At 37.9% G+C, this 72,089-nt stretch overlaps 2 protein-coding genes across 2 annotated transcripts; both read right to left on the minus strand.

The window, feature by feature from the left end:
- Positions 1 to 35,926: 35,926 nt before the first annotated feature.
- LOC132650610 (zinc finger protein 120-like) lies at positions 35,927 to 36,814 on the minus strand. Its single transcript, XM_060375957.1, has 3 exons — positions 36,675 to 36,814; positions 36,161 to 36,518; positions 35,927 to 36,088 (listed from the first exon to the last, which is right to left on the minus strand). Exons 1-3 carry the CDS (start codon positions 36,812 to 36,814, stop codon positions 35,927 to 35,929), a joined length of 660 nt encoding a protein of 219 aa, XP_060231940.1.
- A 2,325-nt stretch (positions 36,815 to 39,139) lies between these two features.
- LOC132650611 (zinc finger protein 431-like) lies at positions 39,140 to 40,611 on the minus strand. Its single transcript, XM_060375958.1, has 3 exons — positions 40,603 to 40,611; positions 39,409 to 39,535; positions 39,140 to 39,201 (listed from the first exon to the last, which is right to left on the minus strand). Exons 1-3 carry the CDS (start codon positions 40,609 to 40,611, stop codon positions 39,140 to 39,142), a joined length of 198 nt encoding a protein of 65 aa, XP_060231941.1.
- Between the last annotated feature and the right edge of the window lie 31,478 nt (positions 40,612 to 72,089).

Here is a 72,089-nt window from a genome sequence, read left to right on the forward strand (position 1 = left end):
ACCCAGGAGATCAGTGGAGCCAAGACTTCTCCTTTTGGGTTCAGTCCACTTCCTAGTTGTAGTCACCTATGGCTCAAAAAGAAGTTTGAGGGATTAGGGATGTAGCTCAGTTGATAAGAGGTAGAGCAGAAGGATCAGAAATTCATGGTCGTCTTATAGCTGTATAGTTTCAGGCCAGGCTGTGCTACAGGGTATCCTAACCAAATAATAATAATAGTAATAAACAGAATACATTTTGGCTAAGAGCATATTTGACGATTATTGTTCCAAGCCAGAGCTAACCTCAGGTCATCAACTTTCCTCAGAGAGGACACAAGGAGGCAACAAGGTTCAGCCCAACAGAATTTTCTGCACACATACCCCTCTCCAACCAAGCCCTCCCAGCCTACCATGTGGAAATGTGTGCTCCCACTGGAGACCAGAGGTGCCCCAGCTTGTAATGCTGAGTGCATGGGGCAGGCAAAGTCACCATGGGGCACAACTGTTTGGTCACTGGCCCACTGAGACCATCACAAGCAAACAAAACTACAAAAGAACAACACAAGAAAAAATGTACTGGGTACAATGTGTGCAAAGAGAATGGAAGAAGAAGAAAATACCAAAACTCAGAACACTGGCTTGTCTCTCAATGGGCCCTCTATCCTGTTTCGTTAGTGATGTCCTACCCTGAAATCAGGCTCCACCAAATTACACCAGAGTTTGAAACGGTAACCTGCATTCAGCCAGACCAGAGAATGGAGCAGCAACATATCTGTTGATCTCTATCAGAACAGAGGCCAAAGCACCAGGCAAACTCTGCCAGACCAGAGACCACGGCAGCAGGAAATCTCTGTAAGATCAGACATGCTCTGCCAAACTCGAGGCCAGAGTAGTGGCTAAGCTCTGCCAGACCAGAAACCAGAGAACATTGGCAGAGGTGCCAAGCCTGGGGCTCCACATACTGTATCCATCCCTTGGCACCTCCTTGCCACTCTCACTGGAGCCTGTGGAGCATGGCTCAAGCCTCCCTGAAATGCGAAAGAATCAAGTCTAGGGGGATAGAAGGATTCTGTTCCATGTCCTCAGTCAGTCCCAGAGACAAAAAAATGGCAGTGAGAGTCAAAACAGTTAAACAAGACACAGACAGCTAGATCCCATTGCTTGTGCAGCAGAAAAATACACAGAGCCAGATAGCAGATTCCACCACTCCTGCAATGGAAGAAATGAAAGTAGGATATCAGCAAATCTCTGATGCAGCAGCTGCCTGCATTGTCTTTGTCCAAAGATCCAGAGATCACAGAAAACTGGGTACTTTACCACACTTTACAGATAGGGGCACATTCATTCTCTCTGAGGTTCAGAGATCACAAAAATCTCAGTGCTCAACTCCTTTTACAGATTTGTCCCTTTGAAGGGGGGTGTGGGAAGTCTTCCAGGCCCCCTCAGGCCCTCAGCTGTCCAAAGCATCAGCTCTAACCTTTCTGACCACACAAATTACACATTTTGCCTCGAGCCCTGAAAAAAGAAACTACAGAAACAAAGAGACAGAAACAGACAGATACTGACAGAGTGCTCACTTACTGGCTGTTGTTCACCTCCATGTGCCCAGGGCATGTGGGAGACTTGGGGATCCAATATGAGAACCCATATGTTATGGCCAGCATTAGGGTCACCAAAGATCAACAGGAGCTGGACCATATATGCAAGAGCAAAGAGTTTTATTTGGGCTTAAACTGGGTCTCTCCATCATTACCAACACAGTGGATCAGAGAGGAGAGCCCTGAGCAGCTGCATGGCAGGATTTTGATTGGGGTTTCAGGAAGGACCAGGAAGTTCCAGTTTAACAGTTACAAGCTTGGGTGACATTCAGCAAGGGCAAGCTTTTTACAAAGTGATTGGCTAGCTAACATAACTAACATTGAGCAAGATATCTCTAGGCCTCAGGAATGTTAGGTATTTTCTGTGACATTGACTATTCTACTACAAGGTCAGTGGGCTGCTCAGCACAAATGCCCTACTTTGAGATAAGATACCTTCCCATCCTTGTGGTTATCCTCAGGGTATTCCTTGGGTAGGGAATTTTATGACCTTGTTTTTGGAATTGGTAACCCATGGCCTAGTTCCTGCTGATCTTATGGTAGAGTCACTATTCTTGTGACCTTTAGGGGACCTTTTTTAGGCCCAGTTCCTGGTGACCTTTGGTGGTGTCAGGTAGGTTCTCTCGGTTCTAAAAGATCTATTTGAATTTTGTGGGGTTTGTAAATGGTGTGTCCTGTGTCAGAGAACACTCCAATATTAACCTGTGATATAGAATAGTAGAATTGATGATGTAAAGGATTTACTATTATTGAGAAACGAATGGTACCAGTTAGAATTTAGTGGAGGCTAACCAGGCCTGTTAGAGATTAGGTTCCCGGGATACACATGTTTGCTCACCAGGATTATCTAGAAGGCAGAGTGAGTTGTGTTTTTTTTTATTTGTAACTTCCCAACGTGTATTTATTAATTTATGAATGTGAGTGAAAACAGACCAGATTGGTGGCTGTACAGTTTAGGTCAGATAACTTGATCCAGTGAATCTTGAATTTTGACTGTCCTATGCCCATATGTGCAATCCTCATTGACACAGTACTGTCAGTTCAAATTTGAGACACAGGTTATGGGCTAAATCTGTGTCTGTAAGGTTACAGGTCTTGGCAGCTAATATTGTACACAGGGACAGCATCAAACAGTATCATTTAATGGCTTTTCCTCTATAAGAGAATGGCCTGTGTTTTTCAAAGTCAGTATTCCTATGTGTTTTTTTCAACTAAGAGGTTAAGAGCACTGGCTGCTCTTTCAGAGGTCACAAGTTCAGTTCCCAGCAACCACATGGTGGCTCACAACCATGTATAATGAGATCTGGTGCTCTCTTCTGGTGTGCAAGTGTACATGCATGCAGAACACTGTATACATACTAAATAAAGAAATCTTTTAAAAAGTCAGTTATTGGGGTTAGGGATTTAGCTCAGTGGTAGAGCGCTTGCCTAGCAAGCACAAGTCCCTGGGTTCGGTCCTCAGCTCTGGGAAAAAAAAAGCCTGTTATTGGTATTGTTAAATTTTATTTTTCTAATGCCTCATTGCTCTAGTCTCTTATTAGTTAGTATTCTCTGATAATCCCCAGTCATTAAGAATTTCATTCATTTTTTCTCTACTGCTTTGCTATTTGTTTTTCTTTAAAGCAATGTCTCCTGTAGATCAGCCTTCCACATGTTATGTAGTTTACACTTTATTTGAACACTGAATGCAACCTGTACTGCCAGTGCCTAGAACATAGTCCTGCAACTCTTTTCAGGTGGGTCCTGGCTGGTCAGTGTGAAGTAAAAGAGACCAGTGAATGAGTGTCCACTCATATTCCTGTTTTTGTTTGTTTGTTTTTGAGGTGGGTAATTAGAAATAAAGAGGGACCTGTGTAAGAATTGAGTTCACTGACCTACTTTGAAGCTGGTGTAGTTACAACACAAAAAGGGAGGGGAAGAAGGGAAGATGGCAATGAGTCAGGTAATCAATTTTAGACAGTCAGTAAAATTTTGGACATTTCAGAGGATTCACAGACAACAAAATCAACTATATGGATTAAGAGCTGAGCTTTTTTCTGAAAAGCAAATTTCTATAGTTGAACCAGTTAAAACAACACAGAAGTTCTGGAGAAAGTGGTGTGGTAGTGCCTAACAGGTATGTTTCCCCCGTGTTTGAAAATGCACAACCTAAGAGAAAAAGTGTGAGTAATAATTGATATTTCCTAACACATACCTGAAGTCCCTGAAGAATATTGGACCATAAGGCCATTTTAAACTTTTACAAATTATTTTTGAGATTATAATGAAATAGTTTCAACCTCCTAATTTCTCTCTACTCTTATGTCTCAAAAGCTGGGATGAATGGTTAAGGTGCCTACTTAAAAAATCAAAGCAGATGTAACTGTCAGGTCCTCCCAGCACCTCTCAGTCCTTACCTGTTACAAGGTATGAGTATCATACCCAGATCTCTCACCCTGAAGTTGAGCTGCCCTCCTCCCAGCTGTCCGTCCTTATGTATTCCAACTGTGTTGGTTACCTGGTCTTTTTCATTTATCATTTACTTTCCTGTATTTTGGTCTGGTTCTCCACTCACCTTTCTCCTCTCTTCACACATCGCTCAGGGTAATGTCAACCCTAGACTATCCCAGAAGTTCCTGTGTCTGACTATCTTCTCTCTTCTACCTATAATAAACTTTCTACTCCAACATACCTAGCAATAGCCACATTCTTTTTCTTTTATTTTTCATTTTCATTGAGCTCTCAATAACTACTCCTTGCTTTCAAGTTAATGGCTACTTATTTCTTTAATAGTTGTTACTGTTTGGCTTTGACTGAAGTTTGGCTGAAGGACTTCCCATCTATGAGGTAGAGATGAATGCACTGCACACTGAGTATGTAATGGAATGTGCAACATAAATGACCTGTATCTTGGAAGATAAACAGGTGCCCTGAGAGAGTGGAAGATTGTATTTTAAAAAATTTCCAAGATGAGGGTGTTGCAGGATATTTGATCTCAGTGTGATCCCTTAGATTGTGAACTGTAAAATGCTATGCTTTTTTTGGTCTGGTTGAGCCCTAACACAAACCTTAATTTCAAGAACTTTCTGTATATCATAAACAGGTGATTATGGTGTAGTTCCGTCAGCCCTAGAATATACCTTTAATACAAAAGCTCTCTGTGCACAGGATTTAATAATGTTAACCCTAGGTCAAGAGGCAAAGCAAGAAACCAGTTGACAGGGATTAAAGAGTAATTGGAAGTTTCAGCTGAAATGTATTTAAGACAGAGTGCAACAGTGGAAAGAGTTTTAGCTTGGTAGCTTTTGGGCTTTTTGAGCTTTGAGCTAGAAAGCCTATGGCCTTGGGTTCTTTTGGCCTATCCCCCCTGAGCTGTCATCTGAGCTGGTGAGCTTTTGGAGCTTTTTCCTCTTAGATGTGAGGTGAGTAGCAAGGTCAGATGTGTGCTTTATCTGCCTTTCTGAATTAGCAAGTTTTCTCCCCAGTACCTAGCTCCTGGGTCTGTATTGGTAAAATCAAACAATTGGGATTTTCATTCTTTTATAACAACACTAGGGTTCTGTGTGCCCCTAGGGGTTGGGGCAAAGCTAGAACACCTCTGCTATCTGCATCATTTGATCTTTGATCAACTGGTAGAAGAGGTACTACTGTCCTGAGACTCAGCTGTATTGTCCAAGCTAATGAGGGAGTCTGCATGGGAATAGCAGTCAGGAACAACAGTGGGAGGTAACTTATGGGTTTGTTCTTGGATTGTCCTCTGATGTAGCTGTAAGGAGCTGTGAATGAGACCAGAGCCCATGCCATGGTGAGTGAGGGGTCATTGTTCCCAGGCCAGGCAGAGCAGGTCTTTTGAGCTATGACAGCCTGATCTGCTTTGACCAAGATGGGCTGTGGTTCAAATTCTGTTTCTGTTGTTCTCCATGTGGTGACTTCAGCAGAGATCCTTGTCCTCTGACCCTTCCTGAGTGTTGACTGTCCAAGGAGGAGGGGACCCTGTGGATAGGCAGTAGAATGTTGTGGTGCTTATAGTATCACTATCTAGTGTGCACACCCAGGCATTGCTTTTGCTGTGCATTAGATAGATAGATTGGAAAACTGAAGGTCTCATTTCTAGAAATGCCTCATGTTATATTACACATGGTTTTGTGTAACAAATTTTACAAATAGTTTTGAAACTGGTTAAAAAAAGTGGTGGTGATCATCATTAAGCAATACTTGCTTACTTTTTTTTAAATTTACTTTTTACCTTTCAACTATCAATGAGCACAATGGTGTACTTCAGGGAAATTCAATTCCTGGGTTCAAAAGGATGTTCTGAGGTGCAAAATTTTGTCCGTGTCAGGTGTGACTGGTTTTAGGTAAGTGGATAGGGCAGATTCCACATCTTGTGACATAATCCATGCAGCAAGAAACATATATTAAATTATTTTCCAACATTGTTTAGTGTGTGAGTGTTGTTGATGGCTGGGCTATACCTGAACCCATGAGGGAACATGATGGACTGCAAGCCATAGCCTGTCTTTATGATCACCTCCATTTTGCAAGAGACTTCTAGAGCAAAAAGACTCTCTGGAAAGGAGATTAGTAGTAGCTGGAGGGTCAGAAATACAACAATTTAGGTGTCACTTTAAGTTTGCCTTGTAGGAGTTCTGAAATCTGTGTTTATTTAATTTGTATTAAATTTAAAAATCAAAGGTATCTCTGGTCCAGTGCACATTTTTCATGTTAGAGTTTCCTTAGGTCTTTTCACGTAAACTTGGGTATATTTTAGGCTTCTGTTTTTTGGCTTTTTCTCTCACCCCCTCATTCTTTCACAAACACTGTGGAAATTCTTGATTATTGAAGTTTGTGGTAAGTACAGAAGTCACATCACGCCAGAAGATTATGAGATTTATGACAATAGAATCATCCCTTATTTTTCTGTTTTCCTCTGTTTCTTACCAGGTGGCTTTTCTGATATGAGATAGAGATTTTGGATTGTTCTTTAGCAATCACATAAAGACAATTTGCACTCATGTCGGTAGAAGGCAGAAGAGACAAAATGAAGGTGATGAAGGTGAGTGATACCAGTTGGCTAGTTTACTCCTTCTCTTTTGACATTTTATTTATTTTTATTTTTTGGTGATCTGTCATTTTCTTCAGCAGTTTCATGTGTTCAGTGGTCTCCATATTCTTTAGTTGAATGATTTTATTCTCCTGAAAGTATTAAATCAAAACCCTACCCCAACCCTAATTCAGGGGTGAGGTTCGTTCCTTTTTAGGCATATTATATCTTTTATAGGGCAAAATGTTTTTTTTTCTTTTTTAAATAGAAAAGTATAATATCTCAATTAAAGTTAAAAAAATCTGTGAAAGTTTACAAATATACCTTAAAGTGTATTTACTTCTAGATAATAAAAGGCACTCACTTTGATTTTCAGCCTGCCTTTTACAAGCAGCTTTTAAATAAAATCACTGTAAATCCTGTGTGCCTCCCTCTGCCTCCCAGGTGGTATGTAAAGGGCATGTGCCTCCAAAATGCTGGGATTAAGGCTATGAACCACCAACACCCTGTCATTGTAACTTCTGAATTTAGAAAACAACTAATTAATAGATAACTGCTTGTCTCTGCTGGGATTAAATGCATGATCTATCACCACACTGCTCAAATATGTTATATTCACTCCAAATTATTCCAACTTAAACAAGTTTATACCTTTGAATTTACTTCAAACATTTTAAACCTCTTAACTATTTTTAACATGAAACAACAAAAGTATCCTTTTTTATTTAAAAAGAAAACTTTAGTCTTTATTAAGTTAGTTTGGACTGAATGACCACACTGTCTGATGAACAGTTACCTCTGCTTATTCAGGAGATCTCTACTATTCAAATCTAATCATTATCAATTTTGATAGAATCCACCTTTCTTTTCCTGTGGAAACAATCGGTTTTACCAGTGAAGACACAGTTCAGTAATTTCTCACTGTCTACTCCTTTTAGTTTTGTTTACTTCTTTTTTTTTCTAGAGTATTTAGGTATGCTGTTAAGTTTCTACTAAGAGAACTTTCTTATTATTTTTTCTGAATGTACTTAGTGGTATGAACTGTCTTCTGGTCAACACTTCCATTGTGTACTATGAGTTTTGATATGTTGTGTATTTATTTCATTGACTTCTAGAAAGTCTTTAATTTCTTTCTTTATTTCAGTTTTGATCCATTTTTTATTCAGTAGAGAGTTGTTCAATTTCTATGAGTTTGTAAGCTTTCTATTGTTTTTGTTATTGGTGATGTGCTGCTTTAAACCTTAGTGGTCTGATAGGATGCAGGAGGTTATTGCAAGTTTCATATATCTTTTGAGACTTCCACTGTTCAAGTATATCATCAATTTTGGAGAACAATATATGTGTTGCTGAGAAGAGGGAACAATCTTTTGTGCTTGGGTGGATGTTCTGTAAACATCATTTGGGTATATTTAGTTTTTTGATGTTAGTTATTTGGACCATTTCTCTGTTCAGTTTGGTCAGGAGGACCTGTCCATTGGTGAGAGTGATATATTGAAGTCTTCCCCTATCAGTTTATGAGGGCCAGGATGTGATGCAAGCTGCAGAATGATTTCTTTTATAAACTTGGGTGCTCTTATGTTTGGGGCATAGATGTTAAGTATTGAAATGTTATATTGCTGGATTTTTTTAATATGTCATGTCCTTTGCCATCTTTTGATTAGTTGTTTTTGAAGTCTGTTTTGTTAGATATTAAAATTGCTTTACAAGCTTGATACTCTAATTCATTTATTATGAATATCTTTTCCATCCCTTTACCTGGAGATAATGTCTATCTTGATGTGAAGCTGTGTTTGATGTATTTAGAAGAAGGGTTTTATCATACATTTTGTGAGCCTGTGTCTTTTTATTGGTGAATTTGGGTTAATGGTATTAAGAGATATCAACAAACAATGATTGTAAATCCTGGTATTTTGGTGGTGGTAGTAGTTGTTTTAGCACCCTGTGTTGGGCTACATTCATAGATACATATGTTTAAATTTGTCCTTATCATGAAACATCTTATTTTCTCCATTTGCTGATTGAAAGTTTCTGGGCATGGTTAGTAATTTGTCTTCATTTCTGTATTTTTTTAAGAGTCAGAAGCACACTGTCTAAGCCCTTCAACTTCCAGCATCTTTACTGAGAACACAGGATTAATTTCAAAGATCTGCCTTTATTTATTTCTTGGTTGTTTTTTGTTTGTTTTGGTTTGTCTGTTTGATTGGTTGGTTAGTGTGGTCTGTTTTATTTTATTTATTTATTTTTCTGTTGCAGCTTTTCATATTCTTTCCTTGTGCTGTATGTTTAGAGTTTTGGTTATTCTGGTAAGAGGACTTTCTTTTCTGGTCCAATCTCTTTGGTGTTTTGTATGCTTCTTGTGCCTTGATAGGCATCTTCTTCTTTAGGTCAAAAATTTTTTCTTGTATGATTTTGCTGAAAATATATTTTGGACCTTTGATCTCATCCTTCTGCTAATCTGATCATTACCATGGTTTGTCTTTTCTTAATATCCCAGAGTTCCTGGATGTTTTGTGATAGAAACTTTAAGATTTAACATTTTCTTTTACACATGTGAAAGACATGGCATCTAGATGACATCTATGTCATCTTTTTTTCTGTTCTTTTTTACTGTTGTTTTATTTTATTTTCAGTCATGTTTGCTTTTTATAACCTTTGCTGTCACTTTGTAGACCAGGCTGGCCTTGAATTCACAATAGTCCAGTGGTTTCTTCTTCCCTGGGTTCTGGTATTAAAGGAGTGTACAAACACACCTGTCTTTCATTTCTTCTATTTGTTTTCAGTGCATATATTTCTATCTTGATCTCTGTTTGAGTATGAACCTTGCCTCTGTAGTTCCTTGTTATAGTCTTTAAAGTTTTGATTTTCAGGATTCCCTTACTTTATGTTTTTTTTTTTTAAATAAATTTCTTTTGGTTTTCTGAGGCTGGAATTCTCTGTGTAGCATTGGCTCTCTTGTATTTGCTTTTTAGACCAGGCCGACCTCAATGTCAAAGAGATCTATTTGCCTCTGCCTACTCAAGTGCTGGGATCAACAGTGTGCACCACCATGGCCAACTTTTTTGTGCTTTCTTTATTGCTTCTATTTACATATTTCCAGAATGTGTTTCATTTTGTCATTCTCTATTTGGGAGAGGCCTGGAGATCAGCTTCCAGATAGAGAATGGTGGTTCCATTTCTCTGAAAGGCAGCTAGACCACCTTAGGGCAAAATTCATGTTCACTAGGCTGGAATGAGGAAAGAATTTTCTATTGACTCTTACAGGTAGCTAGCTCTTTTAGAATTAAATAACCAGTGGTAATGGAAATATGGGTGTTCCAGAACCTATGACCATACCAAAATCTTACCATTCTCAGTTAAGCTGCTGTGCCTTGCTCTGAAGACTTTCACCTCAGAGGTACAGGTGAAAGTCCATGTTTGGTTGACTTGCAACCAAGACATAGGCCTGGTGAGACCCAGTCCAGTGAGGCCTAGGTCAGAGAGCAGGCCCAGAGGGGGATAAATGATGAATATCAGGGGCAATGATGGAAGGCTGATGGTATCAGGTGGCATACATCCAGCCAGCATGCATGCACCCTCAACTTGTTTATTTGAAGTCAGGGATTTATAAACCTTGTGCAGAGGGAAGGATTTTGAGGATAAATGTCTAATTTACTGGGGTCTAGGGGTCAAGGATACTTGGCTTACATATAGTGATACCATGCCTCATTTTGGATGCAGCAGCATGGTCCTATCACAAGAAGGAGAACTAAATTATCCTATATGTGGAGAAAAAATCTCTGAGTACAGTTGAAAGTCACTGCTGAAGACAAAGATCCTCAGCAGGGTGATCCATTTCTAGGAATTCCCAGATGCTTGTTTGAGCAGTTTTCTTCATAGGAAAGGGTTTGCCTAATAATCTACCCTGAGGGCTATGTGAGGCTCTTCATATGACCCAGGGTCATATAGATCAAGAGGAAGATTTTTAGGCCCTTCACTGAGAAAACACAGTTCACCATCACAGACTGAATGTAAAAAAGTGGCTATCCAGAGATGTCAGACTTCACCCTAATCCAGCAGAGCCTCATATCCCTCAAATGTTTGTTGTTTCATGGCTTTATTTAAGGAATTTATTGGTTTCCTCCAATTGTTTGATTATATTTTGCCTGGATTTCTATATGGAATTTATTCATACCACATACCACAGCACATACTGAATATACAAACATAGCTGAAAGCACAAGAAAAATATATTAAAACAAACTACATGAAGATGATATTGGTTGTTGAAGCAATTAGTGCAAAAAAGATGTTTAAGCATATAGTACAAACTGTTTCTTTAAAATTCTGCTTTCTTACACTTGGCTTGAGAAATTTACATTTTCTTACACTGATGCAGACATATATCCAATCATCAGTCGTAGAAAATAATATGGTTTCCAAGTGATCATAATAGATATCCTTTTCTTTATCATAAGAATATGAGATCATTTTATTAGTCAAAATCGTTTATCTAATATTGAAACATTTGTGTGCTTTAATGGAATCTCTTTAATTGGAATAGCCCTCCACCTCCAATACACATTTTATTGTTGCCAAAGGAAATAACCATATTGCACAAGTTGAGTAATGGCCAGTGATTTCTTTGATTTTGATTTTAACTATAATCCTATTGTATTTGCTTATAGGACTATGTTATATTTATAGGCCTATCTTTGTGTTTGCTTTGGACAGGGGTGCCATGTATATTGTGTGATTTGATTAGTTATAATCTAACTATATTGTTTCTCTTGAAAGTCATAGACCTTCACATATTTTCGCCTTCTGAAAATTTATTATATTATGCTATAATTCCTTAGTTTTTGTTGATTTGGAGACTTGCTTTAGAGAAACAGTTTTACTTTTCTCTTCTTGATCTTAAAGGCTTGCCTCTCCTCATTTCTTGGTATATCTGTGTTTTCAAGTTGTTGCAATCATCAGTGTCTCAGTTTTTGCTTTTTAAGTGACTGATAGAATTGACATATTGTTTCTAGACTTCTAAAACTTTCTCCTATATTGTTGTCTCTTTGTACTTATTAGCTTCAGTTGTCAACATTTCAAAGCCTGCAGTCATTTGAGGGAGCCTCAATAAATGGCATGCCCTCATCAGAGAAGCTGGTTGCTCTATCTGTGAGAGATTATGTTGATAGATGATTGATGTGGGAAGGCTCTTCCAATGAGAGATGCAATATCCCTAAGCAAGTGAGCCTGGGCTGTATAGGATAACTACCTGAGCATGAGATAGTGATGAAGCAAGAGACAAACCCAGGAAACATTTGCCCATGGCTTTTGCCTTAATTTTCTTCAAGCTTGACTTTCTATGCTAAACTCCCAAATTGATGGACTGTGATCTGAGAGTACCAAACTAAACCTGTAAACCCATTCATGACCTGAGATGCTTTTAGTTAGGGGATTTAGTCACAATGACAAAGAAGCAAATTAGAACAAAAAGATATATGCAAAGAGTGATTTTGCTGCTGGACAGAATCTTGGAATGTTCTCTTTTTAAGGACTGTGGAAAACATCAGGATTTAAGATGGCAAAAGCATTACAAAACTGTACACAGAGCTTCATCAGCTGTTCTGGTCAGACCTAGAAGATCAGAATATTCAGAGTAACGCAGACAGAGGAAGTCCATGTCATAAGATTTCGGTGGACAAAAGACTCTATGGAAAATTAAGCTAGAGGTCATTTGTGTGATATTTTAGCTGCACATAATACTTATTCTGCCCATGCCTTGAAATTGGGTAAGGCAGAATTAAAAAAAAATAATAATGGATGGGATTTCTTAGATGAAATATTGAATCTATTGAATGGTTATTATTAAAGAGAGATTCAGGACCACAGACAAAGAAAGAGACAAGTGGAGCAGAAATAAATGTAAAGTCTATGGTTTGTAGAGAAAAGCAGTACTAGGTAGTTTCAGATGGCAGTCATGTGAAGAAACAGAGGCAGAATTTTTCAAGGAGATTAACACCATCAAAGAAAAGGTCCTAGCTCTGAATGTTAAGCCTAAAATGATATTCGTAGAGTAAAAGCCTTCCTGCTAATTCTTCTGTTAATGGAAGGAGGACTCAAAGTGATTCCTAGTGCCAGGAATAAACTTCTTATAAAGCCTGCTCCAAATGGTCCAAGTGTGGCATGGTCCATCCCAATTTTGAATCCAAATTGACAGGCTCACCCGTGTTGTGCTTTTTCTGGAAACAAGAAAGATGCAAAATTTAACGTAATAGATTCTTTGTGATTTCTATTCAGCACTGTGCCAGCCTTCTGTGTTTGGCAGAGTCAGATCACCAGTAAAGATACTGTAAAGATTCATTGTATTAAGCAGTGAGGGTGAAGCCTGAGTTGCATCTTGACACTACGAGATGTTGAAAAACGTAAGTTATGAGATACCTGTCATAGAGTGCTGCCTATAGGGAGTGGAAGTAACCAATCTGAGAGATGTATGAGACATTGCATAGATAGGACCCTCTAAGCCTTTTGAAACAGCAACAGGATTTGCTGTTTTCCTTGCTGGTCTTGTTTCCTTGGAACAGTCTTCCCTCACTATGTATACATTCCTCTCTACTGGAATGAGAAGGGGTATTCTGTGCATCTATGTAGGATTGATGTAACTTGCTTCTGATGTGGCAGTCAAGAGATTTTCTTATATGTCAGAAGAGACTTTGGACATTTAAACAGTGTATGAATTATTGCCAAATTTTAGGATCACTGAATTTAGACTACTTTTTTATCATGGGATGGTCGTAAGCCAATAGTGAATTTGGTTAGAAATTATTTGATTGAATCAAAAAAGCTCCCAGAGAAGATGATGTTTCTTGTTTTGACATTGAATGAAAAATTTTCTGTCCTGAAAATCAGTATGTACACCAGGTAGGTTTTCCACTTACAGGTCTAACTCCAGTTGAGTTTGGGGTAAAATTTAGGCTAACATGCCTGGCATCAATAACATCATCATTGGCTGCTGAGTCTGGAATGTAGGGTTTTGGATTTTTTATTTTGTTTTGTTTTGTCTGTGTAAGCATAGGTTTTTGTGGCTATCTTCATCCACATCTTGCATTTGTAATTTGCCAGAGAGTATATTTAATTTTTTAGGGGCATGTATTCATGACATTAACACTGAGCTTCCTGAGTCATTGAATGCAGGAGTGTGACATTCTTCCAACCTGTTGTTTTTTTTTTAACTTTATTCATTCATTTTATTCACATTTTTATTTAACTTTTATTAATTACACTTTATTCATTTTTTATCTCCCCATAAGCCCCTACCTCCTCCCCTCCCGGTCCCACCCTCCACCCTCCTTTTTGCATGCATGCCCCTCTCCATGTCCACTGATTGGGGAGGTCCTCCTCTCCTTCTTTCTGATCTTAGTCTATCAGTTCTCATCAGAAGTGGCTGCATTGTGAGGGTTCTAGGTTATCTCCATGAATAGTCCTTGGTTGGAGTATGAGTCTCTGGGAAGTTCCCTGTGTTCAAATTTTCTTGTTGTGTTGCTCTCCTTGTGGAGTTCCTGTCTTCTCCAGCTCTTACTATTTCCCACTTCTTACCTAAAATTCCATTCACTCTGCCCATCAGTTGGCCATCAGGCTCAGCATCTGCTTTCACAGTCTGCATGGCAGAGGCTTTCAGAGGCCTTCTGTGGCAGGTTCCAAGGTTGTTTCCTATTTTCTTCTTCTGGCTTTCAGAGACCCTTTGTAGAAGTTTCCTAGGTTGTTTCCTGTTTCCTGATAAGCTGGGGTTAGATAGAAGGGGAGTAAGTAGTTCCTTCCCTATCAGATTAGGGAAAGGGCATAGGAAAAAAGAAAGAGGGTGGGTGGGACTGGGAATAGATGATGGAGGGGGTTACAGTGGGTTTACGAAGTGAATAAATTGTAATAAAATTTAAAAATAATTTAACGTCTCAATTGTAACCTCCTCCCTTTTCTCTTCATCTCATCCTCCATTCTACTTTCCTCCTTGTCCCATTTTATCAGATAAGGGGAGCCCTCCTCTCCTACCATCTGACACAAACTTATCAAATCTCACAAGGACTGTCTACACCCTCTTTCTTTGTGGTGTACCAATGCCTCCTCCACCATGGGGAAGTGATCAAAGAGCAGGCAACAGAGTCCATGTCAGAGCCATCCCCTGCTCCCCTTACTATGGATCCCACATGGAGACTGAGCTGCCTATCAGCTACATCTGAGCAGGGGTATGGGTCCTCTTCATGAACGGTCTTTGGTGGGTGCATCAGTCTCCGCATGTCCCCACAGTCCCAGATTTGTTGGCCTTGTTGGTCTTCTTATGGAGCTCCTGTCATTTCTGAGTCTTTCTACTCCCGCACTCTTTCCTATGACTCCCTGTGCTCTGCCCAAAGTTTGGTTCTGAGTCTTAGCATCTGCTTCAATCCCCTACTGGGTTGAGTCTTTCATCCTGTTCCCTCTTTTCAGTCATGTCAGATATCAATTCTATTTGCACTTTTGAATGAGAATTGAGCATCCTCCATAGGGTCCTCCATTTTATTTAGCTTCTTTAGGTCCCTGGATTGTAGTATGTTTGTCCTGTATTATGGCTATTATCCACTTATAAATGATTATATACCATGCATGTCTTTCTGGTTCTGGGATATTTCACTCAGGATAATCTTTTCTAGTTCCATCCATTTCCCTGAAAATTTCATGATCTCCCTGTTTTTAATATGTGACTAGCATTCCACTGTGTAAATATACCACAATTTCTGTAACTGTTGTTCCATTGAGAGACATGTAGGTTGTTTACAGATTCTGGCTATTATGAATATAGATGCTGTGAACATAATTGAGCAAATGTATATATTGAATGGTGGAGCATCTTGTGGAAATATGCCCAGGAATAATATATCTGAGACTTTGAAGTAGCACTATTTACAGTTGTCTGAAAAAGCATCAGAATGACTTCTAAAGTGGTCGTATAAGTTTGCACTCTCACCAGCAATGGAGGAGTGTTTTCCTTTCTCCACATCCTCACTAGCATGTGCTGTCTCTTCAGGTTTTGATCTTAGCCATTCTGATGGAATATCAAAGTCATTTTTATTTGCATTTCCATGATGACTATTGATATTTAGCATTTAGTTAAATGTTTTCCACCATTTGCTATACCTCTGTGGAGAATTATCTGTTTAGTTCTGTACCCCAGTTTTAAAGTGGATTATTTGGTTTGTTGGAGTTTAATTTCTTGAGCTCTGTATATATCTTGTTTATTAGCCCTTTCTGCTGTATATAGGGTTGGTGAGGATCTTTAACCACGCTGTGGACTGTTGATTTGTTCTATTGACAGAATTCTTTGATTCATAGAAAGTTTTAGTTTCATGAGATCCTATTTATTAATTGTTCATCTTAGAGCCAGTTCTCTTGGTGTTCTGTTCAGGAAGTTATCTTCTATGCCAATGTGATCCAGGCTTTTTCCCATTTTTTCTTCTAACTGATTTAGCGTGTCTGGTTTTATTTTGGAAGTCTTTTTTACCTTGGACTTTAGTTTAGTGCGGGATGGTAAATATGGATTTATTTCCATTTTCTACATGTAGACTTCCAGTTATACCAGCACCATTTGTTGAAGATGTTGCCATTTTTTCATTGCATGATTTTGGCTTTTTTGTCAAAAATCAAGTGTCCATCGGTGTGTGGATTAATTTATGAGCCTTTGCTTCAATTCCATTGATTCACCAGTTTGTTTCTGTAATAGTACCATGCTGTTTTTATTACTGTTGCTTTATAGTATAGTTTGAGATAATGGATAGAGAAAACTCCTGAAGATCTGTTTTTGTACAGGATTGTTTTAGCTATTCTGGTTGTTTGTTTGTTTGTTTGTTTGTTTTCACATGAAGCTGAGAATTGTTCTTTCAAGGTCTGAAAGGAATTGTGTTGATATTTTGATGGGGATATCATTGAATCTATGGTAATATGGCAATTTTTACTATGTTGATCCTACTGATATATGAGCATGAGAGATCTTTCTATTGTTATCTTCTCCAATTTCTTTTTTCAGAGGCTATTGTGAGGGGTGTTGTTTCCCTAATTCTTTCTCAGGCAGTTTGTCTTTTGCATACAGGAGTGCTACTGATTTTTTGTTAACTTTGTATCCAGCCACTTTACTGAAGTGTCTGTCAATTGTAGGCATTCCCTGGTAGAACTTTGGGGGACACTTATGTATACTGTCATTTCATCTGTGAATAGTGATACTTTGACTTCTTCCTTTTCAATTTGTATCCCTTTAAACTCCTTTAGTTGTGTTATTGCTCTAGATAGGACTTCAGATAATATATTGAAGAAATTTGGAGAGAGTGGGTAGCCTTGCCTTGTCCCTGAGTTCAGTGGAATTGATTTAGCTTTCTTTCCATTTAGTTTGATGCTAGCTATAGGATTGCTCTGTATTGCCTTCACTGTTTTTAGGTATGTGCCTTATATCCTCGCTCCCTTCAAGATTTTAAACAAGAATAAGCGTTGGATATTGTCAAAAACTTTTGTAGCATCTAAGGAAATGATTCTGTGGCTGTTTTTTTTTCAATTTATTTATATGTTGGATTACATTGATGGATTCCATGTATTTAACCACTGCTGCATGCATGGGATGGAGCATACTTGGTCATGGTGGATGATATCTTTGATATGTTCTTGGATTTGGTTTGTGAGTATTTTATTGAGTATTTTTGCATCATTGTTCATATGAGTGATTGGTCTGAAGTTCTTTTTCTTTTTTGGGGTCTTTGAGGATATATCAAGGTGACTGCAGTCTTATAAAAGTAGTTTGGTCATGTTGCTTCCATTTATATTTTATGAAATAGTTTGAAGATATTGGTATTCTTTCTTCTTTGAAGCTCTGGTAGAATTCTGCTCTGAAATCATTTGGTCCTTGTTTGGGAGTCTTTTGATGTTTGCTTCTATTCACTGAGGGGATGTAAAACTATTAATTTTTTTATCTGATCTTGATTCAACTTTGGTAAGTGGAATCAATCAAAAAATGTATATTTCATTTTGATTTTCAAATTTTGTGGCATATAGGCTTTTGACATTACAGTTAATGGTTCTTTGAATTTTCTCAGTGTCTGTAATATCTCTCTTTTTATCAGACTTGGTTGATTTGGATAGTGTATCTCTGCCATTTTCTTAGTTTGGCTAAGAATTTGTCTGTTTTTGATTTTCTCAAAGAACTAGCTCCTGGTTTTTTGATTCTTTGAATTGTTCTCTTTGTTACTAATTTATTGATTTCAGCCCTGAGTTTAGTTATATAGTGGTCTACTCCTGTTGGGTGTGTCTGCTTCTTTTTTCCTAGAGTATTCAGGTGTGCCATCAAGTTGCTTGTATGGGAAGTCTCCAATAGCTTATGAAGGCAATTAGTGCTATTAAATCTCTTCTTAAAACTGCTTTCATTGCATCTCATAAGTATGGGTATGAGTGTGCCTTCATTTTCATTGAACTATAGGAAGTTCTTTATTTCTTCCCTGACCCAGATTTCATTGAGTAGGGAGTTGTTCAGGCTCCATGTGTGTGATGGCTTTTTGCTATTTCTTTTATTGTCAAGATTCATCATTAGTCTATCATGGTCTGATAGGATACAAGATATTACTTCAATCTTGTATCTGTTGAGGCCTGGTTTGTGACCTACTGTATGGTAAGTTTTAGAGAAGGGTCCATGAGGTGCTGAAAGGAAGATATGTTCTTTTCTGTTTGGGTGAACATTGCTCAAGATATCTGGTAGGTCCATTTAATTCATGACATCCATTAGTGTCATTATATCTCATTTTAGGTTCTGTTTAACTGCTCTGTCCTTTGATGATAGTGAGTTGTTGTGGTGTCTCACTATTAATGTGTGGAGATTGAAATGTTCTTTAAACTTTATTAATGTTTCTTTTACAAATGTGGGTGCCCTTGAATTTAGGGCATAGTTGCCCAGAATTGAGACACCATCTTGGTAGAATTTTTCTTTTATGTGTTTGAAGTATCCTACGTCATCTCTTTCAATTAATTTTGGTTGAAGGTCTGTTTTATTAGATATTAGAATTGCTTCTCCTACTTCTTTCTTGGGTCCATTTGCTTGAAAACCTCATTCCTGCTACAAAATCCCAGAAACTTTTCCAGAGATTAACTCAGTGCTCTGAGGTTGGAACCAATTTATCCCTCACCATTGGGTTTCCTTTCACCTGGTAAACACAGTCAGTGGTGTTTTGTGGCCTACTGTTCCAACTATTGGTCACTGTGCACTCTCTGCTACCCTGCTGATCAGAAACAGTGTGCAATCAGCTCTGCCATCTGGGATCTATTTTTTAATTTTTACTGAATATGAGTATTTGGTTGTATGCATGACTATACACCTCTTGTGTGTCTGCTCCTCACAGTAGTCAGAAGATTGCCTCAGAACTCATGAATATAGAACAATGGATAGTAGTGGGTTCCATGTAAACACTGACAATTGAGCCCAATTATTTGCAAGAGCAGCAAGAGCTCCTCACGGCTGAGCCATCTCTCCTGCCTTATGTTACTTATTTATGATCATCATTTACATTGTTAATATTTTTCTCTTTCTATTTTTACCTGTTTAAACATGCATTCCCTTTTAGTAAGATCTTATTAATGTTGCAGTTTAAGCTGTGGCACTGCTGGTTTCTGGAAGATTAATAAAGAATTGTATTGAATGTATAATTCCTTGTAGGAACTTCAGTAAAGAGCTCTGAGTTTCTTCTACCTATTATATTTGTTTTATTGACTTTTAGGGGAGGCTCTGTCTTACAATATAGGTCTGGCTATCCTGGAACTCTTTGCATAGATCATGCTGGGTTCCAACTCAATGAGATTCACCTGCCTCTGCCTCCTGAGTGATGGAATTAGAGGCATAACTGAATACACCCAGCTAGTCCATCATTTTTTGTATTTAATAAATGTTCATAAATTTCTCTGATATATATTCAGTACTGTTCATCTGTTCATTTCTCTCTGTGTCTCTGTCGCTATCTTTCTCTTTCTATTTCACTCTCTTCTCTCTGTTTGTCTTTGTCCACATTAATTGGCATGTCAATTTCAAGGATATATCCTATTGAAAAAGTTCAGATATGACACAGTTATTCAGTTTTCTTCTAAGAATGACTTATTGATAACATTAGCACTTCCATTTTAATATAAAAGCTTTAATCTTTATTTTTCAACTATAGACTATACATGATTTGGAAAGGAGAATATACAAAACAATTATCAAAAAATCATGTGTTCTATGCCTTTACTTTTTTCTGGTCACTCACAAATATGATCTTATCAGCTAAGATTGTTGTTGATTGCCACCTAACATTATTTTTATCCATGTATTCACCATAGTCCACATTCCTGTCCACAAATATACAAGCACCCCTTTTCACATACTGATATGTCATATCCCTGAGGCCTGGTCAAAACACAATATTCAGTGCCACATTGTCTTTGGACTGATGCCAGTGTCCCCTGATCACAACATGTTATTTGTTGCTAAACAAAATATTGTGACTGTGTTTTTGCTTCCACCTCTTTCATGACTGGGTCCTGACCAGCTCACCCAAGTAACTGAACCCAATTCATAGACTGCTCAAGAATCCAACTGCTGGCTTTTTAGACTCATGTTTCACAAACTGATGAAACTCCTATAACATAGGTCTTCAAAGCATGGCTTTTTTTATAATTTAATATTTAGGCTTATCCATCTCCCCTCCTTCACCTGATGCACAACACCTAACTGTCTAACATTAGCACTTCTGTGTCAGAAAATAAATGAAAGAAGTACTAGAAATATGTGAATATATTTCCAATGAACTATAAATTTATATTGTTGCCTCTGTTTCTGTTGTACACATGTATCACATATATTAGAATTCAGTGACCTTCAATGATATGCATGTGAAATTCAGCCAAGAAGAGCGGGCTTTGCTGGAACCTTCCCAGAAGCAACTCTACAAAGATGTGATGTTAGAGACCTGTAAAAACCTCACTTCTATAGGTAAGACTGCAAATTTTCTTTCACTTTTAAAATAAGGAGACAACTCTTACTTTATTATTGATACTCTTCTATAATTCCAATTAAGAATGAAATGGAATGTGGTGAATAAATGAGACATGGTTCTAAGGGTCACAGAAGATAGTAATTTAAGTTTTTCCTTAATAATATGGTATTTCCAATAATATATATTTTCTGGTACTATATTTTAGGCTACAATTTGGAAGATCATAATATTGAAGAACATTTTCAAAGTTCTACAAGTAATAAAAGGTAACTTTATGTGCAAGCTGATACATATATGAATCTTAAGAAATTTTAATGTGTCCTGGAAGTTTGTTTTTTTGGTTTGTTGGCTTTTTATTTTCTGTTTTTGAAATAGTTTTTTTTTTTTTCTGTGTATCTGTGGCTTAACTTAGAATTGCTTGTTAGACCAGCCTGACCTCAAAATCACACAGATCTGCCTGATTCTGCTTCCACAAGTGCTGGGATTAAGGGCATGTACCAGCGCACATGGCTGTGTCCTGGAAGTTTTAAAGAAAAGCAACAGTGTATAAACAGCACTGCTTTAAGTGTACTGATGATCATTAAAATCTCACAATTCCACGTACTTCAATGTCAGTCATCTGATTTGTGTTTGCAAGGCACTCCCCTCAGATAGAAGAAAATAAAATAATGTTGTAACAGAAAAATATCAATTGAATCATATGGACCTTACAGCTACTGAGTTGGTCTGCCAATCTGTATAGTCTCATTCTATCTACTCAGATATTGTAAGAGGTATATACATTGAATAGGTGATCAGTATATGTCCAAAACCATCTAATAAGCAAATATGTCATATACAACCAGTGTTATTCATATTCATACAGTAACATTGTAAAGTTTAGTGAAAGGAGCAGCTTATGAGAGTCAAGATTATTGTTGTGGAGAAACTTTAATCCCTATATGATATGTCTATGATGAACAAAAAAAACTGTGTTAATTCAATGTGGGAATCTTTTATTTTTCTTGTAATAGGTATATCATATGTCACAATGTTTCTAAGACACATGAGCATAGGGATATTGAAAGAAACAGTGTAATTGTCTTTCTCCAAGAACAATTGATTTTGTAGTAGTCCCCACTTTGAGTAGATTTTCTGAATGTGATAAATGGTTACTGTTATTTGGTTTTTCAACTTCACTGAGACTTCATCAGCAAACTCATACTGCTGAAAATACCTATAAATACTAGGAATTTTGAACTTTTTCTGCGTGTCCTGGCTCACTTTGTAAATGAAGTATCATTCATACAGTACAAAAAATTTGTGAATGGGATTGCTGTGGTAAAACTCTGAATTCTTACAATACTCTTCATATATAAGAGGAAACCTCTTTTAGAAAAAATATGCTATAAAAGTGAATCACATAACAAATGCTCTTACCATCACAAGGATCTTCAAAAATATCAATAATGAAGGGGAATACCATGAATGTAAATAAAGTGATAAAAATTTAAAATTTGATTATTCTTTACCATTAGACCAAATTATGAAATTAATTCATATAGATAAATATATTTATTAGTGTAAGGAAATGACTGTGGTAAATCTTTCACATGTGCCAATTTTCTTTGCAGGCATGAAAGCAATCATACTGGAGAAAAACTCTTTAAATGCACTCTATGTGGTAAAGCCTTCCCCTATATCACTGTTCTCAAACAGCATAAAAGAACACACATAGGAGAGAAGTCTTACAAATGTAATCAATATGATAAAGCCTTTGCAAAAAACAGTCATCTCATGCGGCATAAAAGAACACATACTGAAGAGAGACTTTATGAATGTAACCAGTGTGTTAAAGCCTTTGCAGAAAAGAATAATCTCATACGGCATAAAAGAACACACACTGGACAGAAACCTTATGAATGTAACCAGTGTGGTAAAGCCTTTGCAGAAAACAGTAATCTCATACGGCATAAAAGAACACATACTGGAAAGAAACCTTAAGAATGTAACCAGTGTGGTAAAGCCTCTGCAGAAAAGAATAATCTCATACGGCATAAAAGAAGACACACTGGAGAGAAACCTTATGAATGTAACCATTGTGGTAAAACCTTTGCACAAAACAGTACTCTCTTAAGCCATAAAAGAACATACACTGGAGAGAAACCCTATGAATGTAATGAGTGTGGTAAAGCCTTTGCAGAAAACAGTAATCTCATACGGCATAAAAGAACACCCACTGGAAAGAAACCTCATGAATATACCCAATGTGATAAAGCCTTTGCACAGCAGAATAGTCTCCGAAAACATCAAAAAACACAGTGGAGAGAAGCCTTGTGAGGGTAATTAGTGTGATAAAGCCTTTGCATTTAACAATCATCTCCTAAGACAACAACACATTCTGGAGGGAAACCACATGAATATACCTATGTGGCAAAGCCTTTGCACATAGCATCTCCTAATACATAAAAGAACACATACTTCAAAGAAGCTGTCTGTCTGTAACCAATGTGAATAAAACTTTTGGACTTCAGAATCATCTTCACACTCATGAAAGAAATCCTAATGGACAGAAAGACTGTGAGTGCTTTTAACATGGTGAAACCATTCCACATTTGTATAATCTTCATCATCATGAAAGGATTCATACTGGAGAGAAAACTTATGAATGTGTTAAAATGGTGAGGCCTTGCACAAATCTAGAGTCATCATCATCATAAAAGTACCCTTACTGGAGAGGAATTCTGTGAGTATAAGCATTGTGGAAAGGCCTTTTTCTTCTTTGGTCCACTGAGATCCAACAGAACTGAAAAACTAGCTCAATGGAAATGACCTCTCTTTTCTGAAGGGGAAAGGGAATAGGGGCAATAGGAATTGAGAATAGTACTGGGGGAGAGAAGGGAGGGGCTCTATGATTGGAATGTAAAGTAAATAAACTTATTTTAAAAAAGAATACAATGAATGATGAATATCAATTACATGCAACAGTATTATATAATAAGGTGTTTATGGAAGACTTATTGATAATCCTGATTCTCAACATTTACTGTTTTCAATTGCTTCACTTTACACAAGAAACTTTTAGTCCAGTGGATGAATATGTAGGGAATGGTAAACTAACACCATCCAGAAAGTTCTCTGAAATTAATACAACAGTGGTGGCCTGTAGAAGTTTCTTTGTGTACACATAACACTGAATTTTGAGATATGAGGGAGGAGGCTTTCTTTTCTATGTATGACCCTGCTTCTGGCCTAGATGTGTAACCATGTCAAGGGTGAGTTTTCTGTGCCTGACTTCCTCTGAAGAGTGTCTTTAGACATAGATGCCACCAACCAAAATTGATAGATGGCTTTTCACACTGATCCCTGCTAACTCTCTCCTCCCATTAAATATAGAATGATTAGGATCTGTGTTCTTGTTCATGTGATAAGAATGTGCTTTTTAATGAAAATCAAACATCCTTGAAGTGCCTAGTTTTAAACAATTATCTACACCTATCCTTAGAGCATCCCAGTCACTCCCCAAGGGGTACATACCCTCTGTTTTCTGGAATTAAAATTGAACTTACTTTCTGAGGTGGTTCCCAGAATGTTCTGATCACTGTTATGCTTGTGGGCCTTCCAAGCTTTATACCTCATCTTTTGGCCCTTCTTCCTTCCTGGGCTGGTGAGAAACAGCCTCCAGGCAGGAAGAGAACCACATTCTCTGACATGCTTGTGATTAAATGTTTCACACTTCATTGCATTTCAAATTTCACGTGTTTCTGGATATGAGATGGTAAATGAAACAGTGTCTTGTGGTGGGACTCTCTAAAATGAGTTATACCTAGTGTTTATTTCACAGTAAGCTTGCAGGCATAGTATGAAATCTTCTGAGGTGAGCACAGTGGCCTATGCAGAAGTAATAAGAGCAGAAATTTTATTTCCCTGTTTTTAATAGCTGAGTAGTGTTCTGATAATATATGGATGGATGGCAGAGGAGGAGAACTCCTCTTTTGAGTGGACTACGGAAAAAGGTTTGGGGGAAGAGGGAAGGAGGGTGGGATCAGTAGGAGTTGAGAGAGTGGCCTTTAATAGGGGAATACAATGAATAAATTGTGAAAAAAATAAAAATAATTAATAAAATAAAAATGAATTAGCAAAACAAAACTTGACAGCAAAAATTTGAGTCCAGTCTGGGTACCCGCCCTCCTTCAAAGAAAAGAAGGAAGATATAAAGAAAGGAAAGAAAATTAGAATCTTTGTCTTTGCCACCTTTCTTCCTGGTGATCTCATTTTTTAATCATTACCTAATGGAGACCATCCTGCTCTCTCTGAAGTTTATATTTCCATAGATGTAGGTCTCATACCTGGAACAAATGGCAGAGGTTCATATTTAACATATCAAAATAGACCTAGATGCCAATTTTCTCCCAGCAATCCTTCAGTTCTTCCATGTTATATGGTCCTCAAGGCTGGTATAGCCCGCCCAATACCATGAATTCTCCTTCCCAGGGCCTGAGCTAACCTTATTCCTCCCTCCCCCATATATAGGCAAACTATTTTGGCTACCTGGTCCTTTTGAGAGCCATGCAGGAGCAACAGCAAAACATCTGTAGCACTCATTGAATTTGGCTCCCCTGTTAGCATAGTCATGATGATGAGTTTGTCTTGGAGAAGCATAACCCCAAGAGCTGTTTACTGAGGACTTTGTGCTGTTGTGGAACAAAATTCTGTTTGATGCCATTATGATGCCCATATCCCTCAAAACATAAGTTGTATGAAAACTCTAAGGATGCTCCTAGCCCCCTCACTGGGCAATATCACTGGCATTTAAATTTTTAACAATGCTTGATCTCTTTCCGCAGATCAAGCTGGAGCAGATTAATGAATTAACCACTGCCCTTGAAAGGAACCATAGTTGTAGTTTGTATCAATGACTGTTATACTTAGAAAGAATTTTTAAAAAGATTGTTTAACAAGGTTGGAGAAGATGTTTTTGCTAATTTCTGTGATGTACAAAATCTTGGAGAATAATTTAAAGTTAAGAAAAGTACACTCTTAATAGTAAAGCCAGTAATGTTAAGGTTGATAAGCAGAAACAATAGCCAAGGTAGCATTGGCTGACTGCATACCTTCAAGCTGGGCCTGAAACTGAGACAGCATTTGATTCCAGTATATTTATTTTGTCCTCAGCTTTTTAATATGATTTAATAAAAATTACTAATTGTCCTGACCTGCGGAAGTTCATTGGGGTCCTAAGGGAGGTGGGGGTGAAAAGAATGGTGGGACAGAGAGCCCTGAAGAAGGCCAAGTCTTCTTGTTTGATCAAAGCCTCATTTATTAGAAATTTTTACCCAACTTATATAGGGAGAAGGCAGGAAAGGGGGAAGGCTTAATTACTGTTGCAGGAGACAGCAAGAGTGCTTCCATGGCTTGAATATTCCACCTGCAAGATACCGTAAGGATGTTTTCTTCAGATTTCTTATGGATGCTCTAAAACTGACAGACGGATGTCCTCACAAATCTATCACCCATGACTTAGGATCCTAAATAACTCTTTCACTCAATAGCTTTAGGTTGCCACTAAATGACTTTTGCTCACTATTTGGCTTAGGCTTCAGTAAATAGCTTTGGCTCCAGCAACTAATAAGTAAATGCATACCCCTTAAAGATTTAAAGTACTGGTGCCATTACCATGCCGTTTTTATTACTATTGCTCTAAAGTACAGCTTTGAGATCTGGGATGAGGATAACCTCTAGAAAATCTTTTCCTGTACAGGCTTGTTTTGTCAATTCTCTATTTATTGTTTTCCCATATGATATTGAGAATTGCCAAGTTTGCAGAGCCATCTCCCTCCGGGCTCCTTATAACATTTTCCCAATTATCTGTTAACTGATTAAACTTGCTGTTAACTTAATGGAGATGCCTAAATTGTAAACTAGACCACAAACCACTCACTTTTCACCAGACCAAGGATCCAATTCTTCATGCCTTTATCACCTTGAGCTCTGGACCAAATGTCTAGGGATATAAATTAAGGACCTTAGATTCCAGACCGAATATCTTGGAAAATTATTTAAGGCCTTGAGGCGAAATATGCTGGATCAGACCAAGCCTCCAACAGAAACTCCCTTGCTAATCAAAAAATATTAAATATCAAAAATAGCTTACTCTTGGGGGAACTAGATGATCCTGAACTAGACAACTCCCTGAGCTCAGAAAATAAGGCTTTGATTTTTAATCTTTTATTCCTGAAGTGAGATTTATTGGTTTCCACCCAGAACCCAATACAGTGAAAATATTCAAATGCCCCTGCTATGGTCATGGCTAGGACAAGTGATCCCTCCTGTGACTTCATGTAGGTTCCTAACCAGACTCTGGAAGTACCCAATAAAGCAGGTCCTGCTCTTCAGCCTCCTGCTCTATAGGTTGGGGTCAATATCCACACACTCACCATATTGTGACTTTGGAACTCGCCTGAAATATCCTCACACAGCAGCCTCAAATGGACCACAGGACACCAGCTTTTAAAAGCTGCTCACCTACAAAGCGTTTGTGCAATATGGCACCAGGAAGAATCCACCCCTTCCTCTGAAGGCATGATCTCACAGTCCTGATTGGCCAGTGAGTATTGAGTGACATGAGCACCTTCTTTATGGTTAGAGTTTACTGAAGGGACAAGGCTTTGTGATTCCTGGCTCATGCTTCCATTTTAGGACCAGACCTTTTCCAGATCTCAGAGATTTTTCTTTCAGTATCATTTGTACCTGTCCTCCCCTAGTCTACCTTCTGTCTTCTAGCACTCAGTAGGCACATTCCCTCTTCCTACTGGAATCAAGGTGGATAGATGCACAGCACATTATTCAACCTCCAGGGGAGTGAGCAATCTGTCCCTAAGTGGATGGGTCCCAAGAATATTACAAATTAAACAGAGATTTCAGAAAATGCAATGATATTTTTGTTCTGTGATTTAACGCTACCATCAAATATACTGCAGCTACTTTCCCCCTGGAAGGTCTGAGGCAACCCAGGGGAAAAATGCAGGAAACACATGATATTTTTGAGCACCACGTTAGCAAGCACTTGTATTCCAATGGGAAAGTGGGGAAAAAAACAAAGCTGTATTAGAAAAAGCTCTCTACATGAAAAGATCTGATAGAATATATTTCTCTGTGTATGTAGGAAGTTAATTTATAAGAATTGCTCAAAGACTATGCAGAGTTAAAGAATCCAGTGGCTGTTGAGACTGTTTGGCTGGATAATTAAGCTTCGTGATCATCAAAATTCACCAGAATTCCAAAGACGTAAACTCTAATGGAAGTGAAAAAATGAACTTGCTAGCCAGAGCTAAGGCACATAGAACAAGAGAAAGATTAACCATCTTCAGTTTCCATTATATATTTAGGCTACCACGAGATATGTGGCTTAAGTTAAGGAGGGGGCTCATCACCTCAGTAGGTCTAGAGCAAAGAAAAGATAAATTAAATATCTTTAATTTATCTTACTCCAAAAGATAAATCAAAATTTTCATTTATAATACCCAACTATTTGGCTTTTATTTATTTATTTATTTGATTTCATTTTTAAATCATTTTTGTTTTATTTTTGTTTTTTGTTATTCTAGACAAGAGTTTCTCTGTGTAGCCTTAGTTGTACCTCTGCCTCCCTGAGTGCTGGGATTACCTGTGTAAACCATGTCAGCACAGGGAATAATGACATTACCCCACTCTTCCAAAGTTGACCTCTATTATTATTCTACAATTGTCTTCTATTATCGACTCTAAAGCCAGAACTACTTGGCTGAATCTGCTGCTTGCTGGGGCTGGAACTTGGGACCAATGTTCAATGAAATCTATATAAGCTTCCCTTATTCCAATGTTTTCTTCACTGATTAAGCTTGGATCTGCTGGAACTTGCTCCATATATGACTTTGGGCTCAGAAACCTATATTCTGCTCTCTCCTGAGTGCTGATGTTGAGGGTATATACCACCATGCATGGCTCTAAGCTTTACTTTTATATGATGGAAGCTTTGCCAATGGGAGTATTCCCCGGAGGTCACTACTCCTTTTTTTCCACTTCTCCAAATATTTTCCTAATCCAAACTTACAAAAATCCACATTCTTCCAAAGAAACACATGGAAAGGACTATTGCAGCTATACCCCAGCTCCTGCTAGCAACTTCATTCATAGTTACAGTTTCCATTGCTTTGAAGAGACACCATGACCACAGCATCTCTTATAAAATAAAACATTAATTTTGGCTGTCTTTTTTCTGAGGTTTACTGCTTTATTGTCATGGTGGGAAACCCGACAAAGTAAAGGCAGGTATAGTTCTGGAGAAGCTACGAGGTTTACATCTTGATCTGAAGCAAAAAAGAGACTGTGAACATGGACTTATTTGAGCATAGAAGACTTCAAAATCTGCCTCCACAGTGACACACTGTTTCAAATTAAAATTCCACAGATCCAGAGTGTTAGGTAAACAAGATGGTAGAAATTGGAGCTCTCTGGGAAGGAGAGAAAGAATAGATGCTGTGGGTATATTGGAGCAGAAAACATCAGGTAATGAAGGGAGAGAAAGGCAACAGGAAAACACAGCTGGAATCAGGATAATTTTGCTGCTTAGAGTGGGAAAAAAAGTTTTGTGGCAACTTCATGGAGTCTATAATTGCACCCCTAGTAAAAAGTCCTAGTAACAAAGGATACAGAGTCTGAACTGACCATCTTTTATTGTCAGACAGGGTTTTCAGTGCTAGAATTATGTTACAATCAATTGATGTCTTGGTTCATTGGCCCTGTAGATATCCCTAAACAAACCAAGCTGATGGTAGTAAAAAAGGTCTCTCTTTCTAAAAACTGAGAAAGGCCCCCATTGCTGAGGCCACTTCCACAGAGCTTTGCTGAATATACAGAAGATGAGCATGTACAGGCTTGGAGTCTTCAACCCTATATTCCAGCCACTTGGGGGAAAGAAAATTCTCTACACACAATGGGAAGAGAAACCTCACCACCAACTGAGCCAGAAAAGTTGTCCTGCGACTTGATGGTACAGAATATTTGGGAGTGCCAAGAGAATATCTGCTTTAAATTGAAGCTAAGGGGATGGGAGGAACCCATGTATTATACTGCCTAGATTTTCAGGAATATCACAGAGACATAATTATCAAACATGGGGTGAAGGAGTCTGGTAATTGGAATTCTGCCTCCTGGCCTTGGCAGATGCAGATCTTAACTAAGTTCCATTTTTCAGAGACAGTCTTGGCAGTCTTTGTAAGCAGGGTATTCAGAGCCTGAGAAGTAGATAGCAAGCTCCCTACAACCCTGAGAACCAGACAGCAAACTTTGTGTAACCCTGAGTGAATTTCTTGGATGCCTTGCCAGGTGGTGCAGATGTGTGGCTACTGTGAAAAAAAATTTGCTTGTACCCTTTGCTTTATAAGTGTTGTTTGCACATTCAGTAAACTAAGACCTTGTTCAAAAAGCCTGTCTTGGTCACCATTCTTCGCCTCTCTGTCCCCACATTTCTACTCCCTCTTTCAGGTAGACCCTGTTTGACTAACCCGTCAAATGGGATGGGTCAATGGGGCTTTTCTAAGTCTGTGCCATGTCTTCTGTGGCTGTATTATGAATATAACTGCAATGAGCATGAGAACTGTGACACTTCACAATACCAATTTCATGTGCATGAAAAATCTAATGAATCCACAGCAATTCTGTCTTTTTATGAGAACTCTACATAATGTAGTCACTATGTGACCATGTTAATGTATGCTGTGTCACTGAACTCAACAGTAAAGTCACTTTGTATCACTTTGTACCTTATATCAAATAATCTTCAGTTGCATGTACTTGTGGTTTATGTGAAATTAATGATTATATAATAATATATTTTACCCTTTCAAACAAGTATAAACACCACCATTAAACATATTTTTTTTTCAGAAGAAAAAGATTTAAAAAATTAACTTTCAATTTGAAGATTGAATTAAAAGCAATCCAAAGAAAATTCCTAATGATTTATTACAGGAAATCTGATTCCAAAACCATGTACTATGTGAAAAACTCAGAATTCTCAATAGGATTATGAGGAAATTTTAGACACACACTTGTACAATGTGACTTCTGTACTTACCTGAAACTACAATAATTAAAAGGTATACAATATTAATGAAAGAATAACTGGATGCAGACAAAACCACAAAACCATAATCCCCTAAATATATTCAAGTTTTCATCAAATGACTTAAGGAAACAAATAGAATGTGAATTTGACCACTGTTACTTATGTATGTAGAAATTAAACAAACTCAGATTTCACAACTCACAAAAAAATAAATTCAGCATGACAGCCTAAACTGTTATATTATTGGTTTTCCAGCTACCATTATTTATTTCTCTTCCAAAAAGGAGAGGCCCCATGTTCTATACTTCTCTCTGTAAATTGAAGTGGTCAAAAAGTTGGGCTATTTCTCTGTGGCTCCTCAAGTCTTTTTCTGATTCCAAGAAACTCAGCCACAGCGATGTCCACATACAAAACAATGTTGAAGTATACTTTCATGTCAGCTTCCTGACATATAGGTGATAGCACAAGATGTGAAATCTGCTCTATCTATCTGCATAATGCATGCACACTTGAGAAACCTCTGCTGCTCAGCAGTTTCTTTTGTACCTGGAATTGAATTTTCCTGAAACACACAACTGTGGATGGTAGTAGTGGAAAGGTAAAGAGAATCTAATTAAATATTGCCAAAAGGTTGCTTCTGTCTCCTCTGTTCTACCAGTTTCTAAACAAAATGTAAAAATTATCACAGAAAGCTGTAGTTCGGAGGTAATTTTCAGGCTTTTATAAAACTTTCATTTTTTTTTCAAACTGTCCTGTTACTGCATATCAAATGCAATGTCAGGGCATGCACACTTAAAAAGGATATCATGAGCACCATCACCTCCTATTGCCAGGGTTGCAGCGCCCCCCCCCACCTCTCAAAGGGATCCTCATTAACATCACCCTGTGTACCAACAGAGCTGTAGTGTGGCTCATTGTATACTATTCCAGTATCAGCAGATCAGACTGAAAGCTCAGCCAACCTGCTTTGGCTGATATGGAGAGTAGACCAACTCTCATCATGGTATGGCTTGAGATCTCCTTCACAGTTACCACAGCTGCATCAGAGAAAGATCCAGAAAAGAAGTCTCAGGCTGCCACTTAATGGTGTTCCTGGTTACTAGGACTTCCTACAGTCCATCATTAGCTAAACCACCGAGTTCTGCCTCAGGTCAAGCAACAGCTCCTCTCCTGGGTAAACAGAGATCAAATGACTCAAAAGGCACAGGCCTATCACACCTGCCCTTCCACTCCAAGGTTAGAAAGGGAGATAGTCTAGTAAATTTGGACTTTGGAGAAATTCCTGCAGTCTATGAGAGCACTTATTTCTCTTCCAGGGCATAAGGCCAATTGTGTGCATATTTCATTACACACCAAATGTCCTTGAAATAATTTTCTTTTTCAAAATATAATTTATTTATTACAATTTATTCACTTTGTTTCCCAGCTGAGCCCCCACCCTCATCCCCACAATCCCACCTTCCCTCAGTCCCTCATCTCCTCCCATGCCCCTTCCCCAGTCCACTGATAAGGGAGGATCTCCTACCCTTCAATCTGACAGTAGCCTATCAGGTCTCATCAGGACTGTCTTTCCTAGTCTTCCTCTGTGGCCTGGTAAGGCTGCCCCACCTCATTGGGAGGTGATCAAAGAGCCAGCCACTGAGTTCATGTTAAAGACAGCCCCTGTTCCCCTTACTATGAGGCCCATTTGGAGACTGAGCTGCCATGGGTTCCATCTGTACAGGGTTTCTAGGATCCATGCATGGATCTTGGTTGGAGAATCAGTTTCAGAAAAGTCCCCTGAGCGCAGATATTTTTGCTTCTGTTGTTCTCTTTGTAGAGCTCCAGACCTTTCTAGGTCTTTCAATCTCCCCTTCTTTCACCAGATTCCCTGCAATCTGCCCAAAGTGGCTATGAGCCTCAGCATCTGCATTAATATCCTTCTGGGTAGAGTCTTTTAAAGGCCCTCTGTGGTAGGCTCCTGTCTTGTTCCTTGTTTTCACCTTCTTCCGTTGTCTATCCCATTTGCCTTTCTGAATGAGGATTGATCATCTTTCCCTGGGTCCTTTTCCTTGCCTAGCTTCTTTAGGTGTACAGATTTTAGTATGTTTATCCTATATTACATGTCTAATAACCACTTAAAAGTGAGTATATACCATGTGTATCTTTCTGCTTCTGGGATACCTCATAATTTCCTTGTTTTTAATTGCTGAGTAGTATTCCTTGTGTAAAAGTAACACTTTAACATCCAAAGCTCCCTCCTTAATAATTCCTCCACTTTCCACAGGTCTTTATAAACACCTGATTTTTCCAGCCTTATAGTTTGACCCTCAGGTTCCTCTGACCACAACCTCTACAACTTATAGAGTCTCCATCTTGGGCTCCTAACTGAATGTTTTGCAGGCATCAGGGAAGCAGAATGCAATCTGTTTCAGAAAAGTTAGTCTTCATGTCTTCAAGTTGACTTTCTTTCTTTACAGTAGTCACAATCTCAAGCAGGGGTATGTGTCTTGACATGCGTCCTTGTGGGCTCCCATTGCTGCCTATTTAACACATGCAAGATAAACTCAGTCTTGTGGCTTTGGTCAAGTGGTCAGGCACTTTTTAATCATTTGGTATTATCAGTTCTGTCCTGATCATTTTTGGATACTTCCATATTTTTATGGAGATTTTGGCTTAGAAACTTCTTTAAAAACCAATCCTAAATTCCTTAAGCTATCAATCTTCTTCTTCTGGGTCATCTGGGCTGAGTTAAAGATGAACTGAAGATACCTTACTGCTATTAATGACATGTTTATGGAGCTGAATAGATGGCTCAGTCCCTAGGCACACTGGCTGCTCTACCACATGACCTAGATTTGATGTCAGGCATCCAAGCCACAGATCACAATTGCCAGTAACTCTAATCACATGGAGGAGACACGATCTTCTGCCTCAGCTCATACATTGCATGCACTTGGGATACACAGCAATAAAATTTATGTACCTAAATTACATGAATTTTAATAAAAATAACATACATTAAGAAAACCTCTTTTACAATGTGGAGTCAAATATGCATGTGGGTTTTCACCATTTTCATAGCTGGTGCCCTAGGTGGCCAGAGGAATTCATCAGATACCCTAGACCTGGAAATATACATTATTCTCAGCCATCTGATGTGGGTTCTAGGAACCAAATTTGGGCATGCAAGAGGAGCAGAACTACTAACATTCTATCTCCCAAACATGTCATTACAATAGAGAGGATGAAGATGTTCCATTACTACTTTGGTCTCCTATCACTTGAAGGTTATGTATCCCTGCTAGATGGCTGCTGAAGGGCTCAATGGATTTCTTTCCCTCTGTGACTGGACTTTGGACAGTTTCCTATTTTCATTATTAACACAGGTCTCTTAATGTGAGTAAATGTAACAAGAATATTTATTAAAACCAATGTTCAGGAAGATTATATTAGAAACATTTCCATGCTTTGAGATATACTCTTTCATTTTAGGATCTTTTTGAGAGAGGATATCTCTACATAGCCATGGCTGTGTGAAATTCACTATGTAGACCACACTGGTCTAAAACTCAGATTGGGTTGCCAATGTCTCTCAGGTGCTGGTATTACAGGCATGCACCAGTAAGCTAAACTGAGACATATTTTTTAAATGACCTGTCTTTGAACTGCAAAACGAATGAAAAAAAATCCACTCATTTTCCAAATCAAAACCAGGACATTAATTAAAAAAGGAACCATCATTGTTTCAATGAACAGAAATACATCTTGAAATCCAATAGCAATAATTTAGTCTGTCAAATCCTTTCATATGTTCTCTTGTGTTATTTTTCTTAGCTTTGTGAATTTCATCCTTTAAAATGTTTGCACTCTGTTAGCATGTAAGTACCTGTGTGTGTGGCAGTGAGAGGACAGTGTATTGCAGACTATCATCTACATCTCCAATGTGGGTCCTAGAGATGAAACTCAGGCAATTATTTGGTTCAGGTGACCTCAATGGTCCTGACTTAGATTTACAAAGAATTTCTGTATACGCTGGTGTGAGAGTGTGCATATGCCATAGCTTAAATGTAGAAATAAGTGAAAATTTTGGAATAATATGAATCTCCCAGAGATTAATGTCATGTTATCAGGCTTAGCAGCAACCAACTTTACCCACTGAGACAATTCTTTGACACTCACTTGTAGTTCTCATATATGTTATGAACAAGTGTTTACTCCTAGGAATAAATCAATACATTCCAAAAAATAGAGCTCCAGATTATTTTCATTTACAAATAAAATTAATTCAAATCACCCTGATTTCCTCAATTATTACATGAAAATGTTTACAATGTGAAAAGACATTTTGTTTATGTAATATCTCAACTAATCTTATTTGAGCATCATGAAAACAGTTCTGTAGGGAACATTTGTGGTGTCCAAACATGGCAACTTGACCTCAGTCATCATATAAAGATAGACAAAGGAGACTGCACAAAGTTGTCTCCCAATTTCTACATATCTGTCATGACATAAAAACCCATAATTATGTTCCGCACACACATCAGAAGTGGTTTTGAAATTAATATTCTTGCTGTTACATTATCTAGAATCTTCATATATTTCCTATAGAATGCAGTACTTTAGATGAAATCATAAATGGATAATTAAGAGGAACATGCAGAATCATGGAACATCAAATTATATATTCATATCACAGCAAGCTATGTAGTGAGATATACAATTGATTGCTGATTATATCACTTCATTACATCTCTATGGTAGATGAAAATGCAAAACTTTCATTTACCATATTAAATACATTCATAGGGTGTCTCTTCAATATGATTCATTCACAATAATAAAACCTATAGAAATGTACAAAGGTTTCATCATACTAAATATATTCATAAGGTTTTCTCTCAAGTATGATTTATTTATGGTTTGAGGGTCAATGCATCATGCAAAGGCTTTAATACACTGTTTATAGTCTTAGAGTTTCTCTCCAATATGAAAACTTTCATGCCTTCGGAGATCACAGCAACGTGCAAAGGCTTTATCACATGGATTACATTATAGGCTTTCTCTCCAGTGTGTTCTTTTATGCTTTTGGAGACTATTGGGATGTGAAAAGGCTTTATCACATTGATTACATTTGTAGGGTTTTTCTCCAGTATGAATTATTTCATGCCTTTGGAGGTTACTGCAATGTGAAAATGCTTTGCCACATTGATTACATTCATAGGGTTTCTCTGCACTATGAATTCTTTTATGCTGCTGGAGATCACAACATCGTGCAAAGGCATTGATTACATTGATTACATATGTAGGCTTTCTCTCCAGTATGAATTCTTTCATGCCTTCGAAGGTCACTGGAATGTGCAATGACTTTACCACATTGACTACATTCATAGGATTTCTTAGCAGCATGAATTCTTTCATGCCTCTTGAGATCACAGCAATGTGCAAAGGCTTTATCACATTGATTACATTCATAGGGCTGCTTTCCAGTATGTGTTCTTTTATGACTTTGGAGACTACTGGGATGTGAAAAGGCTTTGCCACATTGGTTACATTCATAGGGCTTCTCTCCAGTATGAATTCTTTCATGTCTCTGGAGATCACAGCAATGAGAAAATGCTTTATCACACTGATTACATGCATAGGGTTCCTCTCCAGTATGTGTTCTTTTATGCTTTTGGAGACTACTGAGTTGTGAAAAGGCTTTACCACATTGATGACATTCATAGGGTTTCTCTCCACTATGAATTCTTTTATGGCTCTGGCAGTTACTGAGATCTGCAAAGGCTTTACCACATTGATTACATTCAAAGGGTTTCTCTCCAGTGTGTGTCCTTTTATGATTTTGGAGACTACTATGTCTTGAAAAGGCTTTTTCACACTGATTACATTTGTAGAGTTTCTTTCCATTCTGAATTCTTTCCTGTCTTTGAAGAGATTTATGACATGCAAAGGCTTTACCACACTGATTACATTCGTAGGGCTTCTCTCCAGTATGAATTCTTTCATGCCTCTGGAGATCACAGCAACGTTTAAACGCTTTACCACACTGATTACATTCATAGGGGATCTCACTAGTATGTGGTTTTTCATGGCTGCAAAGATAATTGGTATATGTGTAAGCTTTTTCACATTCATTACAGTGATTCATTACAGTGAATTAAGTTTACAATTTGATCTAAATGTAAAAAGGACTTACATCTTACTGTTTTATCACTTTGTTTACATTTATAATTTCCCCCTTGATTGTGGAAATTTTTCATTTTGAAGATACCTTTGAGGTAAGAAACATATTACATGGATTGCTTATAGCATCCTTTTTCTTTCTTTCCTCTTTTAAAGAGCATATTTTTATTAATTACAGTTTATTCACCTTGTATCCCAACTGTAGCTCCCTCCACCTGCCCCTAATACTCTCATCCCCCCTCCCTCTTCTCCACCCATGCTCCTCCACCAGTCCACTGGTAGGGGGGTACTTTTTCTATAAGTGTTTTTTCACATATTTGAAAAGAACTAGAACTCATCTATACAATAGTGACTGCATTCATAAATTTTCCTATAGTGGGAGTCACACTACATTTGGAAACTGAACTAGGATAAACACAACAATTTCCACAGGGCTAGTAATCTCTAATGTGATTTCTGTGGCTATATTCCCAATTAGTTTCAAAAACTAATTAAGTATAGTAGTTTAATTTATTAATTGTCCCCTGCTTTCATTAGTTTCTGTCATTAATAATGAATTAATACATGAATAATTATAAATTTAGTGTTGTCACTTTCATGGTTTCTGTTGTACATATGTATAGAATAGTTTAGAATGCAATAACCTATGATGGTGTGCATGTTAACTTCACTCAGGAAAAGTGGGCTTCGTTGGATCCATCCCAAAAGAATCTCTTCAAAGAAGTGATGCTGGAGACCTAAAGGAATCTCACTGCTATTGGGTAGATGGGGAATTTTCTTTAACTGTTTAAATAATAATCTGATTATTATTTATGATTATTATTTAATTATTATTAGTGATTATTAATAAATTAAATGTAAACTTGCATCACATTCATGAAGTCTATTCCAACTAAGGAATACTACATATTTTCTCCTTGTTCTGAGAGGTAAGTATGATTTTTCTTTTCATATCCTTATGGTCAAATGACTTGAGTAACAAATGGAAGATCCTCATATTCACAGTTTGTATTTTGTCTTCAAAGACATGTGCTATGGGAATCATTTTTCCTCCACAACAATTTTCTTGACTTTCATCCTTTCCATCTAACTAAACTTAGCAAGTTTACTTCACGTATTTGAGTCACATCAGCTTTTCTATGGAATATTTGCTCTTGAGTAGGTTTTGTACATAAAATTATCACCTATTTAATGAGCTTGCTTTTTCCAATATCTGAATTGTATAAGACTTAAGAGATTAGAATTTCTACGGAGCATCTGTAATGTGGATATGAGTAATGATTTTTATAGAGGAATTTGATTTAGAGACTTGTTGCTCTGGCAAAAGATCACATCCGAAGACCCTCTATGTCTATGTGATCTGGCTGGAATATAACAATACAATAATCCAGTAGACAGAGGCAAGAAGATCTACCTTCAGTGCCAGCCTGGTATAGAGCAATGTCCAGTAAAGAAAAGCTTAGTTTCAGGCATGGTGATACATGTGTTTAATCTCAAACAATGGGTGTAAAAATAGTTGGGAGAAGGAAGCACACATGTTTGAAAGCAATATCTAAGTGAGTGGCAGAAAAGGGGACAAATTCAGAAAAATATTTGACAGAATAGGATACATTCATCTCTCATGAAATAGAGAGGAAATGAAGCTCCTTAAGGGACACAGCATGGAGAGAGGAGGCAGTTTTTCTGGGACAGTAAAAGAAAGACAGGTTGGAGAGAACTAAGGTGAAGATCCAATGATCAGGAAAATAAGAGACTGAAGATTAGAAAAGACTGCTGGAGTTAGTTTGAGGCCAAACAAAGCAATTCAGAGGATGGGAGAAAAGCCAGATTTAATAAGTTAGCTAGGAAAGGAGTTTGAGCCAGAACAGCTGAACTGAATCAGCCATCTATGTGCTCAGAAAGAAAGGGTGTGCATATTAAGCAGTAATTCACAGAGGCTGAAAATCTTCTATGCTTAAGATAGATTGTATGGAACCTAGAAGCTGCCCTGCCCAGGTCTAGGGCAGCAGACAGGGGCAGTAGTCTTCAGATACAGCAATGACTACATGTGAATTAAAGTCCTTTTCACAGCAATATCTATTAAGCAAGTGTTTCATCATCTTCTTTCTTAGAGAAATGCCTTGAAAACATAAATCAGACACCTGACTGTGAGGAAAATGGGTTTGGGAGAATTTAATATTCCTTAATATACTTAAACTAGTGCTTTTTCTCTATTGTTTTTATTTAAAACTTCTAGGACACATTAAAATTTTTTTTCACAGGAATATTTATACCAGTTTCCACAAGAAAATTACCTTCCATGTCTTCTAAAATGTTGACAATGTTCTTCAGTATGGTCTTCCCAATTGTAGCCTAAAATATATACCAGAAAGTGTATGACATATTATTCAAAATTAGGCAAAATTTAAGTTACTATTTTCAGTGAATCTTAGAAACATGTGTGATTTATTCTTCCTCATTCCAATTGAAATTTCATAAGAGCATCAATAAGAAAAAACAAAAACAATAACAACAGATGTCCTCTTTTTCTTAATAGTGAAAGAAAATTCACTGTCTTACCTAGAGCTGTAAGGTGTTTGTAGGTCTCCAGCGTGACATCTTTGTAGAGACTCTTCTGGGAAGGATCTAGCAAAGCCCACTCTTCCGGAGTGAAATTAACATCTACTTCTTCATAGGTTATTGATTTCTAAAATATCCCATACGTGAGTATCACAGAAAGCATGGCAATGCATGCTGTATATGTATACTTAATAGACAATGTATTCCTATAATTCTAGTGCTTCTCTTACTTATCTCCTCACATAGACGTTGATGTAATGAATTGATGTAATTACCAAGTCATTTTAGAAGGAAACTAAATGATGAGGTTCACCTTGTCATCTCTGGACCCTTTGACTAAAATATAGCTTTTCAAAGGAAATGCCAATTAAAAGACATAAAGAGAGACAAGCAAATAGATGAACAGTACAGATGGCACATTACAGAAATGCTATGCTCAATTACTAACTACAAAAAATATGGGCAAGCAGGATGTATTGGCTCATGCCTTTAATGCTAGCACTCAGGCGGAGGTCTGTGTATCTCATTAAGATAGATGCCGGCCTTCCTTTCAAACAAGTTTCATGACTTCCAGAGGTACATTTAAGATCTGAATCCACTGCAAAAATCATTCAAATAAGAAAGATACAAAGAACTCAATGGTTTATATATTCACTACAGTTTTATATCTAACTTCCAGAAACCTGAAGTGTCCCAGGTTAAACTGTAACAGTAATAAAAACTTATTAAAAGGGAATGCGTGTTCAAACAGGTACAAATGGACAGATGAAATAAGCAACATAAGGCAGTTGAAGTGGCTCAGCAATGAAAAGCTCTTGTTGGTCCTGCAAATAATTGGGCTCAATTGCCAGTGTTTAAATGGAAGCTCACATCTATCCATTACTCCAAATTCAGGAGTTCTGAGACGATCTGCTGACTATTGGGAGGACCTGGTACAAAAGAGGTGCATATTCATACATACAGGCAAAATACTACCCATATTCGCCCGTTAAAACAAAACAAAACAAACAAAAGAGGCAAGAAGAATGTCACACACCTACAATCCAATGACTCAGAAATACAAGCAGTGTTAATGTGATGAATACATGACAACCTGAGAAACAAAATATACACTCCGACAAATATCAAAATTCAAGTGTGGATGTGAAGACCAGCAAAATAGAATATGCTTGACATGTACTAGACCCTATGTACCAGGCCCATCGGCCTACATATCGAAACAAAATGTGCATATTGGACTACATTTGATCCCAGTCCTCTGCAGCCAGAGGGAGGTAGACCTCTATGTGTGAAGCCTGGCTGAATTTCATACCTACATTCAGGACAGCCAACGCTACACAAAGAAACTTGGTCTTCAAAAACAACAAAATTAAACATGTAAAAACCTCAGGATACCAAAATAGCCTAGCACTGAATAGCAATTGCTTTGAGTCTTTCCTATATGATTTTGGGATAGAGTTGATAAAAGTGAAAGCATGAAAACATAACAAAGAGTTAGAACGATCAATTTCAATCACAACACAGTAGACACAAACACCAGGAACTGGGTTGAAATCATAGACACTCAAATCCAATCCCCAATCTAGACAGGTTCCTCCTCCAAAAGCTTTCCTAAGTTCCCCCAAAGAAACACACAAAGAAGAAACAAATGTTCAGTGATATTCTCCTACTTGTTTCTGTGGAGCTTTCCCCACTCTCTGTTACAGAAGACCCAATTCTCATGGTTGCCCCTAGCACTACAAAGAACACCAGTGGCAGCTTCCCCTTTCTTGTGTCCTGTAGATTACACACTCCCAATCTCTGTTCTGCTTCTGTAATCTCACCCCCAACTCCTCTGCTCAACCATAGGCCATACTTGCATGGAGACCAAGGTGGAATACCAGAAATCTTCCTCACTATCTTTGTTACCACAAACCCAATTCCAGGATCTTCCCTACTGTTCCAACTGAACACATGTTGCACCTCTCCCTCCATACCATCCCAGCAAACATAACACCGTGAATACATGCCAAGCAGGTAATTAAAATATCAACACCCAGCCAACACACTTTCTGGAACTTCAGAGTGCTAGCAGAACCTCAAGCACAAAACTCCCACCCAAAAAACCAGCACTTAGACCTATAATCACCCCAAATACAGATCTCTAGACAGCAGCATAGGAATAGATTCAAGAACAGTCAGGCAATATGTCACCACCTGAGCTCAGCTATGTTACCACAGCAGGACCTAAATCTATCTGAGAATTACAAAACATTCTACAGAAACACAAAAGAATATACCTTCTCGTCATTTCATTACACATCCTCTAAAATTGACTACATATTCACACACAATGTAAATCTTAATGGAAAATTAAAATAACATCTTGTATCCTGTCAGACCACCATGTTTTAAAGCAGGATAAAAATAGCATCAGAAAGAATCATAAAAACATTACAAACTCATGGTAAGTGAATAATCTTCTACTGAATGAAAAATGGGTTAAAACAAATGAAAAAAATAAAGACTATAGAATCCAATAAAAATAAATACATACTGTATGCAAACTCATGGAATACAATGAGGAATGAAAGTGGTGCTAAGAGAAAACTTCATAGCACAAAGGGCCTACATAAAGATATTGGAGAGATCTCATACTATCAACTTAAAAACACACCTGAAAAGTCTAGAACAAAAATATGTAAGCACACAAAAAAGGAGTAGACATCAAGAAACTATCAAATTGAGGGCAGAAATCAATAAAATAGAAAGAGAAGATAAAGAACCAATGAAACAAAAAGTTGGTTCTTTGAGAAAAATCAACAAGACAGACAAACCCTTATCCAAATTAAATAAGTACTTATCTAATCTAAGTAAAAGACAGAGAGAAAATAACCAAAGTAATAGAATCAGAAATTGTGTTACAAATGTATGTTCCTTTAAAATCCTACTCATGTTATGTGAATGTGTTTTTCTTTTAACCCCAGGTGTGGAGCACAAGGCTGCTTCAGTTTGTCCACAGCTGTTAATTCTGATTGTCTCGTGCTCTAGCAGACATGTGTTTTTGCCAACTGCACATAGTTTAATTCTGAGTCTTCTGGAGAGGGTACACATGCGAGAGCCATAAGAGGGCCTGGGGTATTTGAAGAAGAAAGAATGCTGCTCTTCATGATGCTTTTCACCCACACTGCTACTGTGTTTGTCATTGCTGGTTTGTTGGACTGCTGAATATCCTCATGATTAAGAGGTATTGCCCCAAAGAACTTGACCACAATAATCCATAGGAAGCAGCTTTATTAAAGAGACCAATATCTCTTTTCCCTCTAGCCTTCTTTCTCTTTTATCTAGTGTTGGGGTGTTTGAAGGAATAATGGTTGTAAGGGAAGTAGAGGCATAATAACCCAAATAAAATATATTATAAAAAATTGTGCCAAGCTGTTTGCTGTTTGAGTAGACTTCTGGAATCCAGATGACTGAGACTGGTATTATCCTAAAGAAGCCAATAACCCTAACCAGCATTAAATAGCTGGAGAGGTCTGAGATCCTTGTCTGTACAAACTGGTTTTTCTCTCCTAACTAGGGGTGGTGGGTGGAAGGGGGATAGAGGTATTTAAGAATCCTAAATTTATTAGGTTTTTCAAAAAGCAAAGCCTATAATTTTGCTCTCAGCAATGTGAAATATATATCCTCGAGGAAACATATTTAGGTCACCTTTTGCCTTATCTTTCACTTGCTTGGACTGTGGCATTACAGAGGTTCATGCTCATTTCTTTACAAAACAATACTTTTGCTTCACAAAAAAAGGAGAGAGAAGAAAATAAACAAAAACTAAAATGGTACTCATGCCCTTTACCATTCTAAGAAATCCTTTCCAATGCCTCACCCTTCAGGGCACTGTGCTTGTGCCCTTCCTTCAAAATACATATTCCTGCTTGGCTCTATCTGAAAAACCAGCACCCACTCGTGTTTCCCTGGACATCTCTTGTCATAAGGAAGAGTACTCAGACTCCAGAGATGAACTTCTGGAATTATCTACATACCTGACTTCAAGATATATTACATACCCAAACTTATGGGACACAATAATAGCAGTGCTAATAGGAAAGTCCACAGCACTAAGTGCCTTCAAGAAGAAATTTGAAACATCTCATAAAAGCAACTTAACAGTTCACCTGAAATCCTGTAAAAGTAAAAATAGACACTTCCAAGAGGAATAGAAGGCTAGAAATAATCAAAATCAGGGATAAAATTAATGAATTAGAAACAAAACAATTAAATGAAGAGCTGTGTTTTTTTTTTTTTGAGAAAATCAACAAGATAGACAAACCCTTCGCCAGGCTAAGTAAAAGAGAGAGTCACTCCCCAAATCAACAAAATAGGAAATGAAAAGGGGGACATAACTGACTTTGAGGAAATCCAAACAATCAGTAGGTCTTACTTCAAAAACCTATATGCCACAAAATTTGAAAATATAAATAAAATGTACAATTTTCTTTATCAATTCCACTTACCAAAGCTGAATCAAGACCAGGTAAATAAAGTAAGTAGTCCTATATCACCTAAGCTATCATCAAAAGTCTCTCACCCCAAAAATTCCCAGGAACAAATGGTTTCAGTACAGAATTCTACCAGATCTTCAAAGAAGAGCTAACTCTAATTCTCTTCAAACTATTCCACACAATAGAAACAGAGGGAACATTAACAAATTCATTCTATGAAGCCACAGTCACCTTGATAACTAAAACACACAAAGACCCAACAAAGAAAGAGAATTTCTGGCCACTATTCCTTAGGAACAATCATGCAAAAATACTGTACAAAATGCTTGCATACCAAATCCAAGAGCACATCAAAGATATCATCCATTATGACCAAGTAGGTTTAATCCCAGGAATGCAGAGGTGGTTCAAGATACAGGACTCTATCAATGTAATCCACCATATAAACAAAGTGAAAGAAAAAAAAAAACAACACATGATACTCTCCTTAGATCCTGAAAAAGTATTTGAGGAAATTCAACATACATTTATGTTTAAGGTTCTGGAGTGATCAGGGATACAATGCACATATCTAAACATATAAAGTCAATGTACAGCAAGGCTATAGGCAACATTACACTAAACACAGAGAAACCTAAACCAACCTCACTGAAATCAGGGACAAGAAAAGGCTGCCCACTCTATCCATATCTCATCAACATACTTTTTGAAGTCCATGCTAGAGCAATATGACAATTAAAGGAGATCAAGGGGATTTGGTTTGGAAAGGAAGAAGTCAAAGTATCACTATTTGCAGATGTTATGATAGTATAGATGAGTGACCACAAAAATTCTACAAGGGAAATCCTACAACTAATAAACACATTCAGCAAAGTGGCTGTATACAAAATAACTCAAAAAAAAAATCAGTAGCCGTCTGTACACAAAAGACAAATGGGCTGAGAAAGAAATTAGGGAAACAACACCCTTCACAACAGCCACAAAGGATATAAAGTACCTTTGGTGTAACTCTAACTAAGCAAGTCAAAGACTTGTATGAAAAAAAAAAACACAAAACTTAAAGTCTCTAAAGAAAGAAATAGATGAAGATATCAGAAGATGGAAAGATCTCCCATGTTCATGGCTTGACAGGATTAGCATAGTAAAAATGGCCATTTGACCAAAAGCAATCTACAGATTCAATGCAATTCCCAACACAAACCTTGAAAGAAACATTCTCAATTTCATACTGAATAACAAGAAACCCAGAATCAGTAAAACAATCCCTGATTTCAAGCTGTATTATAGAGCAACAGTAATAAAAACTGCATGGTGGCATAGAAATAGACTGGTAGATCAATGGAATCAAATAGAAGACCCAGAAATAAACCCACACAATTATGGACACCTGATTTCTGACAGAGGAGCCAAAACCATACAATGAAAAAAAAAAAAAAGACAGCATCTTCAACAAATGGTGCTGGTCTAACTGTATATCTACATGTAAAAAAATGCAAATAGATCCATACTTATCACCTTGCACAAAATTAAAGTCCAAGTAGATCAAAGACCTCAATATAAAACCAAACACACTAAATTTACCAGAAGAAAAAGTGGGGAAGAGCCTTGAACTCATTGGCACAAGAAACAATTTCCTGAACAGAAAAACAGCACAGCCTCTAAGATCAACAATCAATAAATGGGACTCCATGAAACTGAAAAACTTCTGTAAAGCAAAGGCCAATATCATCAGAACAAAATGACAGCTTATAGACTGGGAAAGTATCTTCATCAACCCTATACCTGATAGACAGCTAATATCCAGTATATATAAAGAACTCAAGAAGTTAAACAGCAACAAGCCAAGTAATCCAATTATAAAATGGGGTACAGAGACAAAGAGAGAATTCTCAATAGAGAATAAAACAAGAAATAAAATAAATATAAGATCAAAAAATCAAGTGACAACACATGCTGGAGAGGATATGGAGAAAGAGGAACCCTCTTCTGTTGCTGGTGGGAATATAAACTTCTACAACCACTTTGGAAATCAATCCAGTTCTTTCTCAGACAATTAGGAATATTGCTACCTCAAGATCCAGCTATTTCAATAATAGCATATATCCAAAATACCCTCAAGTACACAACAAGGACATTTGTTCAACCATGTTTTTAGCAGCTTTATTCATAATATCCAGAATCTGAAAACAACCCAGTTGTCCCTCAGTTGAGGAATGGATACAGAAATTGTGGTACATTTACACAATGAGCTAATACTCAGCAATTAAAAACAAGGAAATCATGAAATTTGTAGGCGAATGGTAGAAACTAAAAAAGATGATCCTGAGTGAGGAATCCTAGAAGCAGAAAGAAACAAATATTATATACTCACTTAAAACTGTATATTAGTCATATAATATAAGATAATCATACTAAAATATGTACATCTAAAGAAGCTAAGCAGGAAGGAGGATCTTTGGTAATATGCTCAATCCTAATTCAGAAAAGCAAATGGGATGGACATTGGAAGAGGGTGAACACAAGGAACAAGATAGGAGCCTACCACAGAGGGCCTCTGAAAAACTCTACCCAGCATGGTATTAAAGCAGACACTGACAATCATAGCCAAACTTTGGGTAGAGGGCAGTGAATCTTATGAAAGAAGGGGGAGATAGAAAGACCTAGAGGGGAGCTCCAGAAGAAGAGCAACAGAACCAAAAAAAATCTGGGCACAAGGGTCTTTTCTGAGATTGAAACTCCAACCAAGGTCCACACATGGAGATAACCTAGAACTCCTCCACAGAGGGAGCTCAGTCTCCAAGTGGGCTCACTAGTAAGGGGAACAGGGACTGTCTCTGTCATGAAATCAGTGGCTGACTCTTTGATCATCTCCCCCTGAGGGCAAAGCAGCCTTGCCAGGCCAGAAAGGAAGACAATGCAGACAGTCCAAATGAGAACTGATAGGCTAGGGTCAGATGGAAGGGAAGGAGGAAAGGCCCTATCAGTGTACTGGGGAATAGGCATGGGAGGAGAAGAGGGAGGGAGGGCATATTGGGTGTGAATGAGGAAGGGGTTACCACTGGGATACAAAGTGACTAAATTGCAATAAATACAAAAAGAAAGAAAGACATATTATAGATAAATATTAATAATATCTGCATGGTACTGGCATAGAAATAGGGTTTTGTTCAATGGAATAAAATCAGAGACCCAGAAATAAACCCACATTCCTACACAACTGCTTTTTAACAAAGGAGCCAAAACCATACAATGGAAAATTACAGCATCTTAAACAAATGGTGCTATGTGAAATGGATGTCCACATGTAGAAAAATGCAAATAGATCCATATTTACTACCCTGCATAAACTAAAGTCCAAGTGGGTCAAAGACCTCAACATAAACCCAGACACACTAAATCTCTTAGACAAAAAATTATGGAAGAGCCTTGAACTCATTGGCACAGGAAATAGCTGCCTGAAAAGAACACCAACAGCACAGGCTGTAAGAGCAACAATCAATAAATGGGACCTCATAAAACTTAAATGCTTCTGTAAAGCAAAGGACAGTGTCATCAGAACAAAATGACAGCTTACAGATTGGGAAAGGATCTTCACCAAACGTACACCTGACCGATGGATAACATCCAGAGTATATAAAGAACTCAAGAAGTTAAACACCCCAGAACCACATAATCAATTTTAACAACTGGGTACAGAGCTAAACAGAAAATAGTCAACAAAGGAATACTGAATGGCAGAGAAGCACTTAAAGAAATGCTCAACATCCTTAGTCATCAGGGAAATACAAATCAAAATTGACCTGAGTTTTTACCTTACACCCATCAGAATGGCTAAGTTCAAAAACTCTAGTGACAACACATGCTAGAGAGGTTGTTGAGAAAGGGGTACTCTACTCCATTGCTGGAGGGATGTCAACTTGTAAACCACTTTGAAAATCATTCTGGTGCTTTCCCAGAAAATTAGCAATAGTGCTACCTCAACATCCAGCTAGACCACTCCTGGGAATATATCTGAAAGGATGCTCAACCATACAACAAGGACATTTGCTCACCTATGATCATAGCCGCTTTATTCCAGAACCTGGAAAAAACCTAGTTGTCTGTCATCTGAGGAATGGATATGGAAACTGTGTTACATTTACACAATAGAATACTACTGATCCATTAAAAACAAGGAAATCATAAAATTTGCAGGCAACTGGATGGCACTAGATAAGATGATCCTGAGTGAGGTAACCCAGAAGCAGAAGGCCTCACATGGTATATAATAATTTATAAGTGGATATTAGCCATATAATATAGTATAAACATACTAAAAGTCATAGTCCTAAAAAAGGTAAACAACAAAGAGAACCCTAGGGAAGAGGCTTAATCCTCATTCAGAAGGGCAAACAGGATAGACATCAGAAGTGGGAGAGGACAGTAGCCTTACTTAGCTGTGCATACATTTCTTGCCTTCTATCCAAATATGCTATTACCCCAAGGATCAAATAGTTAGCCTCTTTTTTTCACTGTTCCAACCCTTAAACTCCACTATCTTGCAACTATGAGAAATACTGTTTTTCTTTACCAATGAGTGTATTCCTTTTAATTTTATTTTTATTTAATTCATTTATTCACCTTTTATCCCAGCTGTAGCCCCCTCATCCATCCCTTCCCAATCCCACTCTCCATCCCTCTTCTCATATGCCCTTCCTCAAGTCCACTGATAGGGGAGATCCTCCTCTCCTTCTGTCTGAACCTAGCTATCAGGTCTCATCAGGACTGGTTGCATTGTATTCCTCTGTAGCCTGGCAAGGCTGATCGCCCCTCAGGGGCAGGTGATCAAAGAGCCAGCCACCATGTTCATGTCAGAGACAGTCCCTGCTCCCTTACTAGGGAATCTACTGGAGACTGAGTTGCCATCAGCTACATCTGAGCTGAGGTTCTAGGTTATCTCCATGTATGGTCCTTGGTTGGCCTACCAGTCTCAGAAAAGACCCCTGTGACCAGATTTTTTTTGGTTCTGTTGCTCTTCTTCTGGAGCTCTTGTCCCCTCCAGGTCTTACCATCTCCCCCTTCCTTTATTAGATTATCTGCACTCTGTCCAAAGTATGGTTATGAGTCTCAGCATCTGCTTTGATACGCTACTGGGCAGAGACTTTCAGAGGCTCCTGTCCAGTTCCCCATTTTCTCCTTCTTCCAATGTCGGTCGCCCATTTGCCTTTGTGAGTGAGGACTAACCATCTCACCCAGGGTGAAAAAGTTACTTTTGCAGAAAGGTTCTATGCACAATACTGGATGAGAAAAGTAATATTCAGTCTTACCGAGATGTGAACTATGCAAGCTAAATAATGACCAGGCTGAAAGTTATGCCCACTGGTGAAATTGTGGCTCAAATGTTATGGAAGTATCCAACCACTTTTAAATTGGATTTTATGCCCTTTCCATAAGATGGAACCCACGCCTGATACTGTCATTAAGGCCACAAACCAGAAAGCAGATAAATCATGAGCCCCAGAAGAAAACCTACTAATATTGACCTATTAAATTGATATAGAGATAAAATGATTCCTAATGACACACAGCTGTATCAACTGTATCAACCCTCATCTGAGCAGCTTCTTCTCACAGTAGATAGTAATTAACAAGGAAATCTATGACTTGTCCAGGAAGAGTATCAGATACTTTGGAATTCTCAGCTCTCACTTTGGATGTCTATGTCACTAAATGAGGAGGCCTCCTCAGAGGCCTGTTCCTGCACAGGTTTTAATTTCAAGTCAAAGGGCCCTTTATAACAACCCCTTGCCGTTTCAACTAGAAGCTGCTTTTTACATTTTCAGTTAGAGAAAATAAAATGTGTTTAGTTTTAGTTTTCCTCCTTAGCAGTAGTATATATAGCCAGTCCCTAATCCTGGAGAAAAAAACCTGGGCTCCCTCCCCTATTTCTTTTCCTTTCAATCATCCTTCCTGGTCACTTGCCTGGCAACCCAAGAGACAAAGAAAACAGGGATTCTGCATCTGTCCCAGATCCAACACTGCACACAGGAACCCTGCCATAGCAGAAAGAGAGAGAGAGAGAGAGAGAGATTGACATGTGAATTTTAATAATGTATTATAGTTAAACCATTAGAAACACAAAATTATAAAAAATGGTATTAAAATTTTCAGTGAAAAAGCTCAAGTAACTAACAAATGTGGCAAGCCCAATAGAATAATACAAAACTATTTGACATAAACTTTAACCTCAGAAGCAAATCAGAAATATACTCTAACTCCTGAAGCATCATAATCTTTAGCCCAGATGTTACAGTCAGCAAAGGAATGTATTAAAACTGCAGGAGGAATAAGCATTTCTGGTAAAAAAAAATTATATATATATAATATAAATTATATATAAATTATATATATATATAAAGAGCTTATATGTAGAAAGACAGCACTATAGAGAAAATTAAGAGGAATACATTAGTCTGAAGAGAATAATCACACGCAAGATTTCAAAAGATATTAAAAAACATTGCCCTTACAATGTTTATTTATCAAATAGTTCCAAGAAGACAGCATGAAATCAAGAAAATGACAAGAACCAATAAACATCTTTCAAAAATAACTACATTACTGGGCTTAATTTCTCAATAAAAACAGTCTATCAGACTGAATAAGAAACAGAATTCATCTTGTTGCTGCCTCTAAAATCCTCCCATCAACACTAAATGTAGACACTTATTTGTGGTAATAGGTTCAATAGGATTCTGAGGAAATGGAGCCAGAAAACTACCATGTATTCAGATATTCCATCACCTGACAAAACATACTAAAAGCCAAATGTAGTCAATATATTTAAGGGAGGAACACTTCATACTCATTAAAGAAAAATTGAGCAAAAAATATTACAATCAGCTGGATGGTGGTTGCAGTACATGCCTTTACATAATCCCAGGACACATGGAGTCAGAGGGAGGTTGATTGCTGTGAGTTCAAGACAATCCTGGTCTAAAAAGCAAGTCCAGGAAAGGCAGGATTACACAGAGAGATCCTATCATTAAAAAAAAAGAAATTCCAATACCAATATATATATACAAATGCACTCAGATTCATAAAAGAAACAAAATATATGTGAAACAACAGACAACAGATTTACTCCAAAAGAGTGATAATCAAAAATCCCTTATGCCAATAAACTGGTTATCTGTAAATAAACTAATCTGAGGAACTGTGGAATTAAAAGACAACATAAGTCAAATGCACCTAACAAATACAAGTCAAACTTTAAGTCACTAGAACAGAAACCAGAAGATGGAAAGACTGCACATGCTTAGGGTTTTATAGGAATAACCTTGTGAAAATGTCCACTCTACCAAAAGCTATTTATATAGTCAATGCAATCTTGACATCAGTTTCAAACATAATGTAAATTTTTCAGAAAAAATTAATTATAAAGCAGTGTTGAAAACTACTAGAAATTTGACCTTCATTTTTCCAATCAGTCTTCCCCATGCACACAAATATTGAGCTCATTACATGACTCAAACGAGTAATTTTTAAAAGTCTGTGGTGGAACAGCCTTTAACTTAAGAATTTAGGAATTTTAACAAGGAGAAAAGCAAGGGCGTTGTTCTGGGGAGCAACAGATTGGGATCAATATGAACTGATCCAACATAACTTCTCTCAGAAATATTTTCCCAAAAGGCAGAAGATGCAGCTGTTCTAGACTTAATATGCATCCCCAGGGAGAAAGTACTCCAAACACAATTAAAATGGTTAAGTTAGGAAAAAAAAATCTCTTTAAGAGGAGCATGTATCCAGCTTAGATCATGCTAAAAGAGAAGGCAGCTCAGAACAGATATTGATTTCCCTACATGTAGTCATCCTTATGTCTCTTTTCAATTCAAGCCCGAGGTATATATTAAACAGTTTCAATATGGACTAGAGATTTCAAGTCTAGCCACTGAGGCAGATGGAAGATTTGCACAGCAAAGATATTCCTAGAATTATGCATGTACTGCACTCCTATAATACAGCCGGTCATTTTTCAGTGCCAGGGTCATAAGTGGAAGGTCTCTGAGGTTTCAAATAAAAGGAAAAGTACAAGGCATAAAAGTTGGAGTGGGAAGGTCTTGCAAATGCTATGTCTTATCATAACTAAGCTTTTTTAGAAGACTATCATCCAGAGGAGAAATGGAAGGAAACAGGAGACATCTATGAATTGATCTCTCATACAATGAGATAAAATCATGAGGAGTCTATTAAAAAGAATACTGCACAATGGGAACATTATTTACCAAGACCACATTGACCTTGGAACTAAGAAACTTTGCTCCATATTTGGGAAGAGTTGAGTTCTCAGAATCTGAAGCAAACCCTCCTGAAATACTCTGCCCCACATCTAACCCAGACATATATATGGCTTTAGAAAACGAGGACTATTTGATTATACCTCAGAATCTTGAGGAAATCACCCAAGGCCTAGGCCATAGGTCATACTGGCACTGCCAAGTATATCTGAGGAGTGTGTGAGAAGCAGTTATGTCATTTTCTATACATGAGGACCTCAGGGAAAGCCCTGTTTGGTCAGGCCAGCCCTCAACACAATAGTGATTACCCTGTTCAAATTGTTGTCAGTAGATATCTTGCCCAAGTGGCAGAACTGCTTTTTCTCAAGAAGAAAACTGCAACGTAGAGGCACACCAGGCTTTAATGTTGGCTGAGATTCTGCAATTCCCCCACTGAGAAGGTTGTTAGATGCCTCTTCTTGAACATGGAGATGGTCCAGTAGTTGCTATGAATCAGGGCTATCCCCTTGATTATGGTTAAAGACAAATTTGTAGACAAACCTTGGGAACAAACACGTATTTCCTAGCATTCTAATCTCTAACAGGCTTGGCTGGCATGCTACTTATCTCAGGGATATTTTAAAACAAACTCTTACCTGATTTGTATTTGTAGTGACTTCCTCTCTCCTAAACCTTGGTAAATTCTTCACATCAAGAATTCTACTCCTTTACATCACAGCTTTATGATGAAGTGCTACTCAACAAATATGTTATTTCCAAACTACACAAAATTAACTCCAAATGAATTTTATACCTAAATATTAAATGTCAAGATCAGAACTTGGAGAAGACACTAGAGGCCTCTCTGAGTTTGCATCCTACCAAGGACATTTCTACGTTCAAGCCCCTGCTGCAAATACTTTGTGAACATGCATCCCTATAATAGGTAAGGAGGTGGCCTCCAGAGCCCAGTCTTCTCCAAGCAACTTTTAAGTTTTGCTCTTTTATTTTATTAGCAAAGTTTAAATAACTTCACATTCCCAAGCTTGCAGCACTATCTCCCACCGGACCCCCAGAAATATTTTCCTAATTATCTGTTAACTGCTTAAATTTACTGTTACCGGAAAAAGAGGTGCCTAAATTATAAAAACATATCACCTACAAAGCCCTCACTATGAACAGAAGTCTCATTTCTTTGGTCCCTTATCACCTTGAATTATGGACCAAACCTCTAGAGGGATAAATTCAGACCTTGGATTCCAGATCTAATGTTTTGGAAAATAGTTAAAGGCCTTGAGCCCGGGTGTCCTGGATCAGCACATCCTCCGACAAACTCCCTTGCTTAACCCACAATTTTAAATTTTGATTGGATGGCCCCCACATTCACCAAGGGCGCCTAGCTTTGTGCATTTTATCTTTTAAAAATACAACAAAGCTCACCCCCTCGGGGACCTTTCAGATCCAGAACTGGCCTCCTTGAGCTCTTAAAATAAAGCTTTCCTTTTAACTTCCTGTTCCTGAAGTGAGATTTCTCGGCTTCCACCCCTAACCCAATATAGTGAAGATGTTCAGATGCCCTCAATGCATTCAAGATTAGGACAAGGGATCACTCCCCTGGCTTCTTAGGGCTGTAGGTTCCCACCCACCCCCGGGAAGGACCCTACATGAAGGTCCTGGTTCAGACCCTGCTCCACCAGGTTGTGGGCAGCGGACACACACTTACCATGTTGCAACTTTGGAACTTGCCTGAAATCCCCTCACAGAACACAGCAACCACGCTCAGACCACAGCACAAAAACCATTCAACTCTGGTCAGCTACACTGCAAACAAGGAGCATGGCGCCAGGAAGAACCTGACTCTTCCGCTGACTGGAGGGATGCCCTCAGGGTCCTGATTGGCCAGTGAGTCTTGAGTGACATGAGCACCTCCCTTAGGGTTACAGTTTCCCCAGAGCGAAAATGAAAAATGTACAGTGATTCCTGGCGCAGCTTCCCTTTCAGGAGCAGACTTTTTCCAGACCTGAAGATATTTGTATTTTATCATCATTTGTGCCTGTCCTCCCCTAGCCTGCCTTATGTCTTACAGCACTCAGTAAGCAATTTATCTCTTCCTCCTGGAATCAAGGTGGATATATGCCACACAGTCCATTATTCAACCTGCCGCAGAGTGAACAGTCTGTCCTGAAGGTGGCAGGCTGAGAAGAATATTAAGAATTAAAGAGAAGTTTTATTAAATGCAATGAGATTTTTATTCTGTGATTTCACACTAGGGTTAGGTAAACTACAGCTAATTTCCCCCGGGAAGGTATGAGACAACTCAGGGGGAAAAAAAACAGGAAACACATGACACTTTGGAGTACTAATATCAGCTAGCACTTCTTCCTCAATGGGAAGGTCTGGAAAAAACAAATCTGTATTAGTAAAGGCTCTCTAGACGAACAGAACAGATAGAAAGAATTTCTCTGTGTATGTAGAAAACTATTTTATAAGAATGGCTCAAAGGCTGTGGAGAGTTGATTCCAGTAGCTCTTCAGAATGTTTGGCTGGATAACTAAGCTTCCTGGTTATTAGAATATTCCAGAATTCCAAAGAAGTAGACGCTAATGTCAGTGAAAAAAAAAAAGTTACTAGCCAGAGCTTAGGCATGCAGAACAAGAGACAGATTGATGATCTTCAATGTCCATTATATATGTAGGCCACCACCAGATATGTGGATTAGAGCCTAAAGAGGGTATTTATCACCTCAAATGGTCCAGATTAAAGAAGGGTTTACTTATGTCAAAAGATATAAACAAAATAAATCCCTCACAGTACCAACTATTTCGGTTTTTGCTTACTTAAACTACACTAATTTTGTTTTATGTTAAGTTCAGGGTATTTGTTTCTTTTCTTTTTTATTCCTTTGATTTTTTTTTTCTACACAGGGTTTCTCTGTGTAGCTTTAGTAGTCGGGGACTTGCTTTTGTAGACCAGGCTAGCCTTGAACTCACAGAGATCCACCTGCCTCTGCCTCCCTGAGTGCTGGGATTATCTGTGTGAGCCATTTTAGCACTGTGGAATATGATATAACCACCTTCTTCTATTCTTAACTCTAAAGCAAGAACCACTTGGCTGAAGCTGCCAAGTTCTAACGCTTGCTGGGGCTGGAACATGGGATCATTTTTCAGTTAATTCTGCACAAGCTTCTTTTTTTCAAACTTTTTCTTCACTGATTAATCTTGTCTCTGCTGGAACTTGTTCTATAGAATGATGTTAAACTCAGAAATCAACATGTTTCTGTCCCCTGAGTGCTAGTGTTGAAGGTTCAAACCACCATGCATGGCCCTAAGCAGTACTTTCAAAAAATGGAAGCTTGGCTGCATGGGGTCTTACCCTGAGGTCACTACTCCCTTATTTCCATTTCTCTAGCTCTTTTCCTAATCCACAGTTCCCAAATCCATATTCCTCCATAGAAAAGCATGATAAGGCCTATTGAAGCAATACCCCAACTCCTGGTAACAACTTTAGTTTTAGTTACAGTTTCCATTGCTGTGAAGAGATACCACGGCCATGGCATCTCAACAAAAGAAAACATTTAATTTGGGATAGCCTATACTATACTTTCAGAGGTTTATGTCATGGTGGAGAACATGACCAAGGGATGGCAGGCATAATTTTGCAGAAGTAGCTATGAACTTTACATCTTTTTTTCATTGATTAATTATTTTTTTTACTAATTACAGTTCATTCATTTTGTATCCCAGCTGTAGCAAGTCATGATCAATTCATGTTTTTAGACCACAATAGGAAGATTAGTTTATTGTGTACATCAGCAGGATGAACAGAAGCAATAAAGAACAAAGAAGAACAAAATAGTAAAGACAGGAAAAGCTCGGTTTTGACAGACAGAATTTTCTTTCTTTTTGTGTAATGACTGAACGTCACATGGGAATTCATCACAAGCTCTTCCTAACTCAGGGGCTGGAGTGATGGCTCAGAGGTCAAGAATACTTGCTGTTCTTCCAAAGATCTTGAGTTCAATTCCCACTAACCACATGGTGGCTCATAACCATCCACAGTAAGATCGGGTGTACAGGCAGAGTGTTGTATAAATAATAAATAACTCTCTAAAAAAAGAAGAGAAAACAAACTCAGGTCATTTTCTGGTATTATCTTTCACTAGTTTTTATTGAGGAATTACAGCAGTTCCTGCACATTTGATTCCAGAAGAATACTCTTGTTTCTTTGTAAAAAAAAAAAAAAAAAAACAAAAAAAACAAGTGTTTGAATAACTATTTAAATAGAAATAAATATGAAATACTGTCCAGTACAGCTATATTTATTATATAATATGTTAAACATAAAGAAACAGATGTATAAAAATTTTAAATTTTTAAACTCATTATCCAAAGCAAAAGTAAACAGCGATTATTTAATAAAAAAAAGTGATCAGTCATTTTTCTTAAAAATCATTTTTTGTTCAACTGTAATTTATTGTCATTGTTTACATTCATCATGTCAGTCTGTTAAACTCATTTGTATTTTTGCATGCAGTGTGATTTATTGGCAGAAATCTCTCATGCCATCCAAGTTAAACAACTTTCTGGATTTTTTTTTACAATCTACTGTAACAACATATTTGCTTCTCCTTCTAATAACAACTCTTGCTACAAAAATCTTGACATTTTATTTTTCTTATCCATATACCACCTAAAAGAACATTAGCAAAACTTTTTGAAGGTGATTGCTTGAGCTAGATTCTATGCTTTCAGACCATCATTTTCTATTGTCACCTGAATTGTAGATAAGATGGATGAATCTCTCCCATCCATCTGAAAAGAAAGTATGCACTAATAATTAAAATCAAAAGGTAGAAAAAGTGGGTTGACACTGCCTTTCTTGCTATAACAGTGTCTCATGACTAATATAGCACTGACTGTGAGAGTCATTTCTAAGTGTATAATCCTTTAACGGTTGCTATTATCTTCACTTCTTTACCATGATGTCCTCTTAAGGCACCAGATTAAACTGGGCAAACAAGGATGGGAGATATTTTAATATGTAGGCCACAGTGAATATAACTGTAATGAACATGAGAACTGTGATATTTCTCAATGCCAATTACATGTGACTGGAAAATCTAATGAAATGATTGCTTTAACACATAGCAATTCTGTCCTTTTTTAAGAACTCTGCTCAATGTGGTTGTTATGTGACCGTATGAATATATTAGGTGTCAGTGAACTCTATCCAAAAGCCTTCTTTTTATAACTTTGTACATAATTTGACAAAACTTTAAATATCTTGTACTTACTGTTTTTGCCAAATTAATGATCATATAATATCTTTTACTATTTCAAACATTTAACCTATGTTTTCAAAAGAAAAAAAGATAAAAAACTTTGAACTTTCAGTTTGCAGCATGAATTAAAAACAATTCAAAGAAATTTCCTAACAATTTATATAGAAAAGCTGATTCAAAAGCCATGTGCCATGTAAAAAATTCAGAATTCTCATTATGATTATGAAGACACTGTACACACACTGGTACAATGTGACTTCTGTAGTTACCTAAAACTACATTAATCAAAAGGTGTACACTATTAGTGAAAGAATAAGTAGATGCATACAAAAATACAAAAACTTAATCCCCAAATTATATTCAAGTTTTCATTAAATGACCTAAGGACCAGGAAGAATGTGAACCTGACCAATGTTACAATTATATGTATATAGAAATTAAGCAAACACAAATTTCACAACTCACACAAAATAACTAATTTCTGACTTTCAAGCTACTACTTATTTCTCTTTCAAACAGAGAGGTCCCATGTACTATATACATCTCTCTGTAATGGAAGTGATCAAAAAGGTGGTTTATGGATATGCAGCTCTTCAAGCCTCTTTGTAATTTCAGCAGCCTAGCCACAATGATACCCCCACACAAAACAATGTTGAAGTATAATTTCATATCAGGTTTCTGACATATGGATAATGACACAAGATGTGAAATCTTCCCTATGTATCTGCATAACACATGCACCCTTGAGAAACCTCTGCAACTGAGCAATTTCTTTTGTACCTGGAATTGAATTTCCCTGAATCACACCACTGTAGCTGCTGGTAGTGGAATGGTAAAGAGATTCAAATTAAATGTTGCCTAACTGACACTGAAAAAGATCGGGCCATTCCTTTGCAAAGGGAATGACATTATTAATATACTCTGTGAACTGAATCCTGAGTGCAATGTTATTTGTTTAGATCTGTGACCTGACACACACAGCTATAGTGAATGGCCTGTGTCTCAAGCCTCAGAGCTGACTTAAATGTGCCTGTGGACTGGACATATCTTCAAAGGGAAGTTCCCTGGTTGGATATTCAATATTCAATGGATCATACTATGAGGGGAGTGTCGACATGATCCTATTGGAGGCCCAAAGGGAATGTCAGTGACTCCAATGGATCCTCAAAAGATCCTGATCCATTGCATACAGTGTTCATGTCCTAGCTCACTATTAAACTCTCAAAATGGATCTGAAACTAGGGCTGGAACTGCTTCCCCCTTCTTTACAGAAGTCTCCTAAGGTGACCTTGCCCCCCACACACACACATTTCCTTAGAGTTGCACCAAACTTTGTTGTTGGTGCTTCAGACTACCATGGGATGGTCTCATTGGCTTTTCAGTTATTTAAAGACTTTTGCACTGGACAATAAAGTTAGACCTGCACCTTCAGTCTGATTTCCCAGGATTCTGGGTTGGTTTTGTCAACACTCCCACACCTCCTTCACCTGGCTCCTAATCCCCACAATGCTCTCCTCCCCAAATTGTACACCCACCAATCTGGTCTATCTTCAGTCCTCTGACATTATTACTTTTTTGGAAATTACAAAACACTCACCCTGCCACAATCAGTTCATTTTCACAATGGTGAAATCAGCAGCTGTTTGAATACCCTATGTCTCTCTGGGATGTACAAAAGAAACTAGTCCTTTTACTGTGATTGCAAAGCTGAGCATGACATGCAAATATTTTTCCTGTTATTGCAATGGAGAGTTGACTGTATGATTCAAATAGGTAATTAAAACTGAGTGGTGGTGCCATCCTTTAATTGAAGAAGTTATTTATCTTAATAAAAAAGATGACAAGCTCATTTCTCTGGAGAGCAATAGAATACTTTCATGGTGATTCAACATAGGAGACCTTGGCTCTGAAATATTTTTATAAAAGGCTTTATAGACAGATGTTATAGAATTAATAACGTTTACATGGAGAAATTACTCCATATACTTAAGAGATTATTAAATAAAAATATCTTAAATGGTAGCATGCATTCATCTCTGGCTACTACTGAAAGGGGAGCAGTCTAAAACAGATTTTTGCATTCCATGTGTGTCCTGTCATCCTCAAATCTCTTCTAAGTTCAAGACCCATGTTTTACTTTGAACAATTTCAATTGTTAGAAATGCTACACTGCAAGTCTCAACCTTAAAGTACTGGAATACTTACAGAGCAAATCTGTCTTCTGGATCAAAATGTATACCCTGAAAGATAGACCTGAAGAGTTTATCAATGCCACAGTGCTCACATATACAAAGAAGAGAGAACACAAATACAGAAAACATCAAAGAAAAGTTACCTCTAAGCACTGTGTTTGCAGTTCATAGATGAACAGATATGCTGAGCTACTCTTACTTCAGAGTAAGGCAGCTTTTGCTTCTGAGAAGGCAGGCTCAGAGGAGAGACATAGCTGCTTCCATGCAGGACCAGAAGGAGTTCATTTCAACTACCCCTGGCTGCAGTCTATCTCAGGACTATGACACCATCACAGGAAATTTTATTTCATAAGTTTTATTTATATTTTATTTATGTATATATGGAATTTTTTCCATGTATCTGTGTGCAGTACAGGCAGAGGCCAGAAGTGTGCATCAGATTCATTGAGAATGAAGTTAAGGAGCTGTTTAGCTAGGAACTTCTTTCTGAATTGGAACCTATGTCTTTTGTGACATCACACAGTGCTCTTCACTGCTATGGTATCTTTCTAGACACTTTTCATTTCAAATTTATTTTTGTACACATTAATTAAAATACATACATCATTTCCTCCTTTACATGTTCTTTCTCCATTCTTTCCCATATACTTCATTTCGATTTTTCCTATTAAATATGTAAGTTTGTATAAATATATAAACCATACTTGCTGAATCCATTTCTTTTGGGTGTATTTATTGTTGTACATTAATTAAAATATATTACATCAATTTCCCCTTTCCATGTCCTTTCTTCATCCCTTCCCAAGTTCATCCATTCCAATTTTTCCTTATAAGTATGTGAGCAATTATATGTGAATATATGAATTAAACCTGAATCCATTTCTGTTGGTTCTGTTTATATGGTTTCAGGGCTGAAGACTTTCCATTGGATATGTAATGAGGGAGCTCATTCCTGCCTGAGGCTAATTTCCCCACTTGCAGGAGAGTTCCATTCATTAATGACTAACAGGAGTCTGACCCTGAAGTGACCTAAGCTGCCTTGAAAAAGAAACATTAGAAAAGAGAAAACAGTAAATATGTCAGCAAACAGTTGCTAGTGCCATGGCTCTGAATTTTGCACCTGCAGGGAGGACTACAGATTTTGGCCTGGGCTACTAATTGCCTCTCTTTGTTCTCAAGGTCTTCCACTATATCACTGATCATTGACTCCTTGGGTGACCTTGAAACCTTGAAATTCTTGCCTCCTCTTTCAAAGCACCTTGATTACAGACCTGTGTCACCGTACCTGGCTGAGGTGGCTTCAACTTCATTTAGTGATGTAATAGAATTTTATGACAAGTAAGATGAGCAATTACACTTACCTATATTACAAAACCACTTATCTCTGTGAGTCTCGGTTTCACTCTCTGTAGAATAAGGAAAGAACTCTGCCCTAGTCTTAGATGAGTTATACACTTGATGCTAAAGTAAAGCAATGTTGCTCATGGATGGTAGACAGTGGACTTTAACCAGGAGGGCTACATTAGATGGCAACCTTCTTCTGTTACTGGAGTTAGGATCATAGCCCTTGTACTAACTACCATAAGCAGTCATGCTCAGCCATTCATCCTCAGTAAGCCAATTTAAAAAACTGAATTACCAAGCCATGATATGTCTTCTATAATGCCGGCACTCTGGAGGGAAAGTGGGTATATACTGAGTTCCAAGACAAGCAGAGATATGTACTGGGATTATTTTTAAAATAAAAAAGAGAGAAAACAATGACAAAAGGAAATTATTAATGAAAACTGAAAACATTAACATATTTATTCAGTTGTTTTGATCAGTGATGAAGTTATAAGGTAACTAATACATCCTTGAGGTCTTAATGACAGACCAAAAGATTAAAAATCAGGGGCTATTATTAAAGTTTAAGGCCTAATTTAAAGCTAGCTGGTTGGAGACTTGTCCAGTAATGCCCTGAAGGGAAGAACTCATCTTCCTGCATTCTTTCCCTGCCCTATAATTATACAGTTGCTAAGAAACCAGCCATTAAGACCAGGCCAGAATTGTTTGTAGTCTTGGCACCTAAAGTGGACCAAACATTTCAAAAGTCAGTTTCCTTTAGCCAATCATGTAACGCCAAAGGATGTATATCACTGCTTGCATTTTTCCCTTAAAAACTCTGTACCCCTAGACCTTGAGGCTGCATTCCTCTCGGTTTTCACAGGAGGTTTGAGTCCTATGTATTTTCAGTGGAGTCAATTTTTCCTGGTCTTTGGGGGTTAGCTGTTATACCCAGTTCGCGAGCCCCCAAAAGATCTCCAGGAATCGACTCCGTTGCAAAACACAGAGGGTCTTTTTATTGAAAATTACAAGCTGCAGCTTGGGTTACACAGCCCCACTGTCGAAGCAGTGGGAGCTGAGCGCGCTGCGCCCAGGTTGGTTGGGTGATATATAGATCCTGGTTCCTCCCAGCATGCCCAAGGCAGGGAGATTCCTGCCTGGCAAGCATCTATTGGTCAAAATGCTACATTTTGAATTGATTGGCTATAGGGAGGTCCCCAGACCATAATGACCTGGTGTCCCTCCCTAGAGGGATGGGCCAGTTTCCTAGCAACTGTTATCTCTAGTAGGTGGGGAAAGAATGCAATAAGGCGGTCCTTCCCCTCAGGGCATCACCAGACTTCTCCACCCACATAGCTCAGGCCTCAATAGTTGTTAATTTTTAATCTTTTTGGTCTCTCAAGCAAACCAGGCATAACACTAACAGTTTTAGATGGAAGGCAAGATACACAACACTAAGTAATCTAACCAAGCCATTTAATAAATTTTCCCCATCCTTAAATCCCTCCTTCATTCTCAGCTCCATTATCTCATACAAGGTATTCAAACATTGAATTAATGTTTATTTAGCAAAGAACTTCTCATCTGGAGAAATCAGCCTTTTCACAAAAAGAGATGTGAAGAGAAATTAGAATTTCATGGATTCCATGCTTTCACTAGATGTTTGCCTAAGAGAGAGACATAAATGTGTCTTTAGAATATCCTTATTCCTACCAAGCAAGCAGGTCAAAGGGATGAAAGAGTGGGGACTGAGGAGCTTTAAGATCCAATAAGATGTTTTTTTTTTTTCATACAAGTCTTTCACTTGCTTGGTTAGAGTCACGCTAAGTTACTTTTTCTCATTTGTGGCTATTGTAAAGGGTGTTGTTAATTTCTCAACCCTTTTGTATTTTGTATACAAGAGGACTACTGATGTTTTCAAGTAACTTTTTTATCCAACCACTTTGCTGAAGGTGTTTGTCAGCTGAAGGAGATTTTTGGCAAGCAAATCATCGAAACTAGAAAAGATCATCTTGAGTGAGGTAATCCAGAAGCACAAAGACACACATGGTATGTACTCACTCATAAGTGCTTATTAGACATAGAGGATAAACATACTGAGATCTATACTCCTGCAGTATCTGGACAACAGGGAAGACCCTAAGGAAGACCCTCAATCTTCATTCAGAATGGCAAATGTGATAAATATCCAATGGGAGAGAAGACAGGGAATAGGTCTGGAGCCTACCACAGATGGACTCTGAAAGAATCCAGTGATGGAGGTATTGAAGTAAAGGTTAAGACTCATAGCCAAACTATGGAAAGAATACATGGAATTTTATTAAAAAAAAGGGGTGATAGAAAGACCTGTAGGGGAAAGGAGATCCAAAAGGAGACTAACCATCCCCCAAAATACTGGTCCCTGGGGCCCCTGCAGAGACTGATACTCCAACCAAAGAACATGCATGGAGAAGACCTAAAACCCCTGTTAAGATGTAGCCCATAGACTCATACTTACACACACACACACACACACACACACACACACACACATACACACATGCACACACTTATTCTTGAAGATGAAGTAAGACAGACTCCAGCAGGTAGGTTCCAAAAGCTTCTTCTCTTTATTTAAGCTTCTCTTCATTTAGCTTCTCTTACAGGCTTCTTATACTGTACACAAGCACATAAATACATACATCCATAACTGCACACATACATACATACATACATACACATTCACATACTGGGTAGATGGAACAAACTCCAGAGAGTGAGTTTCAGTCCATCCTACATATATACAATGTGGTGGATGGAAGAAACTCTGAAGAATAAGTTCCAAACCACCTTACATACATACATATTGGTGGATAGAACAAACTCCAAAGAGCAAGCACCAAACCACCTTACATACATGTACATACGTCGTGATGGATGGAACAAACACAAAAGAGCAAGTTCCATCCCAAACTTAATACATACATGTACATACATCTTTGTGGAGGAAACAAATTACAAAGAGTGAGGTCTAAACCACCCTACGTACATACTCCTTGGTGGACAGAACAAGATCCAGAGTGCCTGTTCAGACAACACTTTTACTCTTTTTTCACAGCTTATCTATCCCAGCAAGATCTATGAAGGAGTACTAAACACAAAATGTGGTAACACTGTTTTTAAGCGAATGAGTACAATGAATATATGCAAAATAAAACACATATTCCCCAATACCTTCACATGATCAAATGTTTTATCTATTATGGGTGAAAAACAAATATGAAATCAAGTTATTCCCAAGACCTGATACGCACTTGTAACTAACCAACTTGTGATCAATAAAGAAGATGAGCAAGCAACATAACTTCTCAGACAGCTTTTCTTTACTGGCAAGCTGAAATTTGGGGTAATCAAGAAGCAATTATATTAAAAAGTAATCTTATAAATGTCTTAAAAGGATCACAAATCTAAACATTTATATGTATAAAAAGATCCGCCACCTCTACATTAAATCTTGAAGGGGTGCGGACCTGCTCATTAATAACTTTTATTAAATCATATCAACACACAACACACAGGAGACTTTTTTAAGAGGCTCCAGACTCTCAGCTACAGCAGCAGCTGTAGCAGCAGCAAGCAGCAAGTCTGACTTTTTATTGCAGAGAGCTTTTAAGCCAGTAAAAACAGTTCAGAACAATGGGTTAAATTCACAAGGAGTTGAAGCAAGAAGTGTGATCTTCACAAGCTATCCCACCTGCTGTCACAAACAAAAGATATGCACTTGAAAATTCTTCCCTGACTTCAGTGAAGGCCTGATAAAGGCAGTCTTTCTGCTGAGATTTAAATATCAAAGCAGCTGCCAGAGCCACGTGGCTCCCAACAGTGGCTACTGCTGACCAGACAGGAGAGGCCTGATGCCCAGTGCCTTAGGTAAAAGGGTCATTTAATCTCCTCCCTCCATGATGAAGAAACAGACCGGGCTCAGGGTGCTTAAATAAGGTGACCCAGACCTCCCAAATTTGGAAAAAGTGTTTTTGCTCCTAGTGTTTGTCTATAAATGTAAACTCTTCCAAATCCTCTCAATGAAGCTAGGCTATACATAACAGATAAAAATACAGCAGTAGTTGCTAATATAGTTTATATTTAAATATATATATATACATATATATATAATATATACACATATAAACACACATGCAATTATTGGTAATTAAATATGTATGTATACCTGTATATACAATTAAATGTATAAATATATTAAATATATTGAATATATAATTAAATATGTGTATAAACATATGCATATATGTATATATAATTACATATATAAATATATACATGAAATGTATAATTAAATATGTATATATACCTATAGGTATATATGGATACACACATATATTTATTAATACCTCACCAGATAGAATAATGAATGAAAAAATGACACTCCATAAGGAATGGCTTATCAAAGGCTGCTAAAAATAGAACTTGCTGACCAATAAATGAAGGGAACAGGTAGAATCACCAAGCAACAATCTCCAGTGCTCTCAGTGGCTTTCTGGAATGTTCTACAGGAAAACTCTAGGTTTCCTTGTGGAGCAAAACCCCTAGAAGCTTTAATGAATGGAGGTGAAGGCTGAGGAGTGGTAGGAGGACATTTGGGTACCATCAGAGCAGGCTGTGGTGCTGGCCACCCAGGCAAAGCTCCCGGACACTCTGAGGTTGACATTACCAACACCGCTTTGGAGACAGCCATCAGAGAAATGCATACACACAGCTAGCCATAGGTTGGTAAACAGTGAAAAAGACAGGTCAGTCCACTCACCTATAATTATATTGATTACAAGCATAGCTACCTGCCAGCTATATCCTGCATGACTCCATGGTGATTAACAAGACAGCCATGGTGGGGGACTTCAAATGGCACTGATAACAGGGCATAATTGGATTATGCACCCCTTACCCTGCCCCTGTAGCCTAAGCAAAAATGTTCTCTTAAAGCCAAGGTTTCTGTGCTGTTTTGTTATTAGTTCAGGGTCACCCCAGAGACCCCAAAGATTGCTAGAGCTGGTGTGCATGCATCCCATGCAGAGAGAAAGAGAAAGATCCTTGCTGAGTGAGAGCTCACAGACATGGTCCTGAGGCCTCTTCTTGCCTTCATGAAGCAGAAGAGCCACAGCAATGGACAGTGGGACAGAGCCCATGTGCAAATTGTTAAAAATAGATGATGCAGGGGGACAACTGGTATTCTCTGTGAGAGGTTTATTAGGGGGGTATGGAGGAAGTGGGTAGCAGGGCATGGTGGGAAAAGAGAGGGGGATAGGGAAGGGGAAAGGAGGGGCGCCCCAACAGAGAGAAGAGAGGGTGTAAGGGTAGGAGTAAGAGCAAGAGTAAGAGAGTGACCACATGTCGGATCAGCCCTTTTATGAGGGCATGGTAACCATGCCTTCCAGGTGTGACCACTGGCAGATGACATATGATGACGTCATAGGTTGCTGAGCAACACAGAAGCAGGTTGTGTTCCAAAATACTAACACATATGATGCCTGGGAATACAATGTACTTATTTCATGTTTAGAAACAGGTTATTTCCTTAAGGGCTTGTGGCAATTCTGTAAGTAGACCCAGATTTGAATACAGAGAAATGCTACAGTCTTGCAGGAACTTCCAGGGAAAACTTAAGGGGGGAAGAAAAAACCCAAAAAATCAACTTCATCTTTCCCCATGTTTTTTCACTTCTTGTGTAAGAACTTATGTGAGACCAGAGTGAATGGTTTCAGTTGTTTCCCTCTGTTCTTCCTGTCTTGCTGGAGAGTGGGATTTACCCGGATGGAGCTGTCTTTAAGGAGAATAAATTTGGGCACCATATTTCAGAACACAGTGTGTGTGTGTGTCACATCCCTGGAAGGAGTGAGCTACTACTTGACACAGTGAAGGCAACACCTCTTCAGACATCCCAAGCCTTACAGAGGACCAATGAAGTCCTCATTTTGTTAGGCCCAGCAAGAGCCTAAATATAAGAAGGTATGAAGAGAACTCAGGAAACTAATCATCCATCGATGCAAAAACGCAAGAGACTCACTCTTCTTAACCATTGCAATGGGGTCACCCCTGCTGATGAGCTAGGAGTGGCACCAGGAGACCAAGAGCTTAGGTTTTTAAAAGACACAAGGCGGGAATCTCCTGGGGTTGACTTCTTGGCAAGTTAGGATTGGATGAAGTGTCTAACTTTTAAAATAATTGGTTAGTGCTGGTCACCCTTAGGTCTAGTCAGCCCTGTCATAAATATCTGATCTTCAAGTCAGTTTGGAATTTCCTGCCATCCACAGTTAAATGGGGGGGGTGATTAACTCATCCCATGTCTGTTCTGAGGAATGGGGGTTACAGGCTTTGGATCAAAGGTCAGGAGAAGGACTGGGGCCATTTGGCCCAGTTTTCAAACAAAGCCCATCTCACTGGCGCCAGCTGGTGATTTTTTCTCCATTTAGTAGAGATCTCTGCTTGTTCTCTTCCTTATCTCTGCCCTCACAGATGGCTAATGTCAGGAACTTTTACATTCCTCGGTTCTCTGGAGAAGCACTAAGAGGCTTTAATTAACATGGGCCTAAAACTTGCAAATATAAGTTATAAGGCAATTAAAAGAAACATAGGTTACAAAGTTAGTCTGATTCTTTCATTTCCCCCTTCTCCTTGTAACTGCTTCAATCATGAAGCAGCTGTAGAGTGAGGATTCTATTTTAAGAAAATTTTGTTTTTTGACTCAACATTTCAGCCTGTAGAATGGGACAGTGGGTCAAAGATCCATCTTCTGGAATTTCTTTATGCTGATGACTGGGCTGTTGATATCTCAGTTTGAAAGAGGCTGAAATGCTGGTCAAAAGTTGGGGCGAGTACGTGGGTAGTTACCTTAGTCTGTAATTATCTGGGTTTTAGTTTTCATTCTATGTCCAGTCATATTTACTCTTCGGTAATGTTATCTTAGTGTAAGCACTTGCACTGCACTAGTCTTTTTCCTAATAAACATAACCAGATGATTTACAATGCAGGGTTCAAACACTGAAAAAAACAAGCAGAGTAGCTAAGGGTCCTATTTCTTGAGTGCCCAAGGGAGTTGCTTTTAACTGAATTTCTCCTGGATCTTTAGAGCTCTCACCCAAGATACTAGAATCTCTTATTTTGATGCCAAAATCATGGCCTTTTGTCCAATTATAAGTTTTTCCTAATTTAGTAAAGATTACTAGGAGGCAGTCAAAGTCTGGTCAATGAGGCAAGGCAGTCCTTAACAGTCTCTGGTTAGTTAATTCAATTGAAGAGATGGGGACCGGTCATGTCAGCTTCCAAAAAGTCCAGATTTCAGCTTGTAGTCCATAGTTGGTCCCATAAATAGAGTCAACCAGGTGAAAATCTGCTGAGACAAATTCAGACTAGAGACAGAAGTTAAGATTTGTCTATTACATGGAAAAAATGAGGAATCCTAAGACCAGGGAAAAACTCATCTGGGATCCGTTTGAGCTATGCCAGATCTAGGTCTCATGACCTTTTGATTTCTATAAACTCATATGAATTTTTGGTACACAAAAGAAAATATATATTAAAAGACTCAGAAAAGTAACATCAGCAAATCTAATACAACAACATTTTGAGAGTAACAGGTAAAACTATATCCAACAGAATGGGCACCAGTCAGGTGTTTGTTTTGTACCTTTTATAAACAACTTAAGTTTGTCCACAGTCTGAAACTCTAACATTTTAACTGTGAGCCCTGTTGGTAATCAGCCATTAAAGGAGCTCAGCTACCTTTTGTACATTTAGACAGGAATACATTAATGGCTTTACTGCTAAACCCTGGATGCTCGGATTTTTCTTAACAAAGAAACTAGAAGGAGTAGGTTTAAGATATTTCTGTGTCAAAGTCTACCCCAGAAATGGCAGACATTAAGAATACCATAATAAGAGCTATGACTTTTCAGTCAGATACATACATTAAACAGATGTTTTAGCATGATGATAAGTACCTTTAAATCTATTTTCAGAAAACAACCAAAGGAAATTAAAATTTCAAGCTTGTGACTGAATAGTAAGCAGTCAGTGTCCCATCAACTTATCAGAAGTCTATTGATCAATGCCAAAATTCTGAACTTTTGAAATCTTATACCAGTATAAGCACAAGGGTAGCAAAGAGAAGAAATCTAAAATATCTCCCCTTTTTAATATGTCTTAAATCATTTTTCTATCATTATAACTCATTTTTATATATTTTAAAACATTTAGACTCTCTAAATTTTTTGCAATAATCAACCCTGAAACATTTTTTTAGACCAAACAACATTTTTTATTTTTAAACCTAAACTTCTGAGCACTGAGAATGTAGCTCGGTGGTGAGAACTTGCCTAGTAAGTCTGAGGTGCTAGGTTCAATTCCCAGCTCTGCAATTAATAATTAAATCATCATAACCTAAACTATATCCTCAGACCCTACATAAGCTCTATATCTTTTTATCCAACTACTTATCATAAGACACAGGCAACTGATATAAAGCCTGTGAGCAGGGCAAACCTGTTTTTCTTTTTACACAAAAGATATAGTACCTAGTAGTTCTAATTAACTAATGAACTGTCCAATGAGCTGATAGTGGACCTATTTGTCTGCTCTTTAGCTGCCAAGCTACAGTTAACTTAGCCTAGCCTTCCAGCCTAGCCATCAATGTGATCAGAGACCTGAGAAGGATAAATTATGAGCTAAGTAAATGTACCAATCCATGTATCAATCAAAATGTCAGAGATGACTAGTTAGTCCATCACCTAGGCAGTGTTCCTGACACCTGTGGTCTCCTGGCTTCCTGAGCAGAGGCAATCCAGCCATCAGGCATAGAGGATGAGAAACTGCTGCTGTGGAGAGAGGAACAGGAGAGATTGACCTCACCTCACCTCAGACAATGTGAAACAATGACTCTGCAGGTGTCCACAGCTGCATCCACAGTTAGGCTGGGCTCTAGCAGTGGGCCAGTTGAGGCAGTATTGCCCAGTGGTTAGCATACCACAATCCAGAGTTACGGTCATCTGTCGTTGTCCAAATCTTTTTGGAGACCTTGGGGAGCTACTGCCAAGATTTTGGGACTTTCTGTTACAATGAACTTACACATGTTAAAATGCCATATTCATCAGATCTCTGACAAGCTTGAGGGCCAGCATATCTGAGTTACCCTTTGTCTATTTTTATCATCTGCTCTAAATTGTGTCCTATAAAACAGAATGCTATAATCTCTAATTTGGCATATTCCTTAGATGCATGTTTTAGAATCAAATTTCAAGTAGATCCATATAGGCAAACTTCATAGTTACCCATCCTAAATTTAACCTTAGAAAAACAACCTAAACAAAAGGACTGGGTAAAGCTTAGTCTATAGTGTAACTTTAAATCTGCTCTTTCTGACTAAAATCAAAACGAGACCTTTAATCAGGCACAATTTATAAAGGGGCTAGCAAATCTTATGAATCTCCCCATGTTTTTAAAACTTAAGAGCAAAAAGCTTTACACACTGGGATCAAATAAGTTTGAGAACCAATTGCCTAACAGAACAGTTCAGAACAAACAATAGCATAGAACAATTTTAAACTGTATGAATTATTCTGTCCACATCAAACCTGTCAGCCAGATTTTTTAAGAGAACATAAGAAAACATTTTGCAATGAAGAATCACCAGCCTTTTAAATGAAGTACAAGATATTTTACAGTTTTTTCTCAAATAATATTTGCAGGTATAAAGAACCAAAGCAAACATCATTCATATGCCCCCTGGCTTTTATATACATACACAGACCTTTTATAACATTCTGTATACCTTTAGGTTCATAGCTTCATTTTTCTGTCTTAACCAGACACTCTTGCTTTAGACAAGCTATTTCTTTCTTTAATATCTCTTGCTCACTCTCTCTTTTTTAGACAACAGAAAAACTCCCATGAAAAATTTTTTCTAATTTTTCAAAGGGTTGGGAAACTGTTCTAAGTTCGTTGTTAGACTGCCCAAGAGTTATTGCTTAAAAAAATCTGATAAACTGTAAACGTTTTATCATCTTAAACATTTTTAAAACTCGTCTTTGCAATATCAACCAAAGTATCTTTTTCTGGAGTAAATTTATAAAGCATAACCATAATTTTAAAAGTCAAAACCAAATTTTTAAGACCAAAATTTATCAGTGCAAACAACCCAATCTTTGGAAGCAATACCAACTCAGAACAAGACTTCCTTCTTATCCTAAAAGGAAATAAAATCATTTTGACTCAGAGATTTTGCAAACTTTGTTCTTTTCCTGAGCCACACCATGTGGCAATTTACATTGTTGTTATTTAAACATATGCATTTATATACCTTATAAACACATAGGCACATATACATGTTTTAAACAAGAATTTGAATTTTAACCTTAAAACATACCCAATTATTTTTTATCATACCAACCATTTAAGACCAGTTGAAAATAATTATAAAATGGCCATATATTTAAATAGACAGACAAAACTTTTTTTTTTAATTTAGACTCAGCTGTAACTCTAAACATTACAGCAACTGCAGTTTTCTTCCTACATCTTTGTTTGATCTGTAAATTGCAATTGACTCACGCCCCCTAGGTGAAAGGAGGGAAGAGAGGAGCAAGAGGCCTTGGTGAGCTCCTGCTGCTCACTTCCCTGCTGAGCTGACTTGAAGAGAAGGGGGAGGAGTTTTTCCTCACTTTCAGTGGCCTGAGCAGCTCCTGTCGGGTGCTGCTCCCTGCCTAGCCATGTACAAGGACTTCCACCAAGGGAGCCCACGAGCCTTGCCTGCTCCCTTGGCTCTCTTGTGAGCTTCACTCTAGCTTACCTCCCCCAAAGGTCCTGAACCCGCTTCCCAGCCAGGCCTCTCCCTCTTTGGCTGCCCATTATAAGGGGCCACATCAAACCCGTGCCCTGCTGGGTGTGCATTGTTATTCCATGGAGGCTCAAGTTCCCAAGCTCAGCCCCGGCAGCCAGCTCCACCGTGTCTCCCCAGCCACCTGAAAGCACTCCCTTTTCCTCAGGAGGGAGAGCACACTGCTTGGTATCACCTGACATGCAGCCGTGTGCCCTCCCCAGCCGAGAACAAGTCCTGATTTTAACTGTCCTCTGTCCAAATTTTCGTCAGTCCAAGTCTACAAAG

This window comes from Meriones unguiculatus (genome assembly GCF_030254825.1).
Source record: "Meriones unguiculatus strain TT.TT164.6M chromosome 13 unlocalized genomic scaffold, Bangor_MerUng_6.1 Chr13_unordered_Scaffold_28, whole genome shotgun sequence".
NCBI classification, from domain to species: Eukaryota; Metazoa; Chordata; class Mammalia; order Rodentia; family Muridae; genus Meriones; species Meriones unguiculatus.

Bases quoted from the DNA above. Each gene is read 5' to 3' on its own strand.
- LOC132650611 (XM_060375958.1), bottom strand. The intron at 39,202-39,408 runs GTAAGACAGTGA...TATATATTTTAG, and splicing joins CAAACACCTTACAGCTCTAG to GCTACAATTGGGAAGACCAT.
- LOC132650610 (XM_060375957.1), bottom strand. From the start codon at position 36,814: ATGAATCACTGTAATGAATGTGAAAAAGCTTACACATATACCAATTAT. The intron at 36,519-36,674 runs GCATGAAAGAAT...TTCAAGACATAG, and splicing joins CGTTGCTGTGATCTCCAGAG to TAGTCTCCAAAATCATAAAA. The intron at 36,089-36,160 runs ACACATACTGGA...TGTGATCTCAAG, and splicing joins GTCTCCAAAGTCATAAAAGA to AGGCATGAAAGAATTCATGC.